A 72,089-nucleotide genomic window follows, 5' to 3' on the forward strand; every position below is an offset into this window, starting at 1 on the left:
CTATTGTAAAAAAAAACCAAAAAAAAAACACTTATACTTACCTAAGTGTCAGCGATGCGATGCAGCCTCTTCCTGTGTCCCACGCTGTAATGTAAGGCTCAGGCGGCACGATGACATCATTGCGCCGGCCTCTGATAGGCTGCCGGCCTAGTGCCTGCAGCCAGGGGCGTACATAAAAATCACTGGGCCCCATAGCAGGAATCTAAATTGGGCCCCCATTCCCCTTTTATAGCCCCTCCCTTTGTTCCATGAACTATTCTTGCTGCTGCGTTTTATAATTTATGCCATCAGGGCCGGATTGGGATTACAAAACAGCCCTGGCACACAAAAGAGGTATAATAGATGCAGATGTATATTATATACAGCAGTGTACAGTTATGTGAGGTACGCGGTATAATAGATGCAGTGTGTACAGGTATATAGTATATTCCCTAGTGTTCTGATATGTGAGGTACAGGGTATAATAGATGCAGTGTGTACAGGTATATAGTATATACAGCAGTGTACTGATATGTGAGGTACGGGGTATAATATATGCAGTGTATACAGTATATACAGTAGTGTAATATGTGAGGTACGAGGTATAATAGATGCAGTGTGTACAGGTATATAGTAAATACAGCAGTGTATTGACACCTCGTACCTCACATATCAGTACACTGCTGTATATACTATATATCTGTACACACTGCATATATTATACCTCGTACCTCACATATATAGTATATACAGAAGTGTACTGATATCTGTACACACAGCATCTATTATACCTCATACCTCACATATCAGTGCACTGCGGTATATACTATATATCTGTACACACTGCATCTATTATACCTCATACCTCACATATCAGTACACTGCTGTATATACTATATATCTGTACACACTGCATCTATTATACCTCGTACCTCACATATATAGTATATACAGAAGTGTACTGATATCTGTACACACAGCATCTATTATACCTCATACCTCACATATCAGTGCACTGCGGTATATACTATATATCTGTACACACTGCATCTATTATACCTCATACCTCACATATCAGTACACTGCTGTATATACTATATATCTGTACACACTGCATCTATTATACCTCGTACCTCACATATATAGTATATACAGAAGTGTACTGATATCTGTACACACAGCATCTATTATACCTCATACCTCACATATCAGTGCACTGCGGTATATACTATATATCTGTACACACTGCATCTATTATACCTCATACCTCACATATCAGTACACTGCTGTATATACTATATATCTGTACACACTGCATCTATTATACCTCGTACCTCACATATATAGTATATACAGAAGTGTACTGATATCTGTACACACAGCATCTATTATACCTCATACCTCACATATCAGTGCACTGCGGTATATACTATATATCTGTACATATTGCATGTATAATACTGTGTAATATATGCAGTGTGTGTGCATGTATGTGTGTGTATATATATATATATATATATATATATACAGAGCAGTGTATTGATGTGACACATAGAAGGTATAATACTGTAGATGCAGTGTTTATAGAAATATGTGGTCAGTTATGCATTATAGTCACTGTGAGGTACATGAGGTAGTGGTAACTGTCTGAAGTAGTATACATGAGTGAGCAATGAGTAAAAACAGGGCATGGAGGGGGGGGGGGGGTAAATGATGAAAAGTGGAGGACCTCCTCTTACCTCTCCATTCCAGTCTGTATGGATCAATACAGAGCTGCTTGTGAACTTTTAATACTTGCTGTTAGGGGTTGAAGGACCTGTGATGATGTCATCACAGGTCCTGGCAGATGTACCTTTGAAACCTAGGAACTACACCATTTTTGGTGCAGTTCCTTTGCTAGATTCTGCAGGACCTGTGATGTTGAAGATGATGTCATCACAGGTCCTGGCAGATGCACTGTTCTAACCTGGGAACTACACTTTACACTGTGCAGTTCCCTTACAGGACCTGTGATGACATCATCAAAGGTCCTTTAGCTTTAGAAAGGTAAACAGGAGTAATTAGGGGGCGGGGCCTCTCCTCCACTTCGGTGCCTGCCTGCAGCCTATCAGAGGAAAGGGAAGGGACACGCCTCTCCCTCCCCTGCACCTCCGCTGGAACAGACAGTTTACAATGGAGATGAGCGCAATGGAAGCGCTCATCTCCCTGTGCCTGGCGGCGGCTGCTCACTGGGGGGGGGGGGGTCATTTTAGTTGGGGGGGCACAGCATGATGTAGGGGGGGCCGTGGCTGGCACTTCACCTGCGCCCCCCTCCTGTCCGCAAATGGTAGCGCCCAGGGCACCCGCTCCTTCGGCCCCTGCCTTGTACCGGCCCTGAGGCTATGTGTGCACAGCAGCAGACGAACAATCTCCTAATTCAGCAGCTGGTAGCCATGCAAGAGACGGTGCGAACATCCCTGCAAGGAGTTTCAACCGCGACAACCCAGACTGTGTCTACCACCAGGGACAAAGTTCGATCCGCCCTGAGGAAAATGGGTCCAGAAGATGATATAGAGGCATTCCTGACGGCGTTTGAAAGAACCGCGGAGCAAGAGAGGCTGCCATTGGAGCAGTGGGCTGAGGTTGTGGCGCCTTTTCTGGTGGGGGACGCATAAAAGGCCTATTTTGACCTCAGCCGCAAGGAGGTCAAGGACTATGAGAGGCTAAAAGGTGAGGTGTTGGCCAGGTTGGGGGTAAACACCTATGTGCGAGCGCACACGGTGTCTCAGTCGGTGTTTTTTCCGAGTCCCGACCCGCCTGGTCACAAGCCTATGACTTACTTCACCTAGTAAAAAAATGGCTTCAGCCTGAAATGTTGAGCCCTTCTCAGATGGTTGAAAGGGTCATGGTCGACAGGTTCGTGCGTACCCTCCCGAGAGCCATAAAGCGCTGGGTGGGACAAGGCGATCGAGGCAACCTGGAACAACTGGTTAGTTGGGTGGAGAGGTATATGGCCACTCAGGATTTGGTGCGGAACACAGCGGTACTACCGAAGTCACGTCAGCCCCAGTTGCCGACCTGGGATCCTAAAAAAGGGATCCAACCTCATAAGGGGGGGGATTGGATCTCCAGTCCGTGGGAGGAATACCCTGGGGAGGAGGGAGGCTGTGGGGATCAGATGTTGGAATTGTCAGGACTGGAGACATGTGGCAGCCAAATGCCCTAGGGCATCCGAGCCCATGGACTGCGGGTTCGCTCACCGGTCCTCCTTTTATGCCCAACCGGTGTATATAGCTGACCCCCTGCTGGCCGCGGAGAGCAATCCGAAATAGGCCTAGGCCTCGTACGTGTGGGAAGGAGGTACCACATGTCATAGGAGTGGGGAGATGGCTCCCTTATGCCGCAATATTGGGAGGGACTTTCCCCTGTTCTGGACTTTGTGGAGGAACGGGTTGCCTACCTGTGGGGAAGAAAAATGTCCGGATCCCGAGCCCGTGGACCCCGAGGCAGGGGCCCCAGCCGTAAGGTTCACAGTAGGGGAGGTGGAGTGTAACCCCAACCAGTTTCCCCTAGAAGGATTGGCGGGTGAGACAGTAGAAAGTTCGTCCATCCTGGATCAGGAGGTACCCCGAGAAACCTTCGGGACCGCACAGCTCCAGGATTCGACATTATTGCGGGCTAGAGAAGGTGTGTCGGTGATCAATGGCGTTGCCCAGCGTCCCGGGACCGATACCATGGCCTATAACCAGGACCTGTTATACAGGGTAGACAAGGTGAGGCAGGAGGTGGAACAACTAGTGGTGCCCCAGCCTTACCGGCAAATGGTCTTAGATTTAGCGCATGCGCATGTGTTGAGGGGGCATCTGGGGGTTAAGAAAATGCTGGAGCAAATTTTACAACAGTTCTATTGGCCTGGGAGGAAGTCCGGCCGCCCACCAAAACTCGCGGACCAGGCAAGGAGGGCATTAATCAGAAAGGCAGCACAGAGACCTAAGGTAACCCTGTAGGAGCAGCAGAGTTCCACAGCAGAGACTGGAGTATCTGTACATAGGACGACAATAAGCCGTACGCTCCATAGAGTTGAACTTTATGACAGAGTGGTCAGAAGAAAGCCATTACTTTCAACAAAAACAAAAAGGCACGTTGTGAGTTGGTATATGGGAGACTCCCAAAATGTATGGAGGAAGGTGCTATGTCCATTTGTGTGCAGGACAAAAACATTATGATATATCCTTTCCATATACTTTTACCCTATGGTATTGATTTGTCTATTCCTTTTACGTAGCTGATATCTTGACGAAGTTGCCTGCCCCATCTTTTACATACATTTTTGGGGTATTTCTAACCCTCTGTTTCTGGCTTGCGCACACTCCGGAGCAGTGGGCGGGCCTTCTTCCCGATATCCAATAACCACGCACTTGCTTCAGACCGGAAGTGCGGGTGGCCTCTGTGCTCCATAGCTGCATTCCATAGGCTGGAGGCAGCGCACTTCCGGTTCCGGACAAGCCGTGGCCCTTCTACCGATAACTCCACCCCCTACCTGCATATAGTAATATACACTCACCTGAAGAATTATTAGGAACACCTGTTCTATTTCTCATTAATGCAATTATCTAGTCAACCAATCACATGGCAGTTGCTTCAATGCATTTAGCGGTGTGGTCCTGATCAAGACAATCTCCAGAACTCCAAACTGAATGTCAGAATGGAAAAGAAAGGTGATTTAAGCAATTTTGAGCGTGGCATGGTTGTTGGTGCCAGACGGGCCGGTCTGAGTATTTCACAATCTGCTCAGTTACTGGGATTTACACGCACAACCATTTCTAGGGTTTACAAAGAATGGTGTGAAAAGGGAAAAACATCCAGTATGCGGCAGTCCTGTGGGCGAAAATGCCTTGTGGATGCTAGAGGTCAGAGGAGAATGGGCCGACTGATTCAAGCTGATAGAAGAGCAACGTTGACTGAAATAACCACTCGTTACAACAGAGGTATGCAGCAAAGCATTTGTGAAGCCACAACACGCACAACCTTGAGGCGGATGGGCTACAACAGCAGAAGACCCCACCGGGTACCACTCATCTCCACTACAAATAGGAAAAAGAGGCTACAATTTGCATGAGCTCACCAAAATTGGACTGGAAAATGTTGCCTGGTCTGATGAGTCTCGATTTCTGTTGAGACATTCAAATGGTAGAGTCCGAATTTGGCGTAAACAGAATGAGAACATGTATCCATCCTCTGATGGCTACTTCCAGCAGGATAATGCACCATGTCACAAAGCTCGAATCATTTTAAATTGGTTTCTTGAACATGACAATGAGTTCACTGTACTAAAATGGCCCCCACAGTCACCAGATCTCAACCCAATAGAGCATCTTTGGGATGTGGTGGAACGGGAGCTTCGTGCCCTGGATGTGCATCCCTCAAATCTCCATCAACTGCAAGATGCTATCCTATCAATATGGGCCAACATTTCTAAAGAATGCTATCAGCACCTTGTTGAATCAATGTCACGTAGAATTAAGGCAGTTCTGAAGGCAAAAGGGGGTCCAACACCGTATTAGTAGGGTGTTCCTAATAATTCTTTAGGTGAGTATATATAAGTTAGTCATATTGGATGGGGATATGGTCTTATGAGTATTGTTCATCACACCCCGCCTCCATAGTAGTTTTTAAACATTTTAAATATGCGTTTCACTTTGGAACGCACTGGAACCAGAAGTGACGCAATTTTCCGGGCCCTCCTCGCCATGTGCATTCTCCAAGCTGGTACTTAACTCAGACATACTGTTTGTATGTATTGTGTATATTGTTTGCTCATGAGGAAGGGGGAGTTTGTTTAAACCCCCGAAACGCGTCGAGCCTTGATTATCAATAAAAGGGTATTTTGCTGAAGTACCCTCCATGCTGACTGCGGTCCTTCCTGTGATTCTACAAGCGATCCTGGCGGGGGAGTTCAGCCTATGGGTGTCTTGAGCTTTATCCCATAGACTAACTCCCCTTGTGAAGTGAGTTACTCATACGTATGTGTTTGTGTTTTTAAGGATATCTTACAATAGTTGTTTATTGGCATGTACTGATTTTACTTTTAGACTGGCCTATACTTATTACGTTTCTATATATGACCTTTTCTACGGTACACCTGATTATCTATTAGTCTGCACCCTAAAGACCTTATTAATTCTCCATTTCCAATGGATTCTTCTTCCACCTGATTTTTCTTCATTAAGGTGTCTAGTGCCCTCATTGTGGCTGGGCCTCTTTTGTTCTTTTTCTTTTTTTTGATATTAGTTTAGCAATTCTGCCATCTTAGGAGTTTATCAAATATATGGTATTATTGAGTTCATTAGCTCCCTCTAGTGGTGGATCCAGGTTCTCAGAATGTTTAGAGCTCTGAATCCGTGAAAGACAGTCCTTACCAGTACAAAAAACTATTAAAACAGAATTTTGAACATAAATTTAATGAATGAACGTTATTGAAGGGTAGACAATCACGTTAAATTTACAGCATCTATGGTACACACAGTATGATTGCATAATGTTGTTGACATAATTATATAAATTCTACTTTAAAAACATACAAAAAATAATAATAATGATACCCACTACATGGGGTTATAATCTTTTGTATCTATGTTCCTGTTTAGTCTTTGGTAGAGCAAGGCTGAAAAATCATCCAGCTTTCCCTAATTACTTGAAATAAAGTACTTTTTTGGATTTAAGGCATATAAAAGCAGTGATTTGACTAAGTGTTTCAAACTGTGGTGCTTCAATCAAGATTAAAGTCCAGTAAAGAAGCTTCATTCAGGAGATGAGAGACTGTTGTACATTTTTGAATTCATGTTCTAATCACAGGAGGGCACCCAATTTGTGTGCACCATGAATGAAACTTTTAGCCATGTGGTAACCAGGCACATTTGGAACAAGGGTAAACTGGCTCCTAACTATAGCATTCACATCCCTGTAAAAGAAGAGATGGGTAATTACGTGAAATATAACTGCTACTACAGGTAAAATTATACTATTTTCATCAGGAAATAAATTATGAATGAGCCTCTAGTGTTTCTATCATAACATTTTAGCAGCACAAATTCAAACAGCATTGGTTGGTTAAGATAACAGTTTTCATAAAATATTCATAAGACATATTTGGATACATTTGGGAATCACTGCAAAGAGAAAACTTGTAGCAGGCAGTTCAGTCAGAAATCAATAGTAGTTCACCCACCGACCTACAGAATTACTAATTGATGAAAAAGCAGCAGAAATTATATTGGAAGAATTGAAAATCACAATAGGGAGGTTTATCAATAGTCTCAAAGAATTTATGAGCTGTGAGAATTGCACAAATTGTTCAAGGCATGATTATTTGACACAGTCAACTAGGCGATGTCCCACTTCAGTGTGGGAGGGAAAAACCACACCGAGCATAAGAGAGAAGGGGGGGGGGAACAGGGAATAAGGCCTGAGAACTAGGGAAGGAAGATGGACACCTCCTAGTAAAACCCTAACCCAAACCCTGACTGACTACCAGTATGAACAGACCCCAGAGGTAGGTGTGTTCATATGCAGGAATACCTAGAGTCCTATCTAGCCCTATAGGACCCTTGTACTAATAACAGGGATGAGACTACCTGTTTCTCCAAAAGGAAGGACAAACAGGAGTCTGCTTCAGGCCTAATACAAACAATAGGGAAATGAAACACACAGAACCAATCAAAATACAAAAGGGAAAGACTTAACTTCAAAGGAGCAATGGAAGCACCAGGAACTCAGCCTAGATCCATACACCAGCAATCCACAACTGAACCTGAAGCTATAAACCGCACAGCATTGTAGAAGAAGCAACAATATGTAAGGAAGGTTAAATTACCACATTAGCAACACCTGAGGCTAGGGCTGTGGCCGTTACCAGAAACAACACAGACGCCTATTGATCCACAAGGAAAACCTGTCAGATCAAACCACGTGTTGGCAGTTTCACCGATATCCTGCCACCTGTCGCGGGAACGTCTGTGACAGGCAAGCTATGTTCAATCTAATTTTATTAAAGTTTTTAACAATTAGAAAAAAAAAAGATGAACAAAAGACAATACCTGAATGTAACATGATAGCTGAATATCAAATTATTGAAATATATAATTCATTTCCTGCCTCCAAAAAATAGAACAAATCAAAAAGAGAAAAAGAAGTAGCAAGTGGAAAGAAGAAAAAGAAGAGATGAAGAGAGAAATTGGAGAGAAAAAAATGGAGAGCAAAAATTAAACCATTACTTCAGTTTTGAAGCATTGTCACCTAACGGAACACGATTTTTAAAATTGAATTTGCTGATCTGCATTTTCCACAAATTGTTCCACCCACATGACAAAATCCTTCTAGAAGAGTTTCCTTACACTTGAAGTGGTTTAGCTTTAATAAACTTCACATACAGTATAGTATAATTCACTGGTTTGGATGTGCAAATGGTACTTGTAGAGTACAGGGTGGGCCAATTATATGGATACACCTTAATAAAATGGGAATGGATGGTGATATTAACTTCCTGTTTGTGGCACATTAGTATATGTGAGAGGGGAAACTTTTCAAGATGGGTGGTGACCATGACGGCCATTTTGAAGTCGGCCATTTTGAATCCAACTTTTAGTTTTTTCAATAGGAAGAGGGTCATGTGACACATCAAACTTATTGGGAATTTCACACGAAAAACAATGGTGTGCTTGGTTTTTTTAACGTAATTTTATTCTTTCATGAGTTATTTACAAGTTTCTCTTTGTTTACAGCCATTGACATGTCGCCGAGGTTAACATGTGAGGAGCGGATAGAAATTGTGTTGATGTCTGGTGAACGCAGTAACCGGGTCATTGCAGCAGATTTCAATGCAAGACACTCTACGAGACCACCCATCTCCCATGCTACAGTTAGCAAACTGCTTGCTAAGTTTTGTAAAACTGGTTCAGTGTTGGATTTGCCTAAATGTGGCATGAAATCTGTCTCTAATGAAGAAACATCAGTGGCTGTCCTAGCTTCATTCAGCAAGAGCCCACAGCGTAGCACTTGCCGCATGTCACTGGAGAGTGGCATTAGTCGAACATCCCTTCGGCGGATATTAGCTACTCAAAAATGGCACCCTTACAAACTCCAGCTACTGCAGCTTCTCAACGAGGATGACCCAGATCGGCACACTGAATTTGCAGAATGGGCAAAACAAAAACAGGACCCTCAGTTTACGCAGAAGATTTTGTTCAGTGATGAGGCAAACTTTTATGTGAATGGTGAAGTTAACCAACAAAACCACCGCTATTGGTCTGACACTAACCCACATTGGATAGATCCCTCCAAGACTGTTGGAACAAAAAAATTGATGGTATGGTGTGGTATATGGGGTACAAAGATAGTGGGGCCATTCTTCATCAATGGAAACCTCAAGGCCACTGGATATGCGAAATTGCTACATGAATCATGGGTTTCCCTCTTTATGCACTGAAGCTGGCACGTTCCCTCAGTTTTTCCAGCAAGATGTCACGGGGTTCCGAAGGTGCACTCGGTCCCCCATTGCCCGCAGAACTGTTGCTTAGCTTTTGGAATGAGGTTCTGTGTTTGACCTCATTCCCTGGGCGGCTTTACTAGCTGGGTGGCTCCTTGCTCCTAAGTCTGCCTTGAGCGCCGAGCTGATCACTCGGTGCTCGACTGGTTGGTCTGTCGGTCATGTGACGCTGGCCACGTCACATGACCCTCACTCTCCACTATAAATACAGGCAGCCTGCTGGCTACAGGTTGCCTGTTAATTTCTAGGTTCCTGGTATTTGTTGGACTGCTGAATACTTACCTGATCCTGTTCCTTGACCATCCTTTTGCCTGATCCTCCTGTACTGCGCATCCGTCCTGGTATTGTGACCTCGGCTCCCACCTGACTACTCTCTTAGGACTCCTCTTGTACTTCTCTGCTCTCCTGGTATTTATGACCCCGGCTTCTCCTGACAATTCTCTGCTTGCTCCATTTGTACTTTGCAGCTTTCCTGGTATTGACTCGGTCCGTTCACGTCCTGTTGTTTGTCTGTCTGTCATCCCTGCACTTACTCCAAGTTAGGGATTGCCGTCCAGTTGTCCCCTGTCATTAGGACTCGCGAGGCAAGTAGGCAGGGCCAGGGGTAAGGGTGGAGCGCAGTGGTCACTTCCCTTCCCCCTGTGTGTGTGTGTACGCGACCGTTACACAAGATGGTGCATCACCACATTATGGGTGTCAGGTCCGAGCATTCCTAGATGACCATTTTCCTGGAAAGTGGATTGGTCGTCGTGGGCCAGTTGAATGGCCCCCAAGGTCTCCCGATCTGACCCCCTTAGACTTTTATCTTTGGGGTCATCTGAAGGCAATTGTCTATGCTGTGAAGATACGAGATGTGCAGCACCTGAAACTACGGATACTGGAAGCCTGTGCTAGCATTTCTCCTGCGGTGTTGCTATCAGTGTTTGAAGAGTGGGAGAAGAGGGTTGCATTGACAATCCAACACAATGGGCAGCACATTGAACACATTTTATAAGTGGTCAGAAACTTGTAAATAACTCATGAAAGAATAAAGTTATGTTAAAACCAAGCACACCATTGTTTTTCTTGTGAAATTCCCAATAAGTTTGATGTGTCACATTACCCTCTTCCTATTGAAAAAACAAAAGTTGGATTCAAAATGGCCGACTTCAAAATGGCCGCCATGGTCACCACCCATCTTAAAAAGTTTCCCCCCTCACATATACTAATGTGCCACAAACAGGAAGTTAATATCACCAACCATTCCCATTTTATTAAGGTGTATCCATATAAATGGCCCACCCTGTACAGAGTGGAACTATGTATTTGGCCATATTTTTCTGTATTGTGTTCTTTGAGGGAAAAATTGTATTCTGTATAATTCTGTTTAAGTTCCAAATGTGCACAGGTGAAGAATTATTTTTGACTTACTGTACAGTGTATTCCTATTTATTAGTAAAATAGGAGAGAAATGTGGACCTCTTATACTTCACATGGATCCCGATACAAGAATGTAAGTAATCTTTCAATCTCCTTTGGGGGAAAATCACCAATCAAACATCATCTGACCAAGCATTGCATGGATTTCTTCAGGCGTTGACACACAGTGTGTATGAAATACTTCTGAACAAACTTTCTTGCAGCTCTTTATTGCATGGTACGGAACCAGAGGTGGACTAGATATAGACATTATAGGTAGGGTTGAGCAAACCCGAACTGTAAAGTTCGGGTTTCTACCGAACTTTAGGATTTTTGGACCCCGGACCCGAACCCGAACCCGAACTTTTCAATAAAAGTTTGGGTTCAGGTTCGGTGTTCGGCGAGTTAATGGCCCTTTTTGAAAGGCTGCAAATCAGCCAATCAACAAGCGTTTAACTCTGCGCCCTTAGAAGCCATCATAGCCTTGCCTACTAATGGCATGGCTGTGATTGGCCAGTGCAGCATGTGACACAGACTCTATATAAGCTGGAGTCACGTAGCGCTGCATGTCACTCTGCTGTTACTAGTGTAGGGAGAAGATGCTGCTGCTGTTGTGCTGAATAGGAAATAATCTTTAACCCCTTCCCGACTGCAATCTGTATATATATGCCCCGTGCAGCTATCACGTCTATAAACGTCAAAACAGCTCTTTACGCTTGGATTAAAGCTTCTGCCCCTGCACTGCTGCTGTCACGGATAGCATACAGTGCAGTAATGCCGGCAAGGGACCAATCAGAGTGGACCCTTGCCGACAATTGATCCGATTGGTTAGTCTGTGCAGACTAACCAATCGGATCGCGGCAGTGGAAAAAATGCCGGTTTCAGGCTCTGATCTGCGCTCTGCAGATCACAGCCTGAAATCAGGTAGTGTCTCTGTGGCCCCCAATCTGTGCCCCCTTCCTGTGCCCCCGATCTGCTTCATACACCCCCCTGTCCGCGCCTGCCCCTGATGCAGTAGTTCCCTTACCCGATCCATATTCATGTAGTCCCTCCCTGATGCGGTCCGCCCCATGCTGTCTCCCCGCCCCTCCTGCCCCAGCCTCCCTCACCCTCAATGTTAGCGCCGTACCCCAATACCCCCCCTTTCCAGCGCTGCCCCCGGTCCCCCTGCTGTGTGTGATGGCGGAAGCTCCATTCCTGAGCCGCCGCCATCAGCAGCGAGTGTCAGCTCTATGCTGACACTCTGCTGTAACCCCATAGATGCCGCGGTTGCGGCATCCATGGGGTTAATAGAGGGAGGGGGCTCCCTCTCAACCATCGGGGCTGCAGCGCTGTGATAGCAGCGCCCGATGGTTGTCATCAAAAAGGCTTATGACCCCCAAAATAGTACCTATCAAACCGTCACCTCATCCCGCAAAAAATGATACCCTATTTAAGACAATCGCCCCAAAAATATAAAAGCTATGGCTCTCAGACTATGGAGACACTAAAACATAATTTTTTTGGTTTCAGAAATGCTATTATTGTGTAAAACTTAAATAAATAAGAAAAAGTATACATATTAGGTATTGCCACGTCCGTAACGATCTTCTCTATAAAACTATCACATGACCTAACTCCTCAGATGAACGCTGTAAAAATAAATAAATGAAAGATGTTCCAAAACAGTAAATTTTTTGGTCACCTTGCCCCATAAAGTGTAATAATGAATGATCAAAAAATCCTATATACCCAAAAATGGTACCAATTAAAACCTCACTTTCTGCAAAAAACGAGCCCCTGCACAAGATGATCGGCAGAAAAATAAAAAACATATGGCGTTCAGAAAACCAATCCAGCAAAATCTGCCTTCCAAAAACCGTATGGCATTCCTTTTCTTCTGCGCCCTGCCGTGTGCCCGTGCAGCAGTTTACGACCACATGTGGGGTGTTTCTGTAAACCGTGGAATCAGGGTAATAAATATTGAGTTTTGTTTGGCTGTTAACCCTCAATGTGATAAAGAAAAAAATGCAATAAAATGGAAAATCTGCCAAAAAAGTGAAATTTTGAAATTTCATCTCCATTTTCCTTTAATTCTTGTGGAACACCTAAAGGGTTAAAAAAGTTTGTAAAATCAGTTTTGAGTAACTTGAGGGGTGTAGTTTCTACAATGGGGTCATTTATGGGGGTATCCACTATGTAGGCCCCACAAAGTGACTTCAGACCTGAACTGGTCCTTAAAAAGTGGGTTTTGGAAATTTTCTTAAAAATTTTAAGAATTGCTTCTAAACTTCTAAGCCTTCTAACGTCCTAAAAAAATAAAATGACATTTCCAAAATGATGCCAACATAAAGTAGACATATGGGAAATGTTAAGTAATACATATTTTATTAGGTATGGCTTTCTGTTTTAGAAGCAGAGAAATTGAAATTTGGAAAATTGAGATTTTTCAAAATTTTGGGTACATTTTGGATTTTTTCATAAATAAAGGTGAAATATATTGACTCAAATATATGACTAGCATGAAGTACAATATGTCACGAGAAAACATTCTCAGAATGGCTTGGATAAGTAAAAGTGTTCCAAAGCTATTACCACATAAAGTGACGCATGTCAGATTTGTAAATTTTGACCTGGACATTAGGGCATCAATGACCCTTGGTCATGAAAGGGTTAATCAGAAGTGCTTGTTAACTCAGTGATCTACATGCGGGTGCAGTGCACAATCTTTTTACCCTGCGCTGAGCCCAGTGACACAGAAAAATAACTTTTATCCATCTATTAGTTAGGTGGGCAGCGGCAGCCATTTTATGCAAGCTCAGTGCACCAGCAGAGCATATGTGCATTTGTGACATTCAAATCCAAGCTTGAAATACTGCAATAATAATCTGGGTTTAAAAAAACTAAAATTTTTGGCAATATCCTACATCTGGTGCCTTTGCAGCATTTGTCAGTGTGAAATACAAACTTGCAATACTGCAATAATATTCTGGGTTTAAAAAAACACCCATTTTGGGCAAAAAAACTAAATTTGCAGCATCTGTCAGTGTGAGATACACGCGTTAGATACTGCTGTTCCATTCGGTTATTAAAAAAAACACCCATTTTGGGTAAAATACTTAATTTGCAGCCTTTGCTGCATATGTCAGTGTGAGATACAAGCTAGAAATACTGCAATAATATTCTGGGTTTAAAAAAAAAACCCATTTTGGGCAAAATACTTAATTTGCAGCCTTTGCTGCATCCGTCAGTGTGAGAAACACACGTTAGATACTTGTGTTCTATTCGGTTATAAAAAAAAAACATTTTGGGCAAGATCCTAAATTTAAGAAATATGAGGAGAGCGTCAAATAAGGGACGTGGCACCGGTCGTGGTGCTGCTGGTGGAGCTCCTGTTGCAGGGAGAGGATGTGGTCGATCTGTGAAAAGCTACACGCACAAGTGAAACACCTTCCTCAGGTGCGAGTAGGCGACAGAACCTTCAGCGTTATTTGGTCGCGCCTAATGCTGCTCTACGAATGGTGAGGCCTGAACAAGTACAGGCGATAGCAGATTGAGTTGCTGACAGTGCCTCCAGTTCCTTTACATTGTCTCCCACCCAGTCTCCTGCTGAAAGATCCGAGGTGGCACCTACAGCCGATGTCCATCAGTCTTTCACCTCACCCTCTTGCAAATCAGCCAAGCAGTCTGAGCCCCAAGTCATGCAGCAGTCTCTTCTGCTTTTTGATGACTCTGCTAGCAGGGTTTCCCAGGGCCACCCACCTAGTCTTGCCCCAGAAGTGGAAGAGATTGAGTGCACCGATGCCAAACCACTTATGTTTCAAGATGAGTACATGGGAGGACCACCGCAGACGAAACACAGGTGCCAACTGCTGTGGCTTTCTGCAGTGTGCAGACAGATAACAAGGGCAGGGGTGAAGACTGGGTGGAAAATTATGTGGTGGACGATGAAGTTCTCGACCCCACATAGAATCAAGGTCATGCAAGTGACCTATGTAGTTCGTAGGAATAGGCGGTGGTCGCACAGAGCCACCAGCACAGCAGAAGATGGAGCAGGGTGCAAAAGTGGAGCGGCCATCCCCTAGACAGTACGCTTGCTACTGCCCACCGCAGCAAGGGACCAAGCATACCAAAGCTAGCTTCAAGGAGTTCCCTGGCGTGGCAGTTCTTCAGACAATGTGCTGATGACAAGACATATCAATCAGAGCCTGAAGCAAGGCATAAATGTTCTAAACCTGAGCACAACCTGCATGACCAGGCATCTAAGTGCAAAGCATGAGCTGCAGTGGAGTAGACACCTCAAAAACCAAGAAAGGTCCCTTGTTCCTCCTGTTTCCTCTTCTGCTGCAGATTTGGCCTCTTCATCTACCTCTGGAGTGACAGTGGCACCTGCCACCACACAGAGGATCTGCCAGCAACACCACCACCTGGGTCACCAAGCATCTCTACAATGTCCCATGGAAAGCATTCAGCTCTCCATCTCCCAAACACTGGAGTGGAAGAGGAAGTACCCCCTTACCCACCCGTGATCCCTGGCACTGAATGGAAGCATTTTCAAAATTTCTGGCCTTTGAAATGCTGTCATTCCGTCTGGTGTAGACGGAGAGCTTTAAAAGCATTATGGCGGTGGCTGTCCCACAGTATGTTGTGCCCAGCCGCCACTACTTTTCCAGGCGAGCCATCCCTTCCCTGCACAACCAAGTGGGGGACAAAATCAGGTGTGCACTGCGCAACGCCATCTGTGGCAAGGTCCACCTAACTACGGATACGTGGACCAGTAAGCACGGTCAGGGCCGTTATATATCCATAACAGCACACTGGGTAAATGCAGTGGCGGCTGGGCCTGAGGCGGATAGCAGTTTGGCGCATGTCCTTCCACCACCGAGGATTGCAGGGTGCTTCAATTTGCCTCCTGTTGCTTCCTCCTCCTACTCTGCTTCCTCATCCTCTACCGGCTCCTCATCCGGTCTGCGTAACACCTTCACCGCCAACTTCAGCACAGCCAGGGGTAAACGACAGCAGGCAATTTTTAAACGTATCTGTTTGGGGGACAAACCCCACAGCGCGCAGGAGCAGTGGAGGGGCATAGAACAACAGACCGATGAGTGGTTGGTGCCAGTGAGCCTCAAGCCCGACCTGGTGGTGTGCGATAATGGGCGAAATCTCGTAGCAGCTCTGGGCCTAGCCGGTTTGACGCACATCCCTTGCCTGGCGCATGTGCTGAATTTGGTGGTGCAGAGGTTCCTTAAAAATTACCCCGATATGTCTGTGTGCGCTTTCGGCGTTCTCACCCTGCTGCTCACCGGTCAGCGATGCAGCGTAACTTCGGCCTTCCCGCTCACCGCCTCATATGCGACGTGCCCACAAGTTGGAACTCCACCTTGCACATGCTTGCCAAACTGTGCGAGCAGAAGCAGGCGATAGTGGAGTTTCAGCTGCAGCACACACGAGTGAGTTGCTCTGCTGAACATCACCACTTCACCACCAATGACTGGGCATCCATGCGAGACCTGTGTTCCTTGTTGCGCTGTTTCGAGTACTCCACCAACATGGCCAGTGTCGATGACTCCGTTCTCAGCGTTACTATCCCACTTCTATGCCTCCTTGAAAAAACGCTTCTGGCGATGATGGAAGAGGATGTGGCACAGGAGGAGGAGGAGGAGGAAGAGGGATCATTTTATAGGGTTTACGTCCAGTGATTCAAAAGTGGCTCCGAGGGTGGGTTCCTGCACACACAAACGCCATGTACACAATTGTCCAGCCAGGGCACAGTTCTGGAGGATGACGAGGTGGAGGATGAGGAGGATGAGATGGAGGAGGAGGAGGAATCGTGTACACAGCAGGGTGGCACCCAAACCAGCTCATGGCCATCACTGGTGCATGGCTGGGGGGATACAGAGGACACAGACGATACACCTCCCACAGAGTTCAGCTTGTCGTTGTCTCTGGGCAACCTGGCACACATGAGCGATTACATGCTGCAGTGTCTACGCAATGACCACCGAGTTGCCCACATTCTAACTTGAGCTGATTACTGGGTGGCCACGCTGCTGGATCCCCATTACAAGGACAAAGTACCATCCTTAATTCTGTCACTGAAGCGTGATCGTAAGATGTGCGAGTACAAACGCACGATGGTAGACAAGCTGCTGGTGGCCTTCCCACCTGACAGCGGGGGCACAATGGAAGCACAAGTCGAAGGCAGAGGAGGAGTTAGAGGTCGCCAACGCAGCTGGGGCACCACCAGCACCTCAGAAGGCAGGGTTAGCATGGCCAAAATGTGGGAAAGCTTTGTCAGCACGCCACAACAACCAGCACCACCAGCTGATATGGAACGTTGAGGAGCAGTATGTGTGCACGTTCCTACACCTACTGAATGATGGGTCTGCCCCCTTCAACTTCTGGGTCTCCAAATTGGGCACATGGCCTGAGCTTGTCCTTTACGCCTTGGGGGTTCTGGCCTGCCCTGCAGTCAGTGTATTGTCTGAACGTGTCTTTAGCACGGCAGGGGGCGTTTTCACAGATAAGCGCAGCCGCCTGTCCACAGCCAATGTGGACAAGCTCACGTTCATTAAAATGAACCAGGCATGGATCCCACAGGACTTGTCTATACCTTGTGCAGAATAGACATGTATACCGGCATTACCCAGCCATTGTTATACTACAGCGCAATTGCTCATTGTTGTATTTTGGATATTTCCCACTCTTTTGGAGTGTACCCTAATTAAAAAAAAAAACTCATGAAAGAATAAAGTTATGTTAAAACCAAGCACACCATTGTTTTTCTTGTGAAATTCCCAATAAGCTTGATGTGTCACATTACCCTCTTCCTATTGAAAAAACAAAAGTTGGATTCAAAATGGCCGACTTCAAAATGGCCGCCATGGTCACCACCCATCTTAAAAAGTTTCCCCCCTCACATATACTAATGTGCCACAAACAGGAAGTTAATATCACCAACCATTCCCATTTTATTAAGGTGTATCCATATAAATGGCCCACCCTGTACAGAGTGGAACTATGTATTTGGCCATATTTTTCTGTATTGTGTTCTTTGAGGGAAAAATTGTATTCTGTATAATTCTGTTTAAGTTCCAAATGTGCACAGGTGAAGAATTATTTTTGACTTACTGTACAGTGTATTCCTATTTATTAGTAAAATAGGAGAGAAATGTGGACCTCTTATACTTCACAGGGAGCCATATACAAGAATGTAAGTAATCTTTCAATCTCCTTTGGGGGAAAATCACCAATCAAACATCATCTGACCAAGCATTGCATGGATTTCTTCAGGCGTTGACACACAGTGTGTATGAAATACTTCTGAACAAACTTTCTTGCAGCTCTTTATTGCATGGTAAGGAACCAGAGTTGGACTAGATATAGACATTATAGGTAGGGTTGAGCAAACTTTAGTATTTTTGGACCCCGGACCCGAACCCGAACTTTTCAATAAAAGTTTGGTTTCAGGTTCGGTGTTCGGCGAGTTAATGGCCCTTTTTGAAAGGCTGCAAATCAGCCAATCAACAAGCGTTTAACTCTGCGCCCTTAGAAGCCATCATAGCCTTGCCTACTAATGGCATGGCTGTGATTGGCCAGTGCAGCATGTGACACAGACTCTATATAAGCTGGAGTCACGTAGCGCTGCATGTCACTCTTCTGTTACTAGTGTAGGGAGAAGATGTTGCTGCTGTTGTGCTGAATAGGAAATAATCTTTAACCCCTTCCCGACTGCAATCTGTATATATATGCCCCGTGCAGCTATCACGTCTATAAACGTCAAAACAGCTCTTTAATCCAAGCGCTGCAAAGCGCTTGGATTAAAGCTTCTGCCCCTGCACTGCTTCTGTCACGGATAGCATACAGTGCAGTAATGCCGGCAAGGGACCAATCAGAGTGGCCCGTTGCCGACAATCGATCCGATTGGTTAGTCTGTGCAGACTAACCAATCGGATCGCGGCAGTGGAAAAAATGCCGGTTTCAGGCTCTGATCTGCGCTCTGCAGATCACAGCCTGAAATCAGGTAGTGTCTCTGTGGCCCCCAATCTGTGCCCCCTTCCTGTGCCCCCCGATCTGCCTCATACACCCACCTGTCCGCGCCTGCCCCTGATGCTGTAGTTCCCCCACCCGATCCATATTCATGTAGTCCCTCCCTGATGCGGTCCGCCCCATGCTGTCTCCCCGCCCCTCCTGCCCCAGCCTCCCTCACCCTCAATGTTAGCGCCGTACCTCAATACCCCCCCTTTCCAGCGCTGTCCCCGGTCCCCCTGCTGTGTGTGATGGCGGCGGCTCCATTCCTGAGCCGCCGCCATCAGCAGCGAGTGTCAGCTCTATGCTGACACTCTGCTGTAACCCCATAGATGCCGCGGTTGCGGCATCCATGGGGTTAATAGAGGGAGGGGGCTCCCTCTCAACCATCGGGGCTGCAGCGCTGTGATAGCAGCGCCCGATGGTTGCCATGGCAACCGGACACTTTGCAAAGGCGTCCGGTTGCCATGGCAAAGGCGTCCGGTGCTGCCACCTACAGGGCATCTAATAGTATTATACTTTGCAATGCAAGAGCATTGCAAAGTATATTACAGCCATCAGCCCCACTGGATCTTCATGATCCAAGAGGGACTTGATAAAAAAAGAAAGTGAAAATAATAAAAATTAAAAATAAAAAAAATAAATAAAAATGCAAATTAAGAAAAGAAATTGCCTTTTCCTATAAAAAAAATATGAAAAAAATAAATAAAATACACATATTAGGTGTCACCGCGTCCGTAACGACCGTCTCTATAAATATATCACATGATAGACCCAGTCCGATAAACCTCATAAAAAAAAAAAAAACTGTGCCAAAAAAGCTATTTTTGTCACCTTACATCACAAATAGTGCAACAGCATGCGATCAAAAAGGCTTATGACCCCCAAAATAGTACCTATCAAACCGTCACCTCATCCCGCAAAAAATGATACCCTATTTAAGACAATCGCCCCAAAAATATAAAAGCTATGGCTCTCAGACTATGGAGACACTAAAACATAATTTTTTTGGTTTCAGAAATGCTATTATTGTGTAAAACTTAAATAAATAAGAAAAAGTATACATATTAGGTATTGCCACGTCCGTAACGATCTTCTCTATAAAACTATCACATGACCTAACTCCTCAGATGAACGCTGTAAAAATAAATAAATGACAGCTGTTCCAAAACAGTAATTTTTTTGGTCACCTTGCCCCATAAAGTGTAATAATGAATGATCAAAAAATCCTATATACCCAAAAATGGTACCAATTAAAACCTCAACACTTTCTGCAAAAAACGAGCCCCTGCACAAGATGATCGGCAGAAAAATAAAAAACATATGGCGTTCAGAAAACCAATCCAGCAAAATCTGCCTTCCAAAAACCGTATGGCATTCCTTTTCTTCTGCGCCCTGCCGTGTGCCCGTGCAGCAGTTTACGACCACATGTGGGGTGTTTCTGTAAACCGCGGAATCAGGGTAATAAATATTGAGTTTTGTTTGGCTGTTAACCCTCAATGTGTTAAAGAAAAAAATGCAATAAAATGGAAAATCTTCCAAAAAAGTGAAATTTTTAAATTTCATCTCCATTTCCGTTTAATTCTTGTGGAACACCTAAAGGGTTAAAAAAAAGTTTGTAAAATCAGTTTTGAGTGACTTGAGGAGTGTAGTTTCTACAATGGGGTCATTTATGGGGGTATCCACTATGTAGGCCCCACAAAGTGATTTCAGACCTGAACTGGTCCTTAAAAAGTGGGTTTTGGAAATTTTCTTAAAAATTTTAAGAATTGCTTCTAAACTTCTAAGCCTTCTAACGTCCTAAAAAAATAAAATGACATTTCCAAAATGATGCCAACATAAAGTAGACATATGGGAAATGTTAAGTAATGCATATTTTATTAGGTATGACTTTCAGTTTTAGAAGCAGAGAAATTGAAATTTGGAAAATTGTGATTTTTCAAAATTTTGGGTACATTTTGGATTTTTTCATAAATAAAGGTGAAATATATTGACTCAAATATATGACTATCATGAAGTACAATATGTCACGAGAAAACATTCTCAGAATGGCTTGGATAAGTAAAAGTGTTCCAAAGCTATTACCACATAAAGTGACGCATGTCAGATTTGTAAATTTTGACCTGGACATTAGGGCATCAATGACCCTTGGTCATGAAAGGGTTAATCAGAAGTGCTTGTTAACTCAGTGATCTACATGCGGGTGCAGTGCACAATCTTTTTACCCTGCGCTGAGCCCAGTGACACAGAAAAATAACTTTTATCCATCTATTAGTTAGGTGGGCAGCGGCAGCCATTTTATGCAAGCTCAGTGCACCAGCAGAGCATATGTGCATTTGTGACATTCAAATCCAAGCTTGAAATACTGCAATAATAATCTGGGTTTAAAAAAACTAAAATTTTTGGCAATATCCTACATCTGGTGCCTTTGCAGCATTTGTCAGTGTGAAATACAAACTTGCAATACTGCAATAATATTCTGGGTTTAAAAAAACACCCATTTTGGGCAAAAAAACTAAATTTGCAGCATCTGTCAGTGTGAGATACACGCGTTAGATACTGCTGTTCCATTCGGTTATAAAAAAAAACACCCATTTTGGGTAAAATACTTAATTTGCAGCCTTTGCTGCATATGTCAGTGTGAGATACAAGCTAGAAATACTGCAATAATATTCTGGGTTTAAAAAAACACCCATTTTGGGCAAAATACTTAATTTGCAGCCTTTGCTGCATCCGTCAGTGTGAGAAACACACGTTAGATACTTGTGTTCTATTCGGTTATAAAAAAAAAACATTTTGGGCAAGATCCTAAATTTAAGAAATATGAGGAGAGCGTCAAATAAGGGACGTGGCACCAGTCGTGGTGCTGCTGGTGGAGCTCCTGTTGCAGGGAGAGGATGTGGTCGATCTGTGAAAAGCTACACGCACAAGTGAAACACCTTCCTCAGGTGCGAGTAGGCGACAGAACCTTCAGCGTTATTTGGTCGCGCCTAATGCTGCTCTACGAATGGTGAGGCCTGAACAAGTACAGGCGATAGCAGATTGAGTTGCTGACAGTGCCTCCAGTTCCTTTACATTGTCTCCCACCCAGTCTCCTGCTGAAAGATCCGAGGTGTCACCTACAGCTGATGTCCATCAGTCTTTCACCTCACCCTCTTGCAAATCAGCCAAGCAGTCTGAGCCCCAAGTCATGCAGCAGTCTCTTCTGCTTTTTGATGACTCTGCTAGCAGGGTTTCCCAGGGCCACCCACCTAGTCTTGCCCCAGAAGTGGAAGAGATTGAGTGCACCGATGCCAAACCACTTATGTTTCAAGATGAGTACATGGGAGGACCACCGCAGACGAAACACAGGTGCCAACTGCTGTGGCTTTCTGCAGTGTGCAGACCGATAACGAGGGCAGGGGTGAAGACTGGGTGGAAAATTATGTGGTGGACGATGAAGTTCTCGACCCCACATAGAATCAAGGTCATGCAAGTGACCTATGTAGTTCGTAGGAATAGGCGGTGGTCGCACAGAGCCACCAGCACAGCAGAAGATGGAGCAGGGTGCAAAAGTGGAGCGGCCATCCCCTAGACAGTACGCTTGCTACTGCCCACCGCAGCAAGGGACCAAGCATACCAAAGCTAGCTTCAAGGAGTTCCCTGGCGTGGCAGTTCTTCAGACAATGTGCTGATGACAAGACATATCAATCAGAGCCTGAAGCAAGGCATATACGTTCTAAACCTGAGCACAACCTGCATGACCAGGCATCTAAGTGCAAAGCATGAGCTGCAGTGGAGTACACACCTCAAAAACCAAGAAAGGTCCCTTGTTCCTCCTGTTTCCTCTTCTGCTGCAGATTTGGCCTCTTCATCTACCTCTGGAGTGACAGTGGCACCTGCCACCACACAGAGGATCTGCCAGCAACACCACCACCTGGGTCACCAAGCATCTCTACAATGTCCCATGGAAAGCATTCAGCTCTCCATCTCCCAAACACTGGAGCGGAAGAGGAAGTACCCCCTTACCCACCCGTGATCCCTGGCACTGAATGGAAGCATTTTCAAAATTTCTGGCCTTTGAAATGCTGTCATTCCGTCTGGTATAGACGGAGAGCTTTAAAAGCCTTATGGCGGTGGCTGTCCCACAGTATGTTGTGCCCAGCCGCCACTACTTTTCCAGGCGAGCCATCCCTTCCCTGCACAACCAAGTGGGGGACAAAATCAGGTGTGCACTGTGCAACGCCATCTGTGGCAAGGTCCACCTAACTACGGATACGTGGACCAGTAAGCACGGTAAGGGCCGTTATATCTCCATAACAGCACACTGGGTAAATGCAGTGGCGGCTGGGCCTGAGGCGGATAGCAGTTTGGCGCATGTCCTTCCATACACCGAGGATTGCAGGGTGCTTCAGTTTGCCTCCTGTTGCTTCCTCCTCCTACTCTGCTTCCTCATCCTCTACCGGCTCCTCATCTGGTCTGCGTAACACTTTCACCGCCAACTTCAGCACAGCCAGGGGTAAACGACAGCAGGCAATTTTTAAACGTATCTGTTTGGGGGACAAACCCCACAGCGCGCAGGAGCAGTGGAGGGGCATAGAACAACAGACCGATGAGTGGTTGGTGCCAGTGAGCCTCAAGCCCGACCTGGTGGTGTGCGATAATGGGCGAAATCTCGTAGCAGCTCTGGGCCTAGCCAGTTTGACGCACATCCCTTGCCTGGCGCATGTGCTGAATTTGGTGGTGCAGAGGTTCCTTAAAAATTACCCCGATATGTCTGTGTGCGCTTTCGGCGTTCTCACCATGCTGCTGCTCACCGGTCAGCGATGCAGCGTAACTTCGGCCTTCCCGCTCACCGCCTCATATGCGACGTGCCCACAAGTTGGAACTCCACCTTGCACATGCTGGCCAAACTATGCGAGCAGCAGCATGCGATAGTGGAGTTTCAGCTGCAGCACACACGAGTGAGTTGCTCTGCGGAACATCACCACTTCACCACCAATGACTGGGCATCCATGCGAGACCTGTGTTCCTTGTTGCGCTGTTTCGAGTACTCCACCAACATGGCCAGTGTCGATGACTCCGTTCTCAGCGTTACTATCCCACTTCTATGCCTCCTTGAAAAAACGCTTCTGGCAATGATGGAAGAGGATGTGGCACAGGAGGAGGAGGAGGAGGAAGAGGGATCATTTTATAGGGTTTACGTCCAGTGATTCAAAAGTGGCTCCGAGGGTGGGTGACTGCACACACAAACGCCATGTACACAATTGTCCAGCCAGGGCACAGTTCTGGAGGATGACGAGGTGGAGGATGAGGAGGATGAGATGGAGGAGGAGGAGGAATCGTGTACACAGCAGGGTGGCACCCAAACCAGCTCATGGCCATCACTGGTGCATGGCTGGGGGGATACAGAGGACACAGACGATACACCTCCCACAGAGTTCAGCTTGTCGTTGTCTCTGGGCAACCTGGCACACATGAGCGATTACATGCTGCAGTGTCTACGCAATGACCACCGAGTTGCCCACATTCTAACTTGAGCTGATTATTGGGTGGCCACGCTGCTGGATCCCCATTACAAGGACAAAGTACCATCCTTAATTCTGTCACTGAAGCGTGATCGTAAGATGTGCGAGTACAAACGCACGATGGTAGACAAGCTGCTGGTGGCATTCCCACCTGACAGCGGGGGCACAATGGAAGCACAAGTCGAAGGCAGAGGAGGAGTTAGAGGTCGCCAACGCAGCTGGGGCACCACCAGCACCTCAGAAGGCAGGGTTAGCATGGCCAAAATGTGGGAAAGCTTTGTTAGCACACCACAACAACCAGCACCACCAGCTGATATGGAACGTTGAGGAGCAGTATGTGTGCACGTTCCTACACCTACTGAATGATGGGTCTGCCCCCTTCAACTTCTGGGTCTCCAAATTGGGCACATGGCCTGAGCTTGCCCTTTACGCCTTGGAGGTTCTGGCCTGCCCTGCAGTCAGTGTATTGTCTGAACGTGTCTTTAGCACGGCAGGGGGCGTTTTCACAGACAAGCGCAGCCGCCTGTCCACAGCCAATGTGGACAAGCTCACGTTCATTAAAATGAACCAGGCATGGATCCCACAGGACTTGTCTGTACCTTGTGCAGAATAGACATGTATACCGGCATTACCCAGCCATTGTTATACTACAGTGCAATTGCTCATTGTTGTATTTTGGATATTTCCCACTCTTTTGGAGTGTACCCTAATTAAAAAAAGTAAAAAAAAAAAAATTTAAACCAAAAACCAGTGATGGCTACCTACATAGCTACATCCACCGACTCCTCCTACTGCACATAGACCTCCACCTCATTAATCAAGATAATTTTTTTTTATTTGTACTTATATTATTTCATTTTATGTAATTTCACTAATTTGTCTGTTACATTCTTGGGTGACATTTGACCATTTTTGCTGTGATTAAACCCCTGCTCTGCATAGGTGACAGGGACATAAATTTTAAAAAATCATCAGTTACATTGTCAGGTGACATATTAACCATGTTGCCGTATACAAACCACTGCTCTGTATAGGTGACAGGGAATTAAATGTAAAAAATTATTCTTTAATTGACGCGCGCCACCTCCTTTACTTGTAACCTTCGGCTTCAATAATTTGTCCCACTTTTCCGCTCGATCAACATTAATTTTCATCCATTGACCTCCGTTGGATGTGGTATCTCTTTCTCCCGCTCCCGCTCCGGCGTGGAACCCTGAGTTGCTGATAACCGTGATCAACATGGTAGGCTAAGAAAAGAACATTTAAAGTTGATAGAGAAGATATCCAAATGGATCGTGGACGTCACGGGGACATGCGATCAGGCAGAAGTTATGTAAAGTCAACAAAGCGGTAGCAAGGCCTCTCCTGGCTAACGTTTCCAAATCCAAAATACCCCAGTGACATTCCCTATAATTTTTTATTAATCATTCCAATAACAGGGCATCTTAAGATTCCTGTATTGTTATTTATCGTCACTACCTCCCCGAGTCGGGAGTGGGTAATTGCCGCGAGCCCCCTCCTTTCCTTCGATTTTTCCATTTTAATAGCTTCTCCCACATTTCCGCTCGATCGCATTGAATTTCATCCATTGGTCTCCCTTGGATGTGGTATCTCTTTCTCACGCTCCCTCTCCGGCGTGGAACCCTGATTCGCCACTAACCGTGATCAACATGGTAGGCGCAGAAAAGAACATCAAAAGTTGATAGAGAAGATATCCAATTGGATAGTGAACATCTTGGGGACGGGCGACATGGTGGGGCAGTATGTGTGCACACGCCTACACGTACTGACTGATGGGTCTCCAAATTGGGCACATGGCCTGAGCTTGCCCTTTACGCCTTGGAAATGCTGGCCTGCCCTGCAGCCAGTGTATTGTCTGAATGTTTGTTTAGCACGACTGGAGAGGGTTATCACAGGTTATATGTCCCAATGTTTTGGGGTGTACCCTAATTTAAACAAAAAAATAATCATTAAAACCAAAACACAGTGTAGGCTACCTCCTGCTCCTCCACCACTGCTTCCACCTACACCGCCACATCCACTGCCTACTCAACCTCCTACTCCATATGGACCTCGTCCTCCTAGATCATGATTATTATATTTTTTTTTTTTGTATTTTATGTTATTTATAGTCATTTCCCTATCCACATTTGTTCGCAGAGCACTTGCCATGCTCTTAATTACATTTTGCTGCCATTTGCAGCCCTCTAGCCCTTTCCATGACCTTTTTAGAGCCATTTTAGTGCTCAAATGTTCGGGTCCCCATTGACTTCAATGGGGTTCAGGTTCAAGTTCGAACCCGAACATCCAGGTGTCCGCTCAACTCTAATTATAGGGAAATTTCCAGGTTGGCCGATGCCCACCGTAACCCTCTTCTAGGACAGCAGCATTTTACACTGGACTGTGGTATTTGGTTCTGTTTGGGTGGTATTTTATGTCACACTATAGTACTGTGGCCCTGCCTACTTATGTTGGCCCTGCCTTCTGTCAATTTGGACCCGGCTACAACACCGGGCCACTTAATTATTATTATTTTTTTTTTACCAAGGCCTCTTTAATTTCCTCCTCCTCCATCGGTTCCTCCTCCTCCATCTCCTCCTCATCCTCCACCTCGTCATCCTCCAGAACTGTGCCCTGGCTGGACAATTGTGTAACTGGCGTTTGTGGGTGCAGGAACCCACCCTCGGAGCTACTTGTGAATGACTGGCCTGAAACCCTATGAAATGATCTCTCTTCCTCCTCCTCCTCCTGTGCCACATCCTCTTCCATTATTGCCTGAAGCGTTTTTTCAAGGAGGCATAGAAGTGGGATAGTAACTCTGAGATCGGCGTCATCGGCACTGGCCATGTTGGTGGAGTACTCGAAACAGCGCAACAAGGCACAAAGTCTCGCATGGAGGCCCAGTCATTGATGGTGAAGTAGTGCTGTTCCGCAGAGCGACTCACCCGTGCGTGCTGCAGCTGTAACTCCACTGGGAACGTCTCATATGAGGCGGTGAGCGGGCTAAAAATAAATAAAGGGAACAAGGCCCCAGGTCCAGATGTATTACACCCTATAGTTCTAAAGGAGTGCAGTTCAGTTATTGCTTTGCGTCTGTTCCTAATGTTTACAGATTCTTTAATAACAGGCATTGTACCAAGAGACTGGTGCAAGGCGAATGTGGTGCCCATTTTAAAAAGGGTGCTAGGTCTTCACCAGGAAATTATAGACCAGTAAGCTTAACATCCATAGTAGGAAAAATGTTTGAGGGCCTTCTACAGGACTACATACAGGATTATGTAACTGTCAATAATATAAGTTATAGCCAACATGGTTTTACTAAGAACATAAGCTCTTAAACTAACCTGATTTGTTTTTATGAGAAGTTGAATAGAAGCCTGGACAGAGGGAGGGCTGTCCATATTGTGTTTTTTGGCTTTGCAAAGGCGTTTGATATTGTCCCACATGGACGACTAATGGGTAAATTGAGGTCTATTGGTTTAGAAAATATAAATTGTAATTGGATTGAAAATTGGCTTTACAGTTGTGGTCAATGATTCCTACTCTCCATGGTCCCCGGTTAAAAGTGGTTTACCCCAAGGTTCGCTGCTGGGTCAGGTATTATTTACTGTAACTTATTCTTTAATGGCATAGAGGATGGAATTAATAGTACTGTTACTATTTTTGCAGATGACACCAAACTTTTTAATACGATCCACTCTATGAAAGATGTTAATAAGTTACAAGCTGACTTCTACAAACTTACTGTTTGGACCTCCACTTGGCAAATGAGGTTCAATATAGATAAATGTAAAGATATGCACTTGGGAGTTAATAATGTGCATGCAGCATATGTCCTAGGGGGAGTAAAACTGGAAGAGTCACTTGTTGAGAAGGATCTGGGTGTATTAGTAGATCATAGACTAAATAACAGCATGCAATGCCAGTCAGCTGCCTCTAAGGCCAACAGAATTTGTATTGCCACTATACAAAGCGTTGGTGCGTCCTCACCTGGAATACGCAGATCAGTTCTGGGCACCAGTCCATAAAAAGGATGCCCTTGAGTTAGAAAAAGTACAGAGTAAAGCAACTAAACTCATAAAGGGCCTGGAAAATCTTAGTTATGAGCAAAGATTAAATGAACTGAATTTGTTAAGCCTTGAAAAAAGACGTCTAAGGGGGGACATGATTAACCTGTACAAATATATAAACTGACCATACAAAAAAAATATCAAGGGAAGGTATTCTGTGTTAAATCCCCTCAAAAAACAAGGGGCCACTCCCTACACCTGGAGAAAAAAAGAATTCAGTCATAATAGGTGACAAGCATTCTTTACTGTAAGGTCTGTGAATCTCTGGAATAGCCTGCCACAGGAGCTGGTCACAGCAAATACAGTAGATGGCTTAAAAAAGGTTTAGATGACTTTTTAATTCCAAATAACATTGCGGCTTATGACAATGTACAAATTTTGTTCTACACACCCTTTCCCTTTGGCCCAACCCCTTTTTAAAAGGAAGAGGGACATTGATCCAGGGATTTGTTCTGTGGATCGATATGGCAGGATTACAGGTTGGACTTGATGGACTTTTGTCTTATTCCAACCTTAACAACTATGTAATTATAATTGTCAATGTTAGCATGAAATGCCAAATAAAAGCATTTTAGTTCTGTAAATAATGAATTACGGATATGTATTTTGTAGTCCCAGTGAGCTGCTGAAATCTTAGGATTTCTCAAAAGTATATATAAAATCTGCAACCCCATATGGTGAAATATCTACTGTATGCTACATCCTCAAGTGAACCCTATGGGGATAATGCTTAGTTCATTCCACTTGACTAAGCTTAATGCAGTAGCAGAAATATGACTACAATCCAACACCTGCTGTAAATTCATCTCAAGCACACGTTACAAAAGGAACAAACAAAAAAGACATACAAAACTAAAAATTATTATGGTGCTGAATAGAAAAGTACTTAGGTACTTACTGCATTTTTATCCATTAGGAGAAAAGGCACTAGTCTCAAAACTAACAGCATCACACTGATTATTGTACAACACAGAAAATGACAATTTAGGCTAAAAATATCCACTTCTCTAAAGTATCACATGGTAATATCTGATATAATTATTAATATTAGCATAATTCATGTTTTAATAATATTTTATATGATAAAAAGTATGACAGAAATGGTCATTGTCTCATATATGGATTTAAAAAAACATTCTGTACAATGTCAAATGACTAGTACAGTACTAGATGACTAGATGAGTATAATGGAAGTCAATGGGAGAACCTTAGCATTTAACCAGGCACCCCCTGCTGTGAAGAGGGGAGGGTGTCTGGTTTATAGGAAAAGGTCAGAAAATGATGGAAACACCACCTAAATTGTTCGGGAACAGCATGGGGAGGATGTATGGATGGATCTTGGACTCCCAGGTCGCTGCTGGGAATGATGTTGTCCGAGTAGTACGCCACTTTTACAGACTAACAATAATACCACAAAACCGAAGATAAAATCGATTTTAGAGGAAAAATTGTTAGGAAACATTCTTTCCTGTATATTTACTTGTATATAAAGTGCAAGTGCTGCCAAAAATTACAAGGAAGAGGCACTCCGATACAACTTGTATATCACATAAAGGAGGGCCTCATTCACATTGTGGTACAATTGTTCAGGTAGTGGGACTCCTACACTCAAAAAGCCTATGCACTAAGTGAAAGGGCTGCCAAAAATACAAGGAACCGGCACACCAATACACCCTTTATTACACACAAAAGAGGGCAACATACACAGCGTTGAAAAATTATGATTGATGGCCTGCTGGTGACCCTCAAAAACATTTGGAGCAAGGGCCTGCTGATCTGACCATCTAAAACATTATTTTGGGCCTGCTACAATTTTGGTGACTCTAGATAACTGGGTGCCGATTGCATGTCCCAGTGACGGCGACGATCCATTCTGATAGCCCAAACCATGTAGACCATGGGTAACGGAGGAATCATGGTTCGATTCCGGAGAGGGAGCCTGAGAAACAGCTAAGGCTACCACATCCAAGCAAGGCAGCATGCGCGCAAATTATCTATTAGGTATTATTAGGTGAGGGCCTGCAGATGAGCTGACCTTGTAAAAGATTGTAGTAGAAGGCCTGCTGGTAAACCTCAAAAATATTTGGAGCAAGAGCCTGCTGATCTGACCATCTAAAACATTATGGGCGGGGGCCTGCTGCCGCTTTGGTGACTCTAGAGAACCTGGGGCCAATCGCATGTCCCCGTGACAGCGACAATCCATTCGGATGTCTACCCTATCAACTTTCGATGTTATTTTCAGCCCAAACCATGTAGACCATGGGAAACGGGGGGAATCATGGTTCGATTCCGGAGAGGTAGCCTGAGAAACAGCTACGGCTACAACATCCAAGCAAGGCAGCATGCGCGCAAATTACCTATTAGGTATAATTAGGTGTGGGCCTGTAGGTGAGCTGAGTCTGTAAAAAAATGTAGGTGCGGGCCTGCAGGTGAGCTGACCCTGTAAAAGAGTTTAGGTGCGGGCCTGCTGGTGAGCTGACCCTGAAAAAGATTGTAGGTGAAGGCCTGCTGGTGAGCTGACCCTGTAAAATATTATATGCGAGGGCCTGCTGGTGAGCTGACCCTCTAAAAAATTATATGCGAGGGCCTGCTGGTGAGATGACCCTGTAAAACATTGTAGGCGAGGGCCTGCAGATGAGCTGACCCTGTAAAGCATTATATGCGAGGACATTATATGCAGCAAATAAGCATGTGTTGATATGATGGAAGAGAAGAAGGAGGATGAGAAAAGGAAGATTCAACCATATACCCTTGTTTGTGGTGGAAGGGGTGCATGGGAATACAGTGTATTCAGTACATTATAAACAGCCGCTTTCCTCTGGTGGGGTTGAGAAGTCATGGTCAATCTAGGCCTTGTTCATTTTTATAAGAGTTAATCTGTCAGCATTTTCAGTTGACAGGCGGATACGCTTATCTGTTATAATGACACCAGCAGCACTAAATACCAGCTCAGACAAAATGCTGGCATCAGGTCAGGCCAACACCTCCAAGGCATTTGATTCCTCAAAGTTTCTTAAAACCTCACAGAGGTCAGACTCCATGACCCCTCCTCGCTTGTGAATAGCTGAAGCTAACTGGAAAGGCGACGATCATGTTGCAGCTGGTATTCCACTACTGCCCTCTGCTGCTCATAAAGCCTGGCCAACATGTGGAACGTCGAGTTCCAGCACGTGCACACGTCGCACAACAGCCGGTGAGCTGTCGATGACTTGCTGAAATGTGCACACACTCAGCGCACCTTCACCAGTAGCTCAGGCAACGTGCGGTAGGTTTTGAGAAACCGCTGAGCCACTAAGTTGTCTGAGCTTTCCGAGCTCCAAAGTCGCCACCAAGTTACGGCCTTTATTAGAAACAACCATACCTGGTTCTAGGTTGAGTGGTGATAACCACAGCTTAGTCTGGTCTCTTATCCCCTGCCACAGTTCTGCAGCGGTGTGCTGTTTGTCCCCCAAGCATATCAGCTTCAGCACGGCCTGTTGCCGCTTTTCCACTGCAGTGCTACACTGCTTCCAGCTACTGACTGATGACTGACTGGTGCTGCACGTGGATAATTCGGAGATGGAAGTGGAGGAGGAAGCGGAGGAGGCGAAGTGGGGGTTGAAGCCACTAACGTAGGTGCTGGCGGAAACCCTGATCGAAGTAGGGCCCGCAATCCTTAGCGTCGGTATCACCTGTGCAATCCCAGAGTATGACAGGGAAATTAAGCGTCCCTGGCCAAATGCACTTGTCCATGTTTTCGTGATTAAGTGGACCTACCCAGTAACTGCGTTGGTCAGTGCACGTGTGATGCTACGGGACACATGTTGGTGTAGGGCAGGCACGGCACACTTTGAAAAATAGTGGCGGCTGGGGACAACGTAACGCCGGACGGCTGCCCGACATTAGGCTGCGAAAGGCCTCAGTGTCCACAAGCCTAAATGGCAACATTTCCGGGGCCAGTAATTTGGAAAGCTGTACATTTAGTACTATGGCCTGTGGGTGGGTGGCTGGGTATTTGCACTTGCGTTCAAAGGCCTGGGGTAAGGACATTTGGATGCGGCGCTGGGACACAGAATTGGATATGGTCGCTGATGGTGCTTGCGAAGGTCCAGGTGTAGGGCGGAGGCATCCGGGCCTGCGCCTTCGACAGGGGATTGGCCAGCATGTAACACAGGGGAAGAAGAAGCAGTGGTGTGACCCCTAGACACATTTTGGACCCAGGCGTTCTTCACACTTATTACGGTGCTTGGATGCTATGTGGCGGATCATGCTGGTGGTGGTGAGGTTGCTAGTGTTCATGCCCCGGCTCATTTTGGTATGGCACAGGTTGCAAACTACTATTCTTTTGACGGCAAGGGAGATTTACAGTTGCGAGCCTGTTTGGCCTGCCTTCTCTCTTTTGCTACCACACTGCCTCTTCCAGCCTGTTGCGGTGCTGTAGATCCCTCCCCCTCTGTAATGCTGTCCTCGCTTGGCTTTCCACCTTCCTAGGTTGGGTCAGTGACCTCATCGTCCACCACCTCCTCTTCCACTTCCTCATTTTGATCACCCTCTTGATTTGTTGACCTAACCACAACCTCAGTGATTGACAACTGTGTCTCATCCTCTTCATTAACCTCTTGAGACAGTAATTGCGGTTGACTCATTGGCAACTGTGTCTCATAATCATCCACCTCATTAAACACTAATTTCTGTTCCCAACCGTCATGTTCTTGTGACTGTGGATGCTCAAGAGGTTGGGAATCAGGGTACAAGATCTCATGTCCCTCTTCAAGTGTGCTTGGCGAGAGGGCCAAATCAAGTAATGGCAATGAAAAGAGGTCCTCTGAATATCCGAGTGTGGGATCACTTGTTTGGTCAGACTGTACATGTTGGAAGGAAGGAGGAACAGGGTGGGCATTGTGTTGACCAAACTCCTGGCTACTGAGACTGAACTTGGTGGAAGACAGGTTGGTGCTTAACCGACTGGAAGCATTATCTGCTGCAATCCAACCGACCACCTGCTCGCACTGGACTGAGCGTTGTCCTGCGCCGCCCTGCAAACTGGGACATGAAGCTCGGTATCGTGGATGATTGTTTTTCTTGTGCTCTGGCAGCAGGCACTGTTTCACCACGCCCAGGGCCACGGCCTCTGCGTGCACCATCAGCATCATGGCCACTTCACCATCTACTGCTTGCCTTCTTCATTTTAAATGTGATATATGCTTGAAACTATGTCACACGTACAGTAGCGTAGGATTTGGAAGTGTATGCACAAAAATATTTACAAAGGTATTGGTGATGACGAGGAAACGTTATATAGTACAGGTACCATAGGTAATGTCACTGTTCGCAGTGTCTACGGAAAAAGTTCACTGGATGTCACAGATATTTTACGGATGTGTACTCTTTAAACAGGAGATGTGGTGCGGATAAATTAACTGTCCGCAGCGGACACCGTCTACCGAAAAAGTACACTGGATGTCACTGATATTTTAGGGATGCGCACACTTTACACAGGAGATGTGGCACAAATAATTTAACTGTCCTCAGCGGCCTATTGCATGGTATTTAGTGCAGGATGCGCTAAAAATATATATTGCTGATGTCACACACAATAGTCCTTAAAAGGACTTTTGGGTCTCTGAAAAGTTTTTTGTATAAAAATCTTCCTATTACACTCCCTACACTTTCTGTCCCTTCCTCATCCTATGCACAGCTCTCCCTAACACTGAGCAATTTAGCACAGGTTGCGCTACAAACATATACTGTTGCTGTCACACACAATAGTCCTTACAAGGACTTTTGGATCTCTTAAACATTTTTGTACAAAAAAAAAATTGTCAATTACACTCCAGGTGCTATATAGCATCCGATGACGCATTCCGGCCAGCCAATCACTGTAATGCCAGTAGCCAACATAGCTACTTGCAGTACAGTGAGGGCAGTACTTACCTTCACACTTATTGGCTGCGTAGCAGCCAAGAAACATGCAGAGAGGAGACTTGAGCATGGCGCTCAAGCACATGCGGTACTCGACCGAGTACCGCCATGTGCCGAGCATCGAGATGCTCGAGCCGAACTGTTGTTTGGCCGAGCATGCTCGATCAACACTATATAAAGTCTAGTCTGAATGTTATGTTTCGTAGTAGTGGAGCTCCGCACACTAAATTAGCTGGTGCCAGCAAGTACTTATAGAAGATAAGATTGCGGCACACAGAAATATCTTTGCAATTATGTATCATTTAGTGATTAAGCATCATCATTTTCGACGCATGATCCAGATACTTCATGCATTATCAAAGCCACTTTTAGTAAACATATTGACCGGACGTTTCGATCCTAGTTGGACCTTCTTCAGCGGTCTAGTTATCTGGTTTCTGTGGCTAGAAGTATGGCACGCTCAGCTGTCACACGCAATAGACCTTACAAGGACTTTTGGGTCTCTGAAACGTTTTTGTACAAAAAAATATTCAATTACACTCCATACACTCTCTGTCCCTTCCTATGCTCAGCTCTCCCTGACTACGAATGGGCCGAACAAGCGTCATCAGGTGCTATATAACACCCGATGACGCATTCCGGCCAGCCAATCACTGTAATGCCAGTAGCCAACATGGGCAGTACTTATCTTCACACTTATTGGCTGCGTAGCAGCCAAGAAACATGCAGAGAGGAGACTCGAGCATGGCGCTCGAGCACATGCGGTACTCGGCCAAGTACTACCATGTGCCGAGCATCGAGATGCTCGAGCCGAACAGGTGTTCGGCCGAGCATGCTCGATCAACACTATCTAAAATATGGCACAAACTGGAACTGTCCAAAGTCTAGTTTGAATGTTATGGTCAGTTAGACCAAAGTCTGGTATAAACTCTGCAACCACTCAGTCTACAGTTTAGTGTTGTGATGGCTAACCTTCCAGCACTCTAGCTATGGTAAAACTATGACTCCTAAGACATACACTCGCTTGGCTGTTCTAAGAAGTCCTTAGAAATGAATGGAGCATGCTGGGAGTCGTAGTTTCACCACAGCTGGAGTGCCGGAGGTTAGCCATCACTGAATAGTGTAACCATTGTGGTCAGTCGATATTCTGGTGTAAACATTGCAGTCAATCACTCCATATTCTAATGTAACTGCTGTTGTCATTCTGTTCATCCTTCACAATACAGTCAGTCCATAGTATAGTGTATACACTGCAATTATCAGTTCATAGTGTGATATAAACGCTGCAGTCAGTCAGTCCATAGCCTATTGTAAATGCTGCAGTCAGTACATAGTCTAGAGTAAACACTGTGATTGTCAATCTACAGTCTGGAGTAAATGCTGTGATTCAGCAATAGAAATTGAAATAGCACTCCTAGACATGCAATGGTGATGTTCCACTAGAAGGGTTCTTCAATTACGTCAACAGTATCAAGAATTCAGGGCACACTCAAGGTGTATAAGAAATCAATCGTTTTTTAAAGACTACTAATATTATATACACTAGTACAGAAGTAGATTACACAAAAAGTGGCGTAAAGCCGTAATGAAGGCCCCTCAAAAAGAGCTTGATTCAGAAACTAATAGAGAACCGACAAAAGAACACAGAGCTAATAAGCTATAAAAATATTGTTTTATTAGTTACATGATTTAAAAGAATACAAAGAGATGACAGACAAATGCACAAAGTGCAGCACAATCCTGGGAGAGTTGGTAGAGTACAAAAAATGTATATAAAAACAGAAGTGACCCAAATATAAATACGTCCAAATAAAGAGAAGCTGTCCTGTGAGATATATATTAAAAGGACACCCACTATTGGTAGGAATACAGGTGATATCATCAGATATAAAGTGCAAGTGCAAGCTTATATATATAAGCAGAGAAAAAGGAGAGGTAACCCTCCAATGTGGGTCCCTGAACATATCTATCTATCTATACCTATTCAATAAATCTAGGCGGGTAATAAAGTGCATGTGCAAATTACGCAATGGTTACAAGAAAAAACACTTTGATAAGTGTTTGATCAAAAAGCAAAACAACCGCACAAGGTATAACAGGTGAGCAAGTAAACTAAATAAGGTCACATACCGTATATAAAGCAATAGTAAGTCCAGAGGAAGACTGTGCTGAAATGTGTAGGGGAAGGGGGGGGGGGGGTTAAGGGTTCAGTCTTTGGCGTGAAGTGGGGACATAAGGAACAGAAAGTGGTATTGGGAAACATAAGGGGCTCTATGCAGGAGGGCAGGATAGGCAAAGGAAAAAAGACACCACTAGGGGGGTGAGAGGGTAAGGGTGAGACAGTGGGTATCAGGGGCTCTTGAGGGGAGTAGAGAGGTACATAGAAAAGCATAATTTTACTAACTGCTGCTTGTACGTAACACAGACAGGCAGCAGCTTCAGGGGAAACCTGGCCTCCCTCCCACAGGCACTCACTAAATGAGAAGTGTTAAGGTGGTCCTCATGAAGCTATTTCTGGTTGTAGGGAGGGAGGGATGATAGGATGCTGCTTCCCTCCTTCTCTTGCTTGTAAGACATCCATGGGGTTTAGGTCCTATGAAACTTCAGTGCCAGTAGAAAGCATCATCATTCAGCAGTCCTGCTATCTTCTGGCTACAGTAATTGTTTCTCTATAATATAAGAGATAATTACAGTTCTCTGAGGCTGTGCCTCTGAGCCCATACATCGCTAGAGGTGAACAGACTGCACATACAGCAGCAGCTCACTCTTATTTGATTGTTAGTTCTACTTCCACTTTGACCTCCAGATCTGCAGGCTCAGACTGATATGGAGGCCCCTGTAGTGCTGGAGGCCCCAGGGCACATGCCCCAGGTGCCCTCCCTTTGATATGGCCCTGAGAACAACTAATACTTACGGTAATTCAAAGAGTAACTTTTTTCTGATTAACCTTTTAAAAAGGCTGTCCCAGATAATTAAAAATGTCAGACAACACCTATAGCACCATAGAGGATGGGTATAGCATGTTTTTTGTTATAAGATCTTATAAGGGTTGTCCGAGATTTTTAATTTTCTTATTCAAATCATTTAAGGATGCTGCTTAGTTTAGTATTTAAGCCTCTGTATTTTTTTTTTCTTTTCATTTGTAATGATATAACTTTTTTTTATTTTTCCAACTACATAACAATGTAAGGACTTGTTTTATGCAGGACAGTTGTATTTTTTAATGTTACAATTTTGGGTTACTTCTACTGTATTGTATAATGTTAAATTTTTTTGAGGGTGGGTGGGGCCATAGTTTTAAAGTTGAGGAAACCACTAGAGGGAACCTAGTAGCTTAGTTTATACTGGTTATACAATGTATAGAGCAAAAAAATATATAGCACAGAATGCAGGATGCACCTTCTAGTAGCAGCTGTAGCTATCATGTTATAGTTTAAATCTGAGTTTGCAAAGGATATAGAGCCCCATATCAGAAATATGTTGCTTCAAGATAATGAAAGTGTTTGTATACTTTGAAAAAAAAAAGTTTCATAGTGAAGAGAAACAGTGCTCTGGGTGAAGGCTTCATTCTCCAAATTTTAGCAATAGATAGGGGTCTCAGCATTCAGACCCCCACTGATCAAACTTTTGGATTGTCGCTATAACTTATCAAAACTTTTTTTACGCCTTTCTGACATCTGTCATACATGTATGGCGGATGTCAGGTCTTTAAAGATGGTGCCCGCTGCCGCTCAGGAAGTGAGCTGGTACTATAGCTCACGGGTGCCTGTCGTTTTATGCATGCACCTTGTCATAAATAGTGATGTCGCGAACATAAAATTTTCCGTTCGCGAAAGCCGATTGCGAATTTCTGCAAATGTTCGCGAACGGGCGAACCGGGGCGAACCGCCATGGACTTCAATAGGCAGGTAAATTTTAAAACCCACAGGGACTCTTTCTAGCCACAGTAGTGATGGAAAAGTTGTTTCAAGGGGACTAACACCTGGACTGTGGCATGCCGGAGGGGAATCCATGGCAAAACTCCCATGGAAAATTATGTAGTTGACGCAGAGTTGGATTTTAATCCATAAAGGGCATAAATTACCTAACAATCCAATTTTTTTTTGAACAACGTAGTTTAAAACATCCAGTGTGTGTATACGATCAGGTATGATGTTGTATCGATCAGGTAGTGTAAGGGTTACGCCCGCTTCACAGATATTGACAGACCAAACTCCCCTTTTAATGCACCGCAAACAACCGCAAACAGTCCATTTGCCCAACCGCAAACTCCCCATTTGTTCAAGGTTGGATACCAAGCTAGCCATGTCCCGTTGATGTCATTGAAGGTTTCTTCCTCCACCCAGCCACATACAACACCAAGGGTCCCCGAAAGGTGAATTGAAATGATTTTTCGAACGGGGAGATGGTTAAAAAAACGCTGGCTCCCTCACCTTTGTTTGAATCCACGGTCACTGCGTCTGTGCAGTGCAATTTACTGCCCCACCCGATATGAGTGGCATTTTCTGTAGTTCTCTCTTCTCATCAGTTTAATCCCTGTTACGTCCCCAATCTGGGGTCAATTTATTAAATAGATTTTTCGAACGGGGAGATGGTTAAAAAAAATGCTGGCTCCCTCCCCTTTGTTTGAATCCACGCCACGGTCACCGCGTCTGCGCCGTGCAATTTACTGCCCCACCCGATATGAGTGGTATTTTCTGTAGTTCTCTCTTCTCATCAGTTTAATCCCTGTTACGTCCCCAATCTGGGGTCAATTTATTAAATAGATTTTTCGAACGGGGAGATGGTTAAAAAAAATGCTGGCTCCCTCCCCTTTGTTTGAATCCACGGTCACCGCGTCTGCGCCGTGCAATTTACTGCCCCACCCGATATGAGTGGTATTTTCTGTAGTTCTCTCTTCTCATCAGTTTAATCCCTGTTACGTCCCCAATCTGGGGTCAATTTATTAAATAGATTTTTCGAACGGGGAGATGGTTAAAAAAAATGCTGGCTCCCTCCCCTTTGTTTGAATCCACGGTCACCGCGTCTGCGCCGTGCAATTTACTGCCCCACCCGATATGAGTGGCATTTTCTGTAGTTCTCTCTTCTCATCAGTTTAATCCCTGTTACGTCCCCAATCTGGGGTCAATTTATTAAATAGATTTTTCGAACGGGGAGATGGTTAAAAAAAATGCTGGCTCCCTCCCCTTTGTTTGAATCCACGCCACAATCACTGCGTCTGCGCCGTGCAATTTACTGCCCCACCCGATACGAGTGGTATTTTCTGTAGTTCTCTCTTCTCATCAGTTTAATCCCTGTTACGTCCCCAATCTGGGGTCAATTTATTAAATAGATTTTTCGAACGGGGAGATGGTTAAAAAAATGCTGGCACCCTCCCCTTTGTTTGAATCCACGCCACGGTCACTGCGTCCGCGGCGTGCAATTTACTGTCACACCCGATATGAGTGCTATTTTCTGTAGTACTATTCTCATCTGTTTAATCCCTGTTACGTCCCATATCAGGGTGGGATTGCCTTTTGTGAAAAAAAATTTAGGCCGGGTACCTTCGACTGCCTTCACAGTGACAGACCAAACTCTGATACACCAAAATGAATTGATTTTAGGAACCGGGAGATGGAAAAAGCAGCTTGGTCGGTCCTCTTACTCCAAAGTTGGGGCACTGCGCGTGCACGGAGCAATGTGCTGTGACACCCTATATGAGTGGTGTCTTAACTAGTACTATTCCTATCAGTTTAATCCCTGTTACGTCCCCTATCCGGGGACGTGTGTAGAATTGATTAACCATTGTCGAATTAACAAACCATTACGACATCCTGGAATAATTTAGTTCTGAGCTTTGTACTTGCTTTGTATTGGAATTGATGGGGAATTTTTAAATTGTCTGCATTATTTCTAATAAACTATTAAGAGACTTTATTATGATTTTTTATTTTATGTATTAAAAACCCACCCATACAACTTAAAAAAAAAATATATAAAAAAATGTATGTTTTTTCTATGAAAAATTATCCAGCCGATCGCTTTTGGTCTGATCATAATGAAGCAATGGCCTTATCATCTGGGGTGTGGCAACATTGCCAACACACTCATAGAGGTGATGATCGCTTCATTGTGATATGCAAGCCCCTTCACCACAACAAGGTAACGATTACGAAGGGGAATTGACACTTGTATGTGCCTTTTTTTTTTGTTTTGTTTTTGCAGCCACAGTGCAGCACCAGAGGCCAGAAAATTTTGGCATGTACAATAATGTTATTGAAATAATGTTATTGTTGCAGCCGCTGTTGTAGCAGCGGCCGGAAAAAATGATGTTTTCAAGGCAGAAAGGTGACTAAAACATTGCGGCTTGAACCCTAGTTGGTGGCGAAGAATTCACGAAAGTCATCCGGTATGCAGACATTAAATACAGCAGCGTGGGGACTATTTTGAGGCCAAGGCATGTCATCAGGCCTTTTGTTAGTCAAATGTATCCCCCACTGTCAGTCCCTTCGGGATCCATGCCTCATTCATCTTAATGAAGGTGAGGTAATCAACACTTTTTTGACCGAGGCGACTTCTTTTGTCAGTGACAATGCCTCCTGCTGCACTGAAGGTCCTTTCTGACAGGACACTTGAAGCGGGGCAGGACAGAAGTTCTATCGCAAACTGGGATAGCTCAGGCCACAGGTCAAGCCTGCACACCCAGTAGTCAAGGGGTTCATCGCTCCTCAGAGTGTCGATATCTGCAGTTAAGGCGAGGTAGTCTGCTACCTGTCGGTCGAGTCGTTCTCTAAGGCTGGATCCCGAAGGGCTGTGGCGATGTGTAGGACTGAAAAAGCTCTGCATGTCCTCCATCAACAACACATCTGTAAAGCGTCCTGTCCTTGCTGCCGTGGTCGTGGTAGGAGGAGGATTACTTTCACCTCTTCCCCTGTTAGATTCCCGTTGTGCTGTGACATCCCCCTTATAAGCTGTGTAAAGCATATTTTTTAGTTTTGTTTTGAACTGCTGCATCCTTTCTGACTTTCGGTAAGTTGGTAACATTTCCACCACTTTCTGCTTATACCTGGGGTCTAGTAGCATGGCCACCCAGTACAGGTCGTTCTCCTTCATCCTTTTTATACGAGGGTCCCTCAACAGACATGACAGCATGAAAGACCCCATTTGCACAAGGTTGGATGCCGAGCTACTCATTTCCCGTTCCTCATCCTCACTGATGTCATTGACGGTCTGTTCTTCACCCCAGCCACGTACAACACCACGGGTGACAACAACGAGCACCCTGGGATGCCTGCTGTGGTTGGTCTTCCTCCTCCTCAAAGCCACATTCCTCCTCTGACTCCTCTTCCTCACATTCCTCTTCCAGCGTTGCCGCAGGTCCAGCAAGCTCTTCCTCTTCACAACTCTTCTTCTTCACGCTTATCTACAGCCTGATCCAGCACTCTTCGCAGGGCACGCTCCAGGAAGAAAACAAATGGGATGAGGTCGCTGATGGTGCCTTCGGTGCGACTGACTAGGTTTGTCACCTCCTCAAAAGGACGCATGAGCCTACAGGCATTGCACATGAGCGTCCAGTAACGTGGAAAAAAAATTCCCAGCTCCGCAGAGGCTGTCCTAGCACCCCGGTCATACAAATACTCATTGACGGCTTTTTCTTGTTGGAACAGGCGGTCGAACATTAGGAGTGTTGAATTCCAACGTGTCGGGCTGTCGCAAATCAAGCGCCTCACTGTCATGTTGTTTCGGTGCTGAATGTCTGAAAAGTGCGCCATGGCCGTGTAGGAACGCCTGAAATGGCCACACACCTTCCTGGCCTGCTTGAGGATGTCCTGTAAGCCTGGGTACTTAGACACAAAGCGTTGTACGATGAGATTCAACACATGTGCCATGCACGGCACATGTGACCACTTGCCCAAATTCAATGCCGCCAACAAATTGCTTCCATTGTCACCCACCACTTTGCTGATCTCCAGTTGGTGCGGGGTCAGCCACTGATCCACCTGTACGTTCAGGGCGGACAGGAGTTCTGGTCCGGTGTGGCTCTCTGCTTTCAGGCAAGTCAACCCCAAGACAGCGTGACACTGTCGTATCCGGGATGTGGAATAGCCCCTGGGGAGCTGGGGGGATTCAGTTGATGTGCAGCCAGACGCCGCAGCAGAAGAGGACTCAGCCGAGGAGGTTATGGAAGAGGATGTAGTAGGAGGAGTAGAGGAGGTGGCAGTAGGCCTGCCTGCAAGTCGTGGCGGTGTCACCAACTCCGCTGCAGAGACACGCATTCCATGCTTGTCAGCCGTCAGCAGGTTGACCCGATGCGCAGTGTAGGTGATATACCTGCCCTGACCGTGCTTTGAAGACCAGGTATCAGTGGTCAGATGGACCCTTGCCCCAACACTGTATGCCAGAGATGCCATGACTTCCTTTTCAATCACTGTGTAGAGGTTTGGGATTGCCTTTTTGGAAAAAAAAATTCGCCCGGGTACCTTCCACTGTGGTGTCCCAATAGCAACACATTTTTTGAAGGCCTCAGACTCCACCAGCTGGTATGGTAAAAGATGGCGGGCTAAGAGTTCCGTCAAGCCAGCTGTCAGACGCCGGGCAAGGGGGTGACTCTGGGACATAGGCTTCCTACGCTCAAACATTTCCTTTACAGACACCTGACTGTGGGCAGATGAGATGGAACTGCTGAAGTTGAGAGGCGGAGTGGCGGGTGGTTGAGAGGGGCAAGGAGGACAGCAGTGGTTGACGTGGCTGAAGATGCTGGACCAGGAGGAGGATGGTGGCTTTGAGCTTGTGTGCTGCTTCTACTCGTCATCATGTGTTGATCCCATAGGCGTTTGTGATGTGTGATCATGTGCCTTCGCAAAGCAGTTGTACCTAGGTGGGTGTTGGATTTCCCACAACTCAGTTTCTTTTGGCACAGGTTGCAAATGGCATCGCTGTTGTCAGAGGCAGACACACAAAAAAAATGCCACACTGCGGAGCTTTGCAATGACGGCATTCTGATGGTGGCAGCAGCATGTGTTGATTGGCGTGCTGTCTGGCTGACCCCGGGTGCCGATACATGCTGTCTGACTGTGCCACTAGCTCCTTGCGACGACCTCCCCCTGCTTCCAACTCGTCTCCTCCTTCTCTCTGTCTCCCCTTCTGAACTTTCCCCCTCTTCTTTTTCTCTTCGAGCAGGCACCCACGTGGCATCCACGGACAACCACTTCACTTGTATCTGACACCTCAGCAAAGGAAGCAGCAGCGGGTACAATATCATCATCATCATCACACTGTACGTCCATGTGTGTAATGCTGCCTGACTGAGACATATCCCTGTTATCTCCATCCTCTGGCAATTATGGTTGTGCATCACTAATTTCATCCAAATAATGTGTAAATAACTCCTCTGAGGGATCAAGTGAAGTGACTGTGGTTGCTGTAGTGGTAGTGGTGGTGGTGGCGGCTGGCGGGAGAGTGGTAACTTGAGAGCAGGTGACCAAAGCTGAGCTGGAGGAGGATGGTGCGTCAAGGTTCTTAGCGGAAGCTGTTGAAGATTGGGTGTCCTGTGTAAGCCAGTCAACTATTTTCTCCGAATTTTTTGGGTTCAGGGTACGTGGCCTCTGAACACTGGGCATTATTCCAGGGCCAGTGGAAATCACAGCACCACGAACACGACGGCCCCTGCGGCGTGGCCTGCCTCTGCCTGTCATTTTTTATTAGATAAGTGTTACTATGTGTGCAAGGTACTGTGCCACCCTATATAAGTGGTGGGCAGTGGGCACAGTACAGTCTGTGTGGGCCTAACACACACTGGCTTGCAACTGTGATTATATCACAGAAAAATATTAAATATAATTTTTTTTTATCTGCGAGGTATTTGTGAGTGAATGACACCCTGTAACGGTATAAGTGGAAGTCTAGCCACTAGCCAGTGGACACAATACAGTCTGTGTGGCCTGACACACACGGGCTTGCAACTGTCATTATATCACAGAAAAATATTAAATATAATTTTTTTTTATCTGCGAGGTATTTGTGAGTAAATGACACCCTGTAACAGTATAAGTGGAGGTCTAGCCACTAGCCAGTGGACACAATACAGTCTGTGTGGGCCTGACACACACGGGCTTGCAAATGGGATTAGATCACAGAAAAAATATTAAATAGAATATTTTTTTTTCTGCGAGGTATTTTCTGTCACACCCTGTATGAATGGTGTGCACACAGTACTGTCTGTGACTGAGCCTGCAGCCTCTCACACACGGGCAGGCAACTGCAATATATGTATATATAAAATAAAATAAAAAAAGCAGACTGATGTACCAGCCCTGAAAAGGGCTTTTTGGGGTGCTGTCAGGACGCTGTCCTTACAGCAGATGAGTCTGTGGACACAGAACACTGCCCTAGCTAACGCTTTCCCTATTGAATCAGCAGCAGCAGCACTGTCCCTCCTCTCACTTAGAATGCAGATTCCGAATTATTCTAAAATGGATGCTGTCCAGGAGGTGGGAGGGTCTGGGAGGGAGGGTCTGCTGCTGATTGGCTGGAATGTGTCTGCTGACTGTGAGGTACAGGGTCAAAGTTTACTCAATGATGACATATAGGGGGCGGACCGAACATCGCATATGTTCGCCCACCGCGGCGAACGCGAACAAGCTATGTTCGCCGGGAACTATTCGCCGGCAAACTATTCTCTAGTCATAAATAATGCTCAACTTTCTGCAGCACAGGGGATGTCAAAGACTGTCTTTGATAAATGACCTCCACTATCCCCTTTTTCTGTTTTTTATTTTATTTTGCAGTATTATACCAATGAAAATGAAATACTAAATATTGTCATTCTATAGCGGTCAGCACAGAGAGAAGCTGTTATCTTGTAGTATAATAGTAGATTGTAGAATTACGGTAACAGTATGACAGCTCTATTGTTCTCATCATAGTCTTAGCTAAACACCACAAAAAGCTACAAAAGCAGATTGCACTTATCAATGTAATGTGTCATGCAGTAAATGAGTCACTCATCTCCAGGGGCATAGCTAAATGTTCATGCAAGAGTGTTTTTTTTTATGCGGCACAAGGGTCTTATGCTTAAGGAAAATGGAATATTCATAAATCTCAGCCTGATATTTTTAAATATTCTGCTAATAATTGGTTAGCAGCAATATCAACTAATCGACGGACTTGATAGATCTGTCCTAGAACCAGATCCTTCCAAAAAATAGGAATAAGATTGATCAAAACCATAGTTACCGTACATGGTGACACATTTCGGGAGGTTTGCTGCATTGCAGATCAGCAGGCAAGCACAATATCCCTACTGCTTGTTTGTATTTAGCACTCAGGCAGGTTTGTAGACATCCTCCAGGCTAGCATTAAAATTATAAATAAAACAATAATAACAGATTTTAACAAGATTGATGCAAGAACCTCATTTTATTTTCACATTTTTGACTGCTCAAAATATTCCTATTGTACATTTGTTCTCTGAGCTAAACAGCAGTATCTCTCTACTGAGTGAGAGACAAATTGAAATGCAGACGTGATAAGAATGTAGCATGGTTGCCAAGGAGTTGGTTTCCCTAGTAACTGTATCCATATAAAAGCTTATAAAACTTCTGAAAAGTATATTTTAGTACTTTAGGTTAGATCCTTTTGTCCTTGACACAAACACGATAAAGAATTCAAACTGTTTAAGATGGCAGAAGTTGCTGTAAAATATAAAGTGAATGAAACCTCATTGCTCAATGTTTTATGTTTTTATGTGGTTTTATATGTGCATTGATTCTACATGTCTCATAAAGTTTGTAATCAGTATATATGTATCTCTGTTTTAGCTACTCTCAATAAAGCCAATTCAATATAGGGTTACAACTCTCAAAGAAGGAGCATTGGTGATTACGGTGAAATGTTGTATAGTGGGTCATATGTACTGTCACTTAAAGAGGACCTTTCATTACAATAAAAAATCTAAACTAAGCATACAGACATGGAGAGCGGCGCCCAGGGATCTCCCTGCACTTACTATTACTAATTATCCCTGGGCGCCGCTCCGTTCTCCCAGTATAGGCTCCGGTATCTTCAGATTTTCGGCTCAACTGGGAGGAGCCTGACGGCGTCTCCTTCTCCCGCACTCCGTTCATAGCCTGGGAGAAAAAAAAACTCTCAGGCTATGAGCTGAGCGCTGCGATTGGCCCGCACTCCAGCCTGGGAGAAGGAGACGCCGGCAGGCTCCTCCCAGTTGAGCCAAAAATCTGAAGATACCGGTGCCTATACCAGGAGAACGGAGCGGCGCCCAGGGATAATAGTAAGTGCAGGGAGAACCCTGGGCGCCGCTCTCCATGTCTGTATGCTTAGTTTAGATTTTTTATTGTAATGAAAGGTCCTCTTTAATGCGCTTTACATGCAACCATAAGTTTCATAAAATGTTACTTGGGATGAACTGCAGTACAAACATATATAATTGTTTCACATATTAACCCCTTAAGGACCGGGCTCATTTTCACCTTAAGGACCAGGCCATTTTTTGCAAATTTGACGAGTGTCACTTTAGGCATTAATAACTCTGGGATGCTTTTACCTATCATACTGATTCCGAGATTGTTTTTTCATGACACATTCTGTATGTTAGTGGTAAATTTTCGCCAATACTTACCTCATTTCTTTGTGAAAAATGCAAAAATTTCATGAAAAATTTGAAAATTTTGCATTTTTCTAACTTTGAAACTCTCTGCTTGAAAGAAAAATGGACATGCCAAATAAATTATATATTGATTCGCATATTCAATATGTCTACTTTATGTTACCATCATAAAGTTGACATGTTTTTACTTTTTCACTCTCTTTTTTTTTCACTTTCCCTGCCTAACCTAAAGATATCCCTAAATGTCAGATGGCACTTTATTGTGGCTCAGGGGCCACGGATGGTGGTGGATCGCGTGGGAGGCAGAGGGACCGACACGGAGCTCCTCTCTCCTCGCTCACACGGAAGTCTGCGGGCGGGCAGACCGGCGCTCCTTCCACCCGTCCGTCCAGCCTATCACAGGCGATCCTGAGAGGTGGCGTCACCGCTACCTCACAGGAACAACGGAGGGTGATCACCCTCCTATTCTGGGTCATTGAAGGCACAAATGACCCGGAAACGCTGCAAACAGCAGGTCTGAGTCAGAACGTACAGAGCGCACTGTGACCTGAAGCTGCAGGCAGTCAGGTGTCTGTGCAGTGCGGGCCCCCAGAAGAGAAGAGAACAGGGAGACCACTGGACCAGGAGAGTGGCAGTGGAGCAGGAGTAAGTTAATTTATTTATTTTAAAGTCTGATCTGAGGTCTGATATATGGGTCCTGGAGGTCTGATCTGATATGGGGGTCTGGAGGTCTAATGGGGGTCTGAAATGTGTGTCTGGAGGTCTGAAGGGGGTCTGATATGGGGTATGGAGGTCTAATGGGAGTCTGGAGGTCTGGACTGAGGTTTAATGGGGGTGTGGAGGTCTGGTCTGAAGTGTTTTATATGGGGGTTTGGAGGTCTAATGGTGGTCTAATATGGGGGTCTGGAGGTCTAATGGGGGTCTGATATAGGGGTCTGAGGTCAAATGGGGATTTAGAGGTCTAATGGGAGTTTGAGAGGTCTAATGTGGGTCTGATGTGGGCGTCTGGAGATCCTATGTGGGTCTGAGGTCTAATATGGGGGTCTAGAGGTCTAATAGGGGGCTGTCTGAGGTCTGATATGGGGGTCTGTAGGTCTAATGGGGGTCTAATATGAGGTCTGAGATGGGGGTATTATCAGAGGTTTGATATGGTGGTCTAATCTGAGGATCTGTCATAGGGGTCTGATCTGAGACTTGATATGGGGATCTGATCTGAAAGGTAAGGGGTATTAATTTGTAGAGGGGCACATTAAAGGGGGTATTTGCACTGATGCATATAAGTGGGTAGTTTTTGTACTGGCATACATTAGGTGGTATTTTTCTATTGGCCCACATTATAAGGAGATGTATTACTACTGGGGGGGGGGCGGTATGGGTAACATGATTACTAGTATGGGCACAATGGGGACATTATTACTATTGTGAGCAATGTTAACACTATGCACTCTGGCAGATAATTGTTTCTATTGGTGGGACTTTTCAGGGGGACTGTTTGTGCAGTATAGTATTGGGGAGAGCAGTAGGCACAGTATTGGTGAGTGCAGGATGGGATTTTCTAAATGTGGGAGGATGATGGAAAAGTAGGAATCTAAGATATCCGTTTGTCAAACTCTGCAGAGAGAAGAGATGGCTGAAAGAAATCATCATGGCAGTCGATTCTGAATGGAGAAGATGAGGGAAGAAAATGTCTCAGTGGAAACATCACTGGATGTAAGAAATACATATGTGGTGCTTTATTCTCCTGTATGATTTGTAGAACTGTATATAATATTTTCCAAGTATGTATTTAAAGGGGTTGTCTGCTTTTTTATTATTGATGACCCAAATCAGCGGGGGACCGACTCCCGCCACCCTCACCGATTAGCTGTTAGAAATGAAGGCAGCATTCACATGAGCGCTGCCTTTTCTGCTCTGTTTACCTGCTTGCCGCATAAATTGCAGTGGTGAGCAGTGCAATTACAATTATGGTGTCCCCATTCACTTCTATGGGACAGCTCTGTAGTATGCACTTGAACAGATGGAGCCATCCCATAGAAGTGAATAGGGACGCCATATTGTAATTACACTGCTCACTGCAATTGCTGTGGCGAGCAGGTAAGCAGAGAAGGCAGCGCTTGTGTGAATGCTGCCTTCTCTTCTAACAGCTGATCGGTGAAGGTACCGGGAGATAGGTCATCAATATTAAAAAGAGGACAGCCCCTTTAACAGTAGGTCTGAAGAGAAGGGGTTAGGTTGATAATTTGGCATGGTGGGATTAAATTTTTACCTCAGGCGGTAGAAAGGCTAGGCGCTCCCCTGCCCCTTGCCACAAAGCACTGGTGAGGGGGGGGGCAAGCTGAACTCATCAGGCTCATGAACCTGTTAGAGTGTAAGTACAACAAAGAAGTTCCCTAGCAACTGAGCACCCTAACCCCCCTGCTCTGTACCATCTGTATGCCTAGGGAATATCTAATGTGCACAAAGACGTAGGGGCTTGCATTACACATATATTTTTTGGGGGATTGTTTAATTTAATGAAACTAGTATATAAATTTGATTACTACAACAATATACAGTCCGTTGAAATTACATTTTTGGAGGGGATTCTTCAATTTAATGCAACAAGCATATATACATAATTACTACAGCAATACATAGCCTAGGGAAGAAATCTGTGAGTGTTAACGTGAACTTGAGCATCAGGCCTCAAAAGTCTGTTTCCATTTGTTCTATATCCACATGGTTTAAATAAATAAAAATTTGGGGGTTGTTCAATTTAATGAAACCAGCATACTGTATATATTCATGATTACTACAACAATATACAGGGTAGCGCACAAAATCTTCTGTGAGTGATAACGAATTTAGGCCTATTTAGGAATTTTGGTTATATTCAAACCAGCATATATGCATGATTACTACACCAATACACACTCCTAGGAAGCTAGAGCTGTTCTATACTAAACTTCAGGACAAATTGAAGCAACTTTGATTCAAACTCAAACTATTCAGGTCCGAACCGAACTTTTTAAAAATTTCTGTGAACCAGAACCAAAACAAATCTCGAGTGGTTCGCTCAAACATTGATGGCATATCACTAGAATATGCCACTAATTTCTGATTTGTGCCAATCTCACCACTGGGACCTTCATTTTGACGTAACTAGAATTGACTGAGCCCCACAGCAAATTTTTAATTGCTCCCTCCCTCGGTCCCCTGAATGTAGACCTCGGACAAGACCCAAAAAACATCATGAAGCTGTGTGCTGCCAGGCCAGAGAAGAAGAAGGAGAGAAATGCTAAAACTAGGAACACTATATTCACTGCTTGGCCCTAGAAATATATCCATTTGTACTCTTCCCAGCCCCCTTCCTGAGTTCAGGTCGCACAGCAGTCGCTTACCCCTTCTTCCATGGTATGTATGCACCAGGATCCACACCTATCTCTACAACGGAGCCCGCTTTCTGAGCTATTTCTGTAAGCCCCATAGAAGTGAATTGAACAGTGGCCGCACATGCACGGTCTACTCTCCTTCACTTCTCAGGCTCCATTCTAGAGATAGCTGCATTTATTTCTATGAGACTTCCAAAAATAGAGAAGAGCGTCAATGCATATATACACTCACCTAAAGAATTATCAGGAACACCATACTAATATGGTGTTGGACCCCCTTTTGCCTTCAGAACTGCCTTAATTCTAAGTGGCATTGATTCAACAAGGTGCTGATAGCATTCTTTAGAAATGTTGGTCCATATTGATAGGATAGCATCTTGCAGTTGATAGAGATTTGAGGGATGAACATCAAGGGCACGAAGCTCCCGTTCCACCACATCCCAAAGATGCTCTATTGGGTTGAGATCTGGTGACTGTGGGGGCCATTTTAGTACAGTGAACTCATTGTCATGTTCAAGAAACCAATTTGAAATGATTCGAGCTTTGTGACATGGTGCATTATCCTGCTGGAAGTAGCCATCAGAGGATGGGTACATGGTGGTCATCAAGGGATAGACATGGTCAGAAACAATGCTCAGGTAGCCCATGGCATTTAAACGATGCCCAATTGGCACTAAGGGGCCTAAAGTGTGCCCAGAAAACATCCCCCACACCATTACACCACTACCACCAGCCTGCACAGTGGTAACAAGGCATGATGGATACATGTTCTCATTCTGTTTATGCCAAATTCGGACTCATTTGAATGTCTCAACAGAAATCGAGACTCATCAGACCAGGCAACATTTTTCCAGTCTTCAACAGTCCAATTTTGGTGAGCTCGTGCAAATTGTAGCCTCTTTTTCCTATTTGTAGTGGAGATGTGGTACCCGGTGTGGTCTTCTGCTGTTGTAGCCCATCTACCGCAAGGTTGTGCGTGTTGTGGCTTCACAAATGCTTTGCTGCATACCTCGGTTGTAACGAGTGGTTATTTCAGTCAACGTTGCTCTTCTATCTGCTTGAATCAGTCGGCCCATTCTCCTCTGACTTCTAGCATCCACAAGGCATTTTCGCCCACAGGACTGCCGCATACTGGATGTTTTTCCCTTTTCACACCATTCTTTGTAAACCCTAGAAATGGTTGTGCGTGAAAACCCCAGTAACTGAGCAGATTGTGAAATACTCAGACCAGCCCGTCTGGCACCAACAATCATGCCACGCTCAAAATTGCTTAAATCACCTTTCTTTCCCATTCTGACATTCAGTTTCGAGTTCAGGAGATTGTCTTGACCAGGACCACACCCCTAAATGCATTGAAGCAACTGCCATGTGATTGGTTGACTAGATAATTGCATTAATGAGAAATAGAACAGGTGTTCCTAATAATTCTTTAGGTGAGTGTATATATATATATATATATATATATATATATATATATATTTAAAAAAAATGCTCACCTGGCTCCTGTTCTCCACCACCATTTTCCTATCTGTAGCCTGACTCACCATGTCCCGGCTCAGGCAATGCTACCACCACGGCCTCCTGCTCAGGGTCTCAAGTGATCATGCCAAGACCTACTACAGCCTTTGAGTGCCTCGTATGATTCAGACCTTAGCTGCCTGCGTCCTATGAGGCTAAACGGCAGGGATTAGGCTCCAGTTTCTCGCTTTAAACTGCTGCCCTAAACAGAAGAGGGCCCTTCTGAGAACGGGAGCCTTGGGCGATTGCCAAATTTGCCTGCCACCCTAACACCAGCCCTGGTTACAGATAAAGCATTTCACTACAATAACACAATTATTATACTAATGTTATTAAAAGTATTACATATTGCTGCTAGATAACAGGTAGTTACAGCAAAAGCATTTTACGACAATATCACCAATATCATACTAGTGTTAAAAAATATGTTACATAGATAATTGGTAGTTGCAGCAAAAGCATTTAATGGCAATAAAAATTACCATCTGTTAGAGTACTTTCACATTGGCGGCAGAGGATTCCGACAGTTACGTCATCGGAAAAACGGATCCGGCATTTATTTTTTTCAATTCTGAACATGCGCAGACCGCAATGGTGGATCCGTTTTGCCGACAAACTCGGGGCCGGATCCGGCATAAATGAATTTCTATGGGAAAAAATGCCGGATCTTTCCGACAAGTGTTACGGAATTTTGGATGGAGATAAAACAGCAGTATGCTGCATTATTATCTCCGTCCTGAAAAGTCAAAACGACTGAACTGAAGACATCCTGATGCATCCTGAACGGATTGCTCTCCATTTAGAATGCATTAGGATAAAACTGATCAGTTCTTTTCCGGTATTGAGCCCCTAGGACGGAACTCAATGCCGGAAAAGAATAATGCTAGTGTGAAAGTACCCTTAAAGAAATAAAAAATACATTTATTTTTTTACTGAAAATCAGCTAAAAAATCAAAAGTTGCGTTTCAGTTATGCTTCAACAGAATAAATAATAACAAACTACTGGCAAATAATATGAATGGTAACCAAAGAGCCCAGAACAACCAAAGATTAGAGGTGAACTCCAAGGTCAAGACACATCAGTGTCAGATCGCACCATTCATCATTGGCTTAGCCAAAGTTACTTAATGTAAGACAACCAAGGAGGAAACCACTGTTCAAAGCAAGTCATAAAAAAGTGAGACTGGAATTTGCCAAAATGCATATTGACAAGCCAGAAAGCTTCTGGGAGATTGTCCTTTGGACAGATGAGACAAGACTAGAGGATTTTGGCAAATCACATCATGTTCACAGATGCAAAAACCCAAACCCCATTGAAGTCAATGGGGACCCGAACTTTTGGGCAGTAAAATGGCTCTAAAATAGTCCTCGAAAGGGCTAGAGGGCTTCAAAAGGCATCAAACAAATGTGGATAGGGAAATGACTTAAAATAACATAAAATACAGAAAAAAATAAAATAACAATCTGGATCTAGGAGTAGGAGGTTGAGGAGGCGGTGGATGGGTGGATGTGGGGGTGTAGGTTGACGTGGCGGTGTAGGTGGAAGCGGCGGTAAAGGAGGAATAGGTAGCCAACACTGATTTGTGTTATTTTTTATTTTTAAATTGGGGTATCCCCCAAAATATTGGGACATATAACAAAATAGAATAAGTGCACTTGAGTACAAGAATGGATGGTTGAGGCTGGTATAAATGTCTATTCTGCACAAGGTACGGACAAGTCCTGTGGGATCCATGCCTGGTTCATTTTAATAAACGCAAGCTTGTCCACATTGGCTGTGGCCTGTGATAATGCTCTCTGCCGTGCTAAACACACGTTCACACTATACACTGGCTGCAGGGCAGGTCAGCACCTCCAAGGCTGACAAAGCTTTTCCACATTTGGGCCATGCTAACCCTGCCTTCTCCGGTGCTGGCGGTGCCCCAGCTGCGTTGGTGACCTCTTCCTCCTCCTCTGCCTTTGCCTTGTGCTTCCATTGTGCCCCCGATGTCAGGTGGGAATGCTATTATCAGCGTGCGCTTTTAGTCGCTCTTCTTCCGATCAGTAACAGATGTTTTCACTAAATTTAGTTCCCTGTCAGCAATGCAGAGCAGGGGTTCATTCACGGCAAAAGGGGGTTCATGTCACCCAGCAATACAACAGAGGATTTTGAGAGATTTAGGCCCCTGTCATCCAGGCACAGCAGGTGTTAGTATACACCAAAAATGGTAAAATGTCATCTGACAATTGAAAATAAGATTTTTTTCAATTTAGGGCTCTAAAATAGTCCTTGAAATGGCTAGAGGGATGTAAAAGGCAGTAAAATGTGCTTAAGAGCATGGCAACTGCTCTGCAAACAAATGTGGATAGGGAAATAACTTAAAATGAAATAAAATAACTAAAAATTACAAATTATTAACCTGCAACTCAGAGAAGGAGGTGGATATGGAGTTGGAGGTTGAGGAGGCGGTGAATGTGGTGTTGTAGGTGGAGGCAGCAATGGAGGAGAAACAGGTAGCCAACAATGTTTTTTTAATTTTTTTATTGGGTAGGTAGCCGCCAAAATATTGGGACAAATAAAAAAAAAGAAAACAAAGAATCATTGCACTTGACTTGAGTACAAGAATGTATGTTTGATGGTGGTATAAATGTCTATTCTGCGCAAGGTACAGACAAGTCTTGTGGGATCCAAGCCTGGTTCATTTTAATGAACGGGAGCTTGTCCACATTGGCTGTGGACAGGCGGCTGCGTCTGTCTGTAATGACGCCTCCTGCTGTGCAAAATACATGTTCAGAGAGTACACTGGCTGCAGGGCAGGCCAGCACCTCCAAGGCATACAGGGCAAGCTCTGGCCATGTGGACAATTTGGAGACCTAGAAGTTGAATGGGGCAGAACCATCAGTCAGTACGTGTATTCGGGTGCACAAGTACTGTTCCACCATGTTGTTCAAATGCTGCCTCCTGCTAACACGCTCCATATCAGCATTCGGGCCCGTTTTTTGCGGCGAGATGACATAGCTTTTCCACATGTCGGCCATGCTAACCCTGGCGCTGACACAGCTGCGTTGGCGACCTCTTCCTCCTCCCCTGCCTTCGCCTTGTGCTTACACTTGTCCCCCGGCGTCAGTTGGGAATGCTCTCAGGAGCGCGTCTACCAGTGTGCGCCTGTAGTCGCGCATCTTCTGATCATGCTCCAGTGAGGGAAATAAGGACGGCACATTGTCTTTGTAATGGGGATCCAGCAGGGTGGCCACTAGAGTAGTCAGCACACGTTAAAATGTGGGCAACTCTGCAGTCGTTGCGCAGGCACTGCAGCATGTAGTCGCTCATGTGTGCCAGGCTGCCCAGAGGTAAGGACAAGCTGTCCTCTGTGAGAGGCGTATCGTCTGCGTCCTCCGTATCCCCCAGGCCAAGCACCAGTGATAGGCCCGAGCTACGTTGGATGCCACCCCAATGTGAACATGCTTCATCCCCATCCTCCTCCTCCTACTCATCCTCCTCGTCCTCCAGTAGTGGGCCCTGGCTGGCCAAATTTGTACCTGGCTTCTGCTGTTGCAAAAATCCTCTTTCTGAGCCACTTCTAAAAGACTGGCCTGAAAGTGTTAGACATGACCCCTATTCCTCCTCCTCGCCCTGGGCCACATCCTCTTCCATCATCGCCCTAAGTGTTTTCTCAAGGAGACATAAAAGTGGTATTGTAACGCTGATAACGGCGTCATCACCACTGGCCATGTTGGTGGAGTACTCGAAACAGCGCAACAGGGCACACATGTCTCGCATGGAGGCCCAGTCATTGGTGGTGAAGTGGTGCTGTTCCGCAGTGCGATTCACCCGTGCGTGCTGCAGCTGAAACTCCACTATGGCCTGCTGCAGCTCGCACAGTCTCTCCAGCATGTGCAAGGTGGAGTTCCACCTGGTGGGCACGTCGCATATGAGGCGGTGGGCGGAAAAGGCCGAAATTACGCTGCAACGCTGACAGGCGAGCAGCAGCAGGCTGAGAACGCCGAAAGCGTGCACAGACGGCCCACACTTTATGCAGCAGCTCAGACATGTCGGGGTAGTTGTGAATGAATTTCTGCAACACCAAATTCAGCACATGCGCCAGGCAAGGGATGTGCGTCAAACCGGCTAGTCCCAGAGCTGCAATGAGATTTCGCCCATTATCGCACACTACCAGGCCGGGCTTGAGGCCCACTGGCAGCAACCACTCATCGGTCTGTTGTTCTATACCCCGCCACAACCCCTGCGCTGTGTGGGGCCTGTCCCCCAAACACATCAGTTTCAGAACGGCCTGCTGACGTTTACCCCTGGCTGTGCTGAAGTTGGTAGTGAAGGTCTGTCGCTGAACGGATGAGGAGGTGGAAGAAGAAGAGGAGGAAGCCAAGTAGGAAGAGGAGGCAACAGGAGGCAAAGAATGATGCCCTGCGATCCTTGGCGGCGGAAGAAAGTGCGGCAAACAGCTCTCCACCTGGGGCCCAGCCGCCACTACATTTACCCAGTGTGCAGTTAGGGAGATATAGCGTCCCTGGCCGTGCTTACTGGTCCACGTATCTGTGGTTAGGTGGACCTTGCCACAGATGGCGTTTCGCAGTGCACATTTGATTTTATCTGATACTTGGTTGTGCAGGGAGGGCACGGCTCTCCTGGAGAAGTAGTGGTGGCTGGGAATGACGTACTGTGGGACAGCAAGCGACATGAGCTGTTTGAAGCTGTCCGTCTCCACCAGCCTGAATGACAGCATTTCAAAAGTCAGCAGTTTAGAAATGCTGCCATTCAGGGCCAGGGATCGAGGGTGGCTAGGTGGGAATTTACGCTTTTTCTCAAAGGTTTGTGAGATGGAGAGCTGAACGCTTCCGTGTGACATGGTGGAGATGCTTGGTGACGGAGGTGGTGTTGTTGGTGGCACATCCTCTGTTTGCTGGGCGGCAGCTGCCAATGTTCCTCCAGAGGTGGAGGAATAGGCCAAGGCAGCAGGAGGGGCCTGAGCCCTTTCTTGGTTTTGAAGGTGCTTACTCCACTGCAGCCCATGTCTCGCATGTAGATGCCTGGTCATGCAGGTTGTGCTAAGGTTCAGAACGTTAATGCCTCGCTTCAGGCTCTGATGGCACAGCGTGCAAACCACTCGGGTCTTGTCATCAGCACATTGTGTGAAGAAGTGCCATGCCAGGGAAATCCTTGAAGCTGCCTTTGGGGTGCTCGGTCCCTGGTGACAGTGGCCAGTAGCAGGCGAACTGTTTTGGCAACGGCTGCTCTGCTTTTGCACCCTGCTCCCGCTTTTGCTACGCTGTTGGCTCGGTCTCACCACTGCCTCTACCTCCGAACTCTGAAAGTCAGTGGCACGACCTTCATTCCATGTGGGGTCTAGGACCTCATCGTCCCCTGCATTGTCTTCCACCCAGTCTTCCTCCCTGACCTCCTTTTCGGTCTGCACACTGCAGAAAGACGCAGCAGTTGCAGGGATCTCAAGTCTCCTGGACGTTCAGGGAATCTCCCGTTATTAGATACCGGCTCCCTGACACCCGCATGTGAAACAATACATCCCGGAAAGGTTTACTGATAGCAGAGCAGAGAGATAAGAGAAGTGACAGGACACAGAGTTTAGATTACAGGTTGAATTAACCCTTTAGGGTCAAATTGGCTTCTCAAGGAGATATATATGTTAAAGGCATCCCTTCTGTCTCATTCAGTAGCTATATAACTATTGAGAGAGATGTATTTTTTTTAAACACATTTAACCCTCCATTTTAATTTTATTATTTATCCCAGTGTTAAATTCACACCCCCTAGATGCTTGTTTTTTTCCTACAGTGGGGTAGATAATTACACACAGGGTTTTAAAGAATAAACTTCCTGACTCAGACCAAGAGCCGACTCAGCGAGTCACCAAGTGAATCGAAGCATCCGCGCATGCGCATTGCGCAACCTAAGCTTCGGTTCACTTGCTTCTTGTCAGCTCAGCAAATGAACCAAAGATTTGATTCATGATTCGGTTCATTTGAATGAACTGATTCAAATGAACCGATTCATGTGAAAGATCCGAACTTCCCATCTTTAGTTTACTCGCAGTAAACCTTTCCGGCAACCTGTAGCAGTGTCCCCTTCTCGGCGCGTGCGCACAGTGCAATAAGAAGCCGATGCCAGCAGTCCGCAATGGCACATCAGGCTGAGCCTGTGCGCACGCACAGGATCTCAAAGCGGGAGGAGCGGGAGGGATGGAGAGGGATAGGCGGCACTGAGGAGTAGAAGGCGGCGCTGGGCACGAACGGCGATGCGTGCGGCCGGGCACCATGCAACCACAGACCTCCCCTGCTTGGGCACCTTAATTCAATGATTGACAGGTTAGTAAAACCTGTTTTTCCGCAGAATAAAGCCACAAATAGCTTTTATAAGGCCACCTTAGAAATCAGAATGATACCCTGGACATGAGCATATGTTTAGCTCACAGGGCTTATAGGTGGTGACAGAATCACTTTAATCATATACGTAAATATGATAATTTGGGGCAGGGAAATGAGCCCAGTCCTCCACACCATAGAGCAGATGTGTGCAGATACTGCATATGTTTGGAAAATGTAATAAAAAGTTTGTGAAAGAAAAAAATAAGAAAACCTCCCTGAAATGAGAAGTACACATGAGTTTTTGCAGGTTGGGATGTCTGCAGTTGGCACCTGTGTTTCGTCATCATCAGAGACGTGCTGAGGTGGTATTCCCATGTCCTCATCAGGAAACATAAGTGGTTGTGCGTCAGTGCATTCTATATCTTCCACCCCTGGGAAGGGCTAGGTGGATGCCCTTGGGAAACCCTGCCAGCAGAGTCTTCAAACAGCATAAGAGACTGCTGCATGACTTGAGGCTCAGACAGGTTCCCCATATGCACGGGGGTGATGTGACAGACTGATGGGCATGGGTTTCAGGCACCACCTGTGCGATTTCTGCAGAAAACTGGGTGGGAGATAATGTGAACGTGCTGGATCCACTGTCGGCCACCCAATTGACTAGCGCCTGTACTTGCTCAGGCCTTACCATCCTTAGAACGTCATTAGGCCCGACCAAATATCGCTGTTGATTCTGGCGGCTACTGGGACCTGAGGTAGTAGGTTCAGTAGGATGTGTAGCTGTGGCAGAACAGCCACGTCCTCTCCCTGCACCAGAGGCTCCACCAACACCACCACCACGACCATGACCGCGTCCCTTAATAGATGTTTGCCTCATAGTTAGCATTTACAAAGCGAAGTAAAAAGTGGTTAAGTCTGTTAAAAAAAAATTAACCGCCAATAAAAACCCCGATGTAGGGTATTGCACTAAAAAAAAATTTTTAACTCTATATGACAGCGGTATTTGTGGCCTAAATGTGGCACTCACTTATGCACGTCTTATCCCTGATGTGCAGTATATCAGATGCTTTTTTCACCCCAGTAACCAAAAAGGCGTATTTTTGGCCTAAATGTGACACTCACTTATGCATGTGTAATCCCAGATGTGCAATATTTTAGAGGCTTTCTTCATCCCAGTAACCAAAAAGGTGTATTTCTGGCCTAAATGTGACAATCAATTATGCACGTGTAATCAGAGATGTGCAGTATATCAGAGGTTTTTTTTACCCCAGTATGACAAAGCAGGATTTCTGGCCTTAATGTGACAATCACTTATGCACTTGTAATCACAGATGTGCAGTATATCAGAGGGTTTTTTCACCCTAACCAAAAAGCTGTATTTCTGTCCTAAATGTGACAGTGACTTATGCATGTGTAATCACAGATGTGCAGTATATCAGAGGCTTTTTTCACCCCAGTAACCAAAAAGCTGTATTTCTGTCCTAAATGTGACAGTGACTTATGCACATGTAATCACAGATGTGCAGTATATTACAGGCTTTTTTCACCCCAGCAACCAAAAAGCTGTATTTCTGTCCTAAATGTGACAGTGACTTATGCACGTGTAATTACAGATGTGCAGTATATTAGAGGCTTTTTTCACCCTAACCAAAAAGCTGTATTTCTGTCCTAAATGTGACAGTCACTTATGCTTGTCTAATCCCAGATGTGCAGTATATTAGAGGGTTTTTTCACCCCAGTATGCCAAAGCTGTATTTCTGGACTTGCAGATAGCCTATGCTGGTGCACTATCGTTGCATAAAATGGCTGCCGATCAGGTATTGATATTGATGAAATTACGAAAAAAAAGTTTGTTTTCAGCAGTAGTTGGCTCAGAGCAGACTTAAAAAAATTGCGCACTGCACCCACAAAACACTTTTTCTGTAGATCGCTGAGTACATAAACCAGTTCTTGATAAGATCGCTCCCTGATCTCTCCCTCACAGCAGCTGCAGCCTCTCATTAAACTAATCCGAGCAGAGTGACGGGCGGCGCTAAGTGACTCCAGCTTAAATAGAGGCTGGGTCACATGCTGCAGTTGGCCAATCACAGCCATGCCAATAGTAGGCATGGCTGTGATGGCCTTTTGGGGCAAGTAGTATGACGCTTGTTGATTGGCTGCTTTGCAGCCTTTCAAAAAGCGCCATAAAAATCGCCGAACACCGAACCCGAACTTTTACGTAAATGTTTGGGTTCGGGTCCGGGTGCCGAAAAAACCTAAAGTTCGGTATGAACCCGAACTTTACAGTTCGGGTTCGTTCAACTCTAATTTCTACTACTGAGAAACATGAAAAGGCTTGGTTATGTTTTGGGGCTGCTTTGCTACATCTGGCACAGGGTGTCTTGAATCTGTGCAGGGTACAATGAAATCCAGTGAATAAATAGTAATGGGACGGCTCACTCTCTATATACACGGATAGGTGCCAATGTCCAAAATGAATAACCCCTTCAAAAACAGTAAAATTAAATAGTATTGGACCGGCACTCAAACATATGGGTTCACGCAAAGAACCAATAAAGTAAAATAGTGCAATTTATTAAAACATAAAAGCATATATACACGTAATAATGGGATGGATAAGATAATGGATGGACTATCTCATGTAACAAGTCCATAAAATGCAGGTCTTTGGAGAAAATGGATAATGTCCTGTACTTATACAAATAATACCTATTAGGCAAAATCCATAGCAAACAATCTCATAGTATGATGAGTAGGGTACTCACTATTTACTGCACAACTCTGTGGCGTCCCACATGTAAGAGCGCTTACCTCGTGTCGATTCAATCAAATGCAAATGGCAAAGTGTAGTTGCTTACTGACGTCATAAAATCGGAACTCCGTAAGATCGATTCAATTATCGCGAGATGAGCTGTTACTTTTTCTTTCATATAATACAGACTCTTCAATCGCGGCTAAAAATCGCTATGAAGCTTCGATCTTGTGATCATAGATTGCTATCAGTAGCCAGCTGTTAATAAAGTCGACCACCAGTCGGTTTTCTTTCGTTCGTTTAAGAAAGTAATTTCCTTGGTATTTTTCAATGTCGCAATATTAGATTATCCAGCTCACCTTTGCGCGCATGTGAAATAGCATTATCCCATGGGGGTCAGTGCACAGACTGGTGAGATGAGATCCCAGGCATATCCAAGACAATAAACACGTCCAGCACTTTTCAGTTAGAAGATTATTATTTTTTTCTTTGGTTCCTTTATTGAATACGGTACAAAAAAATTTGTTTGTGCAGGAAGAGAATCCCAACCTCCTAACGTGGGTCTGCAGAGGATCGTCTACCCGTTTCGAGCACACCTGCTCTTAATCATAACTCCATGTTGGACCCTGACTCGCTTAGTTTTAAATGCTCCCAGAGTTCGGACTCCACCCTCAAAGGAGGAGAGAGAACTCAGGTGTGAAATAATTAGGTAGTACTACTGGGCTCAGCCAGGGACCAGCATATTATTTGCAGTGTTCAATGAATAGTGTGCCACCCAAGTGACAAATACATGTATAAATATATACAATATATACAATAAACTAACAAATGTCTTATTGGTAACATCTTTAACATGTACAAAAACATTCCAGTAATAAAAGAAAAAAACACAATGTGTGAACACACAATTGTTTCCATGCTAAACATAGCCTAAAGCACTAACTTCAGGAGAGTGTGGAGAGGCCTGCAGAGAGAAAAAAAGAACAAAAAAAACAAAAAAAAAAACAAAACACTGCTTTATATTTTCAGTTGACATGAATCCCTCTAATAAAAATACATGAGCTCTTTTTTGTAATTTATTCCTTTTGGGAAACGTGTTTTTAGGCAAAAGGTCCAATACGCCTCCCTTTGTCAGACTCTGCGTTCTATATCTCCCCCTCTAGGTGGGGTTTTCAACCTTTCAATGTCAAAGGCTTGACACATACTGACATTCCTATTGTGCTTTTCTATGAAATGTTTAGCCACTTCTGATACATTTATGCTGGATTCATTACTGACATAGTTGAGATGTTCTAAAATTCTATTTTTCAGTTTTCTAGTTGTGCTTCCTACATATAATAAATCACATTGTGTGCACTTAATAATATATATCACATTTGTGCTATTGCAATTAATATGGGATTTGACAGCATAACTAGAACTATGGTCAGTGTGAAAAACTTTAGTGGGAGTGACATACCTGCATGTCTTGCATGGATGTCCTCCACAGCGGACAAAGCCCACATTGTTTAACCATGTGCGGCTATTGTTTCGCTGGTTTTGAACTAAACAGGGAGGGGGACATAATAGACAACAATGTAGATGCTTTCCTTGGAACTATTCTTATACCTCCTTTCAATATCTTATACATCTGTTCATTTTCATATAAGGTAGGAATACTTTGCATTATAATATGTTTAATTCTATCATATTGCTGGCTGTACATCAAAACCATGGTGGGAATGTTTTCAACGTTATTGGACTCTTTCTTTTTCCAGAGCAAATCTTAGCGTTTTTTTCTCTAGTAGCTATATTTCTTCCGCGTGAGATCATCCACCTAGGGTAACTCCGATCCCATAATCTTGAGGAAATAATTTCACATTCTTGGGCAAAGGTGCTTTCAGAACTACAGTTCCTTCTTGCCCTGATAAATTCTCCAACTGGAATTGATTTAATTACATGGGCTGGATGATGACAATTCGCCCTTAAGATCATGTTACCTGAGATGGGTTTACGGTAGATGGACTTCTCAATAATATGACATTCAATTCCCGTTAGGGTTAAATCCCAAAAATTAACAGTACTGGGGTCTGAGTAATAAGTAAATTTCAAATTATATGGATTACTGTTCAGATATTCCATTAAAGAGGGTATGGCAGGCACATCGCCGCTCCAAATGAGGAGCAGATCATCGATGTACCTGCCATACCACTCAATCTGTACAGCAAAGGGGTTTGAGGGGGCGAAAATAAAATGTTCCTCCCAATATGCCATGACTAAATTGGCCAATGAGGGGGAGAACTTCGCCCCCATTGACACCTCTTGAACCTGCAAATAATAACTACCATCAAAAGAAAAATAATTATGTGACAATAGGTATTGCGTGACTTCCAAGATGAATTCAATCTCCTCCCCCTTATACTTGCTATATTCATGTAAATGATACTCTAAAGCAAGCAGCGCCACCGTATGCGGAATGGAGGGGTAAAGAGAGATGACATCTGTGGAAACCCAGACAAAACCCGGTTGCCATTTTTTCTGGAAAAAACTTTTTAATACCGCATTGGTGTCCTTCAAATATCCTGGTATTCTAACTACCAAAGGTTGTAAAACCGAGTCCAGACACTCCCCCAATCTTTCCAGGAGTGACCCTATACCGGACACTATGGGGCGCAGCGGTGGTGGCACCACGCCTTTATGGACTTTCGTCAGTGCATGCATTATTGGGGTGACTGGATTGCTGATCGACAAGTAAACCCATTCTTTCTGGCTAAATATACTTAGGTCTCTGCCTCTGTTAACATTTAGTGAATACTGTTTTTGATAGCCTTCCAAAGGATTTTTATCTAATTTAACATAGGTAGACCTGTCAGTAAGCATATCCAGAACCTGTTCTTTATACACTACCGAGTCCATTACCACCACTGCACCCCCCTTATCCGCCATTTTGACAACTATGTTCTACCTATTGTTCAGAGAATCAATTGCCATTTTTTGAGATTTTGTGACATAAAATTTTTTACTGGCATTTTTTTGTGCGGCATATAACTCTAACAGTTGCCTCTCAACAATTTCCTGAAATGTGTCCATACCTGCCATACGGAACTTGATTGGATAGAACCGTGGGTTCCGAACTGTGAACTTGTTCGCATCGTAAACCACAGTCCGACCAGATGACTCCACCTGCAAATCAAGTAAGTTTGCCATTGTTAACTGTTCAGAAAAAGCTAACCCCAAAAATTCATTTTTATAAGTGGGTATCAATTCAATGTTTTTCAATTCCACCCCGATCTCAAAAAAATGTTTTTTAACTGTAATATCTCTAACAAATTTGTTAATATCAATTAAGGTCGAGAAGAGGTTGAAATCATTGGAGGGCGCAAAATTTAGACCCAATTTTAACACCTCTTTTTGATGGTCCGTAAGAATTACGGTGGACAAGTTTATCACGTCATTAACAATTTTAGGGTTAATTTGCGACGACAGGTCGTCATTGGTTGCAGTTTTCCTGTGTTACCTACATCCGCATCGCTTGCGTAGTTTTATTTGTGACCCATTATTTTCTTAGATTTTTTATAATAGGAAATCTTTCCTGATGCTGGGTTTGGTTCTTCCTCAGAAGACGATTTGGTTTGAACAATGTCCTGTGATTCTACAGAGGTTTGAAGACAATCCCAGCTGAGGGAATCAAAGCTGACTACTGATGATTTTCTGCCAGCTTTATACCTTCTTTTTTGGCTTTTGTTTGAACTTTTGAGGATCAATTTAGGCGTACTTTGCAAAAGTCTGAAGTCACTTTGCGAGGCTTCCATAATAGAAACCACCCAAAAATGACCCCATTCTATAAACTACCCCCCTCAAGGTATGCAAAACTGATTTTACAAACTTTGTTAACCCTTTAGGTGTTCCACAAGAATTAATGGAAAATAGAGATACAATTTCAAAATTTCACTTTTTTGGCAGATTTTCCATTTTAATAATTTTTTTCCAGTTACAAAGCAAGGTTTAACAGCCAAACCAAACTCAATATTTATGGCCCTGATTCTGTAGTTTACAGAAACACCCCATATGTGGTCGTAAACAGCTGTACGTGCACACGGCAGGGCGCAGAAGGAAAGGAATGCCATACGGTTTTTGGAAGGCAGATTTTGCTGGACTGTTTTTTTTTACACCATGTCCCATTTGAAGCCCCCCTGATGCACCCCTAGAGTAGAAACTCCCAAAAAGTGGCCCCATTTTAGAAACTACGGGATAGGGTGGCAGTTTTGTTGGTACTATTTTAGGGTACATATGATTTTTGGTTGCTCTATATTACACTTTTTGTGAGGCAAGATAACAAGAATGGCTGTTTTGGCATCGTTTAAATTTTTTGTTATTTACAACATTCATCTGACAGGTTAGATCATGTGATATTTTTATAGACCAGATTGTCACGGATGCGGCGATACCTAATATGTATACTTTTTTTTATTTCTGTAAGTTTTACACAATGATTTAATTGATTTTTGCGGGATGAGATGACGGTTTTATTGGCACTATTTTGGGGTGCGTGTTACTTTTTGATCGCTTGCTATTACACTTTTTGTGATGCAAGGTGACAAAAAATGGTTTATTTAGCACAGTTTTTATAAAAAAAAAATTACGGTGTTCATCTGAGGGGTTAGGTCATGTGAAATTTTTATAGAGCCGGTTGATACAGACGCGGCGATACCTAATATGTATACTTTTTTTTTATTTATGTAAGTTTTACACAATGATTTCATTTTTTAAGCAAAAAAAAATCCTGTTTTAGTGTTTCCATAGTCTGAGAGCCATAATTTTTTCAGTTTTTGGGCGATTACCTTGGGTAGGGTATGATTTTTGCGGGATGAGATGATGGTTTTATTGGCACTATTTTGGGGTGCGTGTGACTTTCTGATCGCTTGCTATTACACTTTTTATGATGTAAGGTGACAAAAAATTGTTTATTTAGCACAGTTTTTGTTTTAAATTTTTTACGGTGTTCATCTGAGGGGTTAGGTCATGTCATATTTTTATAGAGCCGGTTGATACAGACGCGGCGATACCTAATATGTATACTTTATTTTTGTTTATGTAAGTTTTACACAATAACAGCTTTTTTAAAACAAAAAAATGATGTTTTAGTGTCTCCATATTCTGAGCTATAGTTTTTTTATTTTTTGGGCGATTGTCTCAGGTAGGGGCTAATTTTTTGCGGGATGAGGTGACGGTTAGATTGGTACTATTTTGGTGGGCAAACGCCTTTTTGATTGATTGCTGTTGTACTTTTTGTGATGTAAGGTGACCAAAAAAAGGCTTATTTAGCACAGTTTTCATTTTTTATTTTTTACGGTGTTCATCTGAGGGGTTAGGTCATGTGATATGTTTATAGAGCCGGTCGATACCTAATATGTATACTTTTTTTTCTTCCTCTTTTTTTACCAATTTTTTTTTACTTTATTTGGGGAAAATTAAGTTTTTGTTTATTTTTACTTGAAACTTTTAATTTTTTGGGGGGAAAACTTTATTTTTTAAACTTTTTTTTCACTTTATTTTTTGTCCCACTTTGGGACTTGAACTTTTGGGGGTCTAATCCTTTACAATGCATTCCAGTACTTCTGTATTGGAATACACTGTGTATTACTCATACAGCTTCCGGCCTGTGAGATCCAGGGGGCTGGATCTCACAGGCTCGTCACCGGAAGGCAGCGCAATGCCTTCCTTAGACATCGCTCTGCCTTCCATACCATCGGGTCCCCCCCACAGCCGCATGGGGACCCGATGGCACCGCCGAACACCGCCGCAAACCGCAGGTCTGAATTGACCTGCGGTTTGCGGCGATCGCCAATATGGGGGGGTCACATGACCCCCCTATCCCCGGCGTTGTGACAGGATGCCCGCTGAAATCATTCAGCGGGCATCCTGTCACAATTAACCCCCGCCGCGCCGCAATCTACTTTTAAACTTAGTCCTTAAGGACTCGGCAAACGTGGTGTACCGGTACGTCCCTAAGGGGTTAAAGTGTGCGCATCCCTAAAATATCAGATGACAACCAATGCAGTTTTTCCGTAGATGGAATCCGCTGCGGACAGTAAAATCATCCGCGCCATATCTTCTGTTTAAAGTGTAGGCATCCCTAAAATATCAGTGACATCCAGTGCACTTTTTCCACAGATGGTGTGCGCTGAGGACAGTTAAATTATCCGCGCCCCATCTCCTGTTTAAAGTGTGCGCATCCCTAAAATATCAGTGACATCCAGTGCACTTTTTCCGTAGACGGTGTCCCCTGCGGACAGTTAAATTATCCACGCCATTTCTCCTGTTTAAAGTGTGCACATCCCTAAAATATCAGTGACATCCAGTACAGTTTTTTCCGTATACAGTGTCCGCTGCAGACAGCTAAATTATCCGAGCCACATCTCCTTCCAAGTCCTACGCTACTGTACGTGTAACATACTTTCAAGCATATATCACATTTAATATGAAGAAGGCGAGCAGTAAGGGGCTGGGAAGTGGCTGTGATGCTGATGGTGCACGCAGAGGCCGTGGCACTGTGCGCGGAGAAAAAGTGCCTGCTGCCAGAAAAACGATCATCCACGATACCTAGCTTCATGTCCCAGTTTGCAAGGCAGTGCAGGACACCACTCTTGAAGTCAGACCAGTGTGACCAGGTAGTCGGTTGGATTGCAGCAGATAATGCTTTTAGTCGGTTAAGCACCACCCTGTCTTCCACCAAGTCCAATCTCAGTAGCCAGGAGTCTGGTCAACACAATCCTCACCCTGATCCTCCTTCCTTCCACCATTTATAGCCTGGCCAAACAAGTGATCCCACACTTGGGTATTCTGAAGACTTCTTTTCATCGCCATTACTTGATTTGCCCCTTTCGCCAAGCACGCTTGAAGAGGGACATGACATCTTGTGCCCTGATTCCCAACCTCTTGAACATCCACAGTCACAAGAACATGACGGTGGGGAATGGCAATTAGTGTTTAATGAGGTGGATTATGATGAAACACAGTTGCCAATGAGTCAACCGCAATTACTGTCTCAAGAGGTTGATGAAGAGGATGAGACACAGTTGTCAATCACTGAGGTTGTGATTAGGTCAACAAATCAGAAGTATTATCAGAGTGAGGAAGTGGAAGAGGAGGTGGTGGACAATGAGGTCACTGACCCAACCTGGGAAGGTGAAAGCCGAGCAAGGACAGCATTACAGAGGGGGAGGCATCTGCAGCACCGCAACAGGCTGGAAGAAGCAGTGTGGTGGCAAAAGGGAGAAGGCAGGCCACACCAAACAGGCCCACAACTGTTCCACGGAGTAACCCCTTGCAGATGTGGATGTTTCTTTTTTGAGGGAAGTGCGGACGACAAAAGAATAGTAGTTTGCAACGTGTGTCATACGAAAATGAGCCGGGGCATGAACACTAGCAACCTTCCTACCAACAGCATGATTCACCACATGGCATTCCAGCACCATAATAAGTGGGACGAACTCCTGGGTCCACAATCTGTGTCTGCTGGTCACACCACTGCCTCCTCTTCCCCTGTGTTACACGCTGGCCAATCCCAGGTTGAAGGCTCTGGCCCGGAAACATCACGCCCTGCACCTGGACCTTCAAAAGCACCATCAGCGACCACATCCACTTCCGTGTCCCAGCGAGGCGTACAAATGTCCTTACCTCAGGCATTTGAACGCAAGCGCAAATATCCAGCCACCCACCCACAGGCCATAGCACTAAATGCGCAATTTTCCAAATTACTGGCCCTGGAAATGTTGCCATTTAGACTTGTGGATACTAAAGCCTTCTGCAGCCTGATGTTGGCGGTCGTTCCTCATTACGCAGTTCCCAGCCGCCACTATTTTTCACGGTGTGCCGTGCCCGCTCTACACCAACATGTGTCCCGTAACCTCACATGTGCCCTGACCAATGCAGTTACTGGGAAGGTCCACTTAAGCATGGACACATTGACAAGTGCATTCGGCCAGGGACGCTACATTTCCCTGACGGCACACTGGGTGAACGTTATGGAGGCTGGGAGCGAGTCGCCAACACCTAAATTAGTGGCTCCAACCACCACTTCTCCTCCTCCTCCTTCACTTCCACCTCCGAATTATCCGCATGTAGCATTAGTCAGTCATCCGTTGGTAGCTGGAAGTAGTCAAAATCACAAGAATATAGGTTGCCTTTAAAAAGTAACTTTTAATGATAAAACCTAATATAATAGGCGCATATACAAATGAAATAATTAAAAAGCATGCATGCTTCAGTGTCCATGCCACACAGAATGGGGAAGATATAAGCAGTTGTAAAATAAACAATTGCTGAGAGGTAGAGTTAGAAGAATGGGGGTACAGGTCAAGAGGGAGACAGATACTGGGTCGCTTCCCCTATAACTCCCTATATTCTAACTCTTATTCAAGCCCTCTTGTATGTCCCTGGGTGTCCCTTTAACAGTGACGGCGATGACTGCCCAGTTTCGTCAGGGAATTGCAAACACCCCGGGTAAATACATGAAAGATACCAGGCGCACTCGTTCCAACACGATTCAATGGCCAAATCCTAGGCCAGATCATCAGGGGACCGGCAAAACAATGCAAAGAGTGGTCAACACACAGTTGCCACACAGTTAGGTCGCTCAGTAGTTCAGCAAAAACAACCAGACAAAATATAGCAACATTAAACTGCTTAAAGCAGATACTCAGCCCTCCATGTATGGATGTCCATGGCGCAGCTGAAGTCCTCGCCTGCGTATGGCAATGGCAACGGTACCAGCCCGGACTGGCGTTATTTAAAGCCAGCACGGGTTCAATTAGGGTCCGCCCACCTGGTCACATGAACCATCACGCGGGCTGTGACGTGATTAGTCACGAGTTCTCTGCGTCAGAAGCCGCATCGTCAGATGCTCAGTCGCGCGAGCTCTGACGTGGATGATCATATGTTAGCTGCGTCAGAGGAGCATCACACATGATAGTAGGCCATGTGATCCGGAGTACCCATGTGATCATTCCGACCACATGATCGGCAACAAATAGTGCCAAAGGTATATCTACGCTGCCCGAGAATTGATCCCACAGCAAGCTGGTGGGGAGAATAATCGGGTGGTGCAAGGGGGTGGACCTGTGGGACCGGGGGAAAGAAGAGATGGGCTACTCAAATATCCCTCGGTCACACAATAGTAGTTAGATGTAAATATGTAACATGTAGATTCTGAGTTGTCAGAAAGAACGCATTAGGGTATTACAGTATCAGGCTGACATGGCAGCGATCTGATGAAGAGAAATTGTAACTCATCTGGATAAATAGTTAGCCGTAGCCAAGGACACTCACCCAGATCAAAAGGATATATAATAGTATTGGTTACAGTACAAGACACATAAGAGATATATTGTACCATCAAAAGTCCAGGCAGTGGTCCACAGCCTGTGAAGGTGTGAGTTTCACACGCTAGGACTCCCGCCAAAATGACTTAGTTTCTTCAATAAAGCAACTAAATGATAGTTGCTCATTTAAACCCAAGGGTTGGACTGTTTTTAACAAAAAAATCCACCAGGCCTCTCTCTGCAGGATTTTCCTATCTAGATCATCCCCTCTTCTGAGAGGGGAAACCTGTTCAATGGCCATGAAGGAAATTCCAGAGAGATCGCCATTGTGGCTAAGCTCGATGAGTTTTGCTAGTGGAGTATCCCTCCCATGTCTCATATATCCAAGGTGTTCCCCAATTCGTCTGCGGAGTTGTCGAGTGGTTTTACCTACATATTCTAGGCCACATTGGCAAGTGGTCTTGTAGACAACTCCTTTCGAGCGACAATTGAGGAAGGACCTAATTGTGTAGACCTTGCCCGTGACATTACTTCTAAAGACCCCTGGTGACATATGGGCATGCAATACATCCGCTGCAGTGATGACATCCCAGCAGTGGTTTTAGCCATATGCCCATTCCCTCATTGGTTTCACTATAATGGCTATGGACTACATGGTCCCGTATGCTGCGGCCTCTTCGGTAAGTGATCTGTGAGGTTACTGCGATGGCCTGTTTAATATCTGGGTCCAATTATAGAGCTCCCCAGTGTTTGGATATCACCTGTCTCACCTCTTTTGCCGCACCATCAAAGGTCCCTATCAGGCGTATAAGGTTAGGTATATCCTGTCCTTTTTTAGGGTTCAAAAGCTCAGTTCAGTTTTGGAGCGGGCTTTTTGATACGCTTCTTTAAGGATAGGTTCAGGGTACCCTTTATCCCGAAATCTCTCCCGTCAGTCACCTGCTTGTTTTCTGAAGTCAATCAGGGTGGAACAATTCCTCCTCATCTGCAAGGACTGCCCGGTGGGGATACCCTTTTTTAGGGAAAGGGGGTGATGGCTATCCCAGCTCAAGAGGGAATTTGTATCCGTGGGTTTTCTAAAGGTTTTGGTTTGTATCTCCCCCTCGGCACTTCTAGTAATGGTGATATCCCAAAAATGAATTGTGTCCTTTCTTATATCTGATGTAAATCTCAGTCCCACAGTTTTGATGTTAAGGGTATTAACAAAGTGTTCGAATTCATCAATGTGACCCTTCCATAGCAGAAAAATGTTGTCAATAAATCTAACCCATGTGACGACATTCACAGTCAAGTCCATCAATGGGTCCGCAAAAGAAGATGGTCTTTTCCCACCAACCCAGGAACAAGTTTGCATACCATGGGGCACATGGGCTCCCCATCGCAGTGCCCCTGTGCTGGTGGTAAAAGGCAGCCCCAAACAGGAAGTAGTTGCAGGTCAGGGTAAACTCAAGAAGTTTTAACCAGGACGTTATGTGCCTGGAATTGGCAATCTCGAGTGGCCAGAAAGGTCTCCACTGCCTTTATCCCCAAATTATGTGGGATTGAGGAGTAGAGAGCCTCTACATCGATCAAAGGAAGTAGAGTGTCCTCCTACAGGAACACACCCTCTAGCCGGCCTAGTAAGTTGCCCGTGTCACGTAGGTATGATGGGAGTGTCTTAACAAAGGGCGCAAGAATGTGATCTATATATACGCCTACATTTTGTCCCAGTCCATTAACACCGGACACTGTGGGTCTCCCCTTTAAAGGTGTCATTCCCTTGTGAATTTTAGGGAGGCTGTAGAATGTAGATATTGTGGGATGTTTTTTGTACATAAAGTGGAATTCATCCTCTGAGATAAG

This window comes from Bufo bufo, chromosome 1, assembly GCF_905171765.1.
Source record: "Bufo bufo chromosome 1, aBufBuf1.1, whole genome shotgun sequence".
Classification (NCBI taxonomy): domain Eukaryota; kingdom Metazoa; phylum Chordata; class Amphibia; order Anura; family Bufonidae; genus Bufo; species Bufo bufo.